At 42.4% G+C, this 66,408-nt stretch overlaps 1 protein-coding gene across 1 annotated transcript; it reads right to left on the minus strand.

Annotated features, from left to right (window-relative positions):
* Positions 1-23,499: 23,499 nt before the first annotated feature.
* nucks1a (nuclear casein kinase and cyclin-dependent kinase substrate 1a) lies at positions 23,500-59,621 on the minus strand. The gene is made up of 8 exons (XM_078242162.1): positions 59,178-59,621; positions 57,151-57,194; positions 47,287-47,392; positions 46,287-46,369; positions 44,719-44,862; positions 32,162-32,317; positions 28,611-28,766; positions 23,500-24,868 (listed from the first exon to the last, which is right to left on the minus strand). The coding sequence occupies exons 1-8, from the start codon at positions 59,192-59,194 to the stop codon at positions 24,642-24,644; spliced, it is 933 nt and encodes a 310-aa protein (XP_078098288.1). The 5' UTR covers positions 59,195-59,621; the 3' UTR covers positions 23,500-24,641.
* Positions 59,622-66,408: the final 6,787 nt, after the last annotated feature.

Below are 66,408 nucleotides of genomic sequence, written 5' to 3' on the forward strand. Positions count from 1 at the left end.
TTCCAGATTTTTAAAAAAATTGAATTCAGATTTCACCATCGGTCACGGTGGGATTTGAACACAGGCTCCCAGAGCATTACCCTGGGTCTTCGGGCTACTAGCCCAGTGACAATTCCACTGCCTCACTCAACATTGTGTCTTCAATAATTTCAATGCTGAAATCAACCCATCTGCATTCAAGCAAGATAAATGAAAGGCTTGCTTTTACACAGCGCCTTTTCCTCACACTGGTCAGGAAAACAGCTACATGAAGTATGTATTGAAAACAATACAAAGGCCATGCAGTGGAAAGGATCACTGCCTTCCTTGCCAATGAAGCAATTAATGTCCGAAATTCCTAGACTCTGGAGATGGGCAACCAGGAAACTCCAGGAATGACGTGGGCACCCACCCATATCTGCAAATGGCCCCAGCCCCGTGATGGCAGACCAGCTCTCTCCAGGAGCTTTGTACCCAACATCTCTTATGCACCAGTGCTGTTCTAGTGGAGAATGGAACAGAACAACCTTGTCTTATCAAACATTTAGGGGTAGACAACAAATGCTAGCCTTGCCAGCGACATCCATGTCCCACTAAATAATATCTTTAAAAGAAAATTGAACCTTAGATGGTAGCATCTTGCCACAGGGACTCCTGCTATAGAAAGGTTGCTGAGTCTAGTTCTTAAAGCATGGGGTCAAGAGGGGTCAATACTGACCCCAGAATGGCCTTACTGTGTGATGTGACTGACTCATTAAGTTCACGGTGGATCCCCAGGAACAAAAAGACCAATAAAGGCCAACCCTAGATGGGCCTCAGTGTCTGCACCTTATGTAGACACTACAGGTGGAATCTTCCGGCCATTCATGCCAGCGGGATTTTCCGGTCCCGCTGCAGTGAACAGAGTTTTGGCTGAGCGCCAAATTCTCCATCCTTGCTTGCAGCAGCAGCGGGGTGTGAGCGGGGGAAGACAATCTGCCATCCTTACCTGGTCTGGCCTCCATGTGACTCCAGGTTTGGAGCATTGACCCGAACAAGCGCCAGAGTGTGGCGACTAGGGGAATTTCACAGTAACTTCATTGCAGTGTTAATGTAAACCTTACTTGTGACTAACAAGTAAACTTTAAAATTTTTAAAAGACCCACAGCAATGTGGTTGACTCTTCAATGACCCCCTCAAGGGCAAATTAGGGATGGGCAATAAATTCTGCCAGTCAGCAACTCATATTCCAGGATTACGGTAAGATTGCGCCCTTCAACCAGGGTCTATGTTTTCTTCAGCCACTGATGATTGTATTTTTAGATCTACAGTAAAAACTATGTTAAATATCTCTTCACAAGTCTGATAAATAATGTCATTTGAGATCAACCACAAATTAAGTGGTTAGATACCTCTGCGTTGGGCTGGACTGTGTGTCAGAACCAAGCAAAACTGTGTGAAGGGGCGGCACGGTGTCACAGTGGTTAACACTACTGCCTCACAGTGCCAGGGACACAGGTTCGATTCCCGGCTTGGGTCTACGTCTGTATGGAGTTTGCATGTTCTCCCCGTGTCGGCATGGGTTTCCTCTGGGTGCTCCGGTTTCCTCCCACAGTCCAAAAGTATGCAGGTTAGCTAGATCAGCCATGCTAAAATTGCCCCTTAGTGTCAGGGGGACTAGCTAGGGGTAAATGCATGGGGTTGTGGGGCTAGGGCTTGGGTGGGTGCAGATTCAATGGACCAAATGGCCTCCTCCTGCACCGTAGGATTCTATGATTCTGTAATATAGGTTCTGAACTTACCCCTGTGTCCTTCCATGAACCACATCCAGCAGATCAAGGATATTTGGAGTTGTGGAGGTGAAATATAACTTTGTTATACAAGTGATAAACTGGGCAGCAATGGATTGTCTGTCCATTGTACAACCCCACCCAAGTTCCGAATCTGGGAAACATGGAAGATAATTTGTACGCAGCAAGATCCCACAATGAGATAATGACAAGATCACCAGTTTTAGTGATCTTGACTGAATAAATAAATAATAGACCGCAAGAAACTACAAATGATTGTGAATGTAGCCCAGTCCATCACACAAACCAGCCTCCCATCCATTGACTCTGTCTACACTTCCTGCTGCCTCGGAAAAGCAGCCAGCGTAATCAAGGACCCCAGACATACTCTCTTCTACCTTCTTCCATCGGGAAAAAGAGACAAATGTCTGAGATAATGTACCAACTAACTCAAGAACAACTTCTTCCCTGATTTTTGAATGGGCCTACCTCGTATTAAGTTGATCTTTCTGTGATTGTAACACTATATTCTGCACCCTCTCCTTTCCTTCTCCACTATGTACTCTATGAATGGTATGCTTTGTCTGTATAGCGCTCAAAAAACAATAATGCTTTCCCCAATACATGTGACAATCATAAATCAAATCAAATCAAAAATGAATCTTGGGCAGGACAGTGGGGAGAATTGCTCGGCTGTTCTTCAGCGAAATGCCATGAGATCTTTTATATCTACCCAAGGTTTAATGTCTTATCAGTCACTCCTTTTGGAAGGGGATTTGAACTGTCTGCCTTGCGATTCAGAGGTGGTAGAATGTTTTCACTCAGTTGTATGTTGGGCAGCTGACCCATTGTCAACCATCCCCCTACCCCCCAACAAAGCTGAAATTTAGCCATAGTATCCAAAATGCCTCCTTTCAAAGAAACCCATATTTCCTGCGTTTGGCGATCCTGCTTTTGGTAGTCCTGTGTTTGGCGGTCCTGTGTTTGGTGGTCCTGCGTTTGGAGGTCCTGCATTCGGTGGTCCTGCATTTGGCTGTCCTGTGTTTGGCGGTCCTGCATTAAGTGGTCCTGCGTTTGGCTGTCCTGTGTTTGGCGGTCCTGCGTTTGGCGGTCCTGCGTTTGGCGGTCCTGCGTTTGATGGTCCTGCGTTTGATGGTCCACTATATGCAATTCCAATCTCCATGCTTAATCTCATCAGTAAAAACCAAACCAAACTGCATCAACTGCTGTTCAGCAGCTCCCCTCTGTGGTAATAAGCTGAATCGTGGGGCTTTAAGAAATATCCCTGGACTATATTACTGCACAAAACATTAACATGTCCATTGGTTCCCCATATATTATAATGTAGATGTTCCAATCAGAAGGAAGCTCCAATCAAAAATAAAAATTGGTGTCAAGTTAACTCAAACACTCTCGAATATTGTTGAAAAGAGACGTGTTGCCAAAACGTTTTACTTTGTACGCATCAGGACAAATTCAAGAATGTCAAATTTCAAATAATCACAACAACTTACACAACAGGACAAAGAGTATCGGGGTGGAGGGGAATGATTGGTTAACTTTGATTTGCTGACGTGTTGCCATGAAGAAAGCAATGGGGAACTGAAGACTCCTAATGCTTCTGGGCAATTCAAGGAAGGCACAAGGCTTGATCATATTCCTTTTATTTGCAGAGAAGGAGTCACTACGTACAAACCTATGTTACTTCTCGTAAGCCCAAATGAGCAACATTACAAGCTGGACTGCTTATCATATATATTTGGTCGTTAGTAGGGGTGTTGGCACACTCAGGATTGTTCAGCAAATGCTTCCCAATCACAAAATCACAGCTAACAGTCAGCATTTTGTTTTGTGCTTTGCAAGCACAGGCTGGTTGAGTACGCTCTTTGCCGATCACAGCTAGAGAACCAGATCAGCCAGTCATTGTGACATACAGCCTACATAACTGTCATCACTTTGACACTGACTTTCATACACAGTATTACTCAATCTTCTGGGAGGTGGAACACTTGGACTGACGGTGGATGTTATTAGCGAAAAATACCACTCATCATCATCGTATAGTACAGCATGAAACATCGTGCTTAACCAATTGTACAAATTTTTGAAAAATTACTTGTGATGGCATAACCTTTGTTAATTAAATGCTGCGCGCACTAATAGCTACATTTCACCCAATTTAAGATAATCAAACAAGTGTGTAACATGACTCATCTATACTTTAAAAAAAAGTTTTAAAGTCTATTTTATTGTTGTCACAAGTAGGCTTACATTAACACAGCAATGAAGTTACTGTGAAAATCCCCTAGTCGCCACACCCCGCTGCCTGTTTGGGTAACAATGAGGGAGAATTTAGCATGGCCAATTCACCGAACCAGCACGTCTTTCAGACTGTGGGGGGAAACCGGAGCAAACCGACGCACACTCAGGGAGAACATGCAGACTCCACACAGACAGTGACCCAAACCGGGAATCAAACCCGGGTCCCTGGCGCTGTGATACAGCAGTGCTAACCACTGTGCCATCGTGGCTTCCTTACTAAAAGGAAAAAACATTCATAGGCTGGGATCTGTTCTCTGCAACCGAAAGCAATACATTCAAATCTTGGGTTTTTTCCAAATTACTCAGAAGCATTGGGAGCCTGTATTTTCCCACACGTCAGCCAGAGTCCACACCCCTTTTCTCCTGTAGTATAGGCTGTTGTGCTCATTTGAAATTTGGCATTCTTGTGTTTGTCCTGATGAGTGCAAGATGAAAAGCTTCAGCAGCATGCCTCTCTTTTCAACAAGATTCAAGCTTTAGATTGTTTACAACATTCCTTATGCAAAATACAACAATCTGTTCTTTATAAAGCATCTTTAACATGGGGTGGCACAGTGGTTAGCACTGCTGTTTCACAGCGCCAGGGACCTGGGTTCAATTCCTGGCTTGGTCACTGTCTGTGCAGAGTCGGTACATTCTCCCCGTGTCTGCATGGGTTTCCTCCAGGATGTAGGCATTGCAGACCACACAATCATTTATTCTTCATTCCTAATTGCCCTTGCCTAGATGGTGGTTAGCCACCAGTTATATTAGTTAGGTCAGTTGCATTTTGATTCTGAAATGACTTATCCATTGTCAGGGCGAGCAAAAGGTTCTAACCTTAAATTCATGGAATGTCTACAGGGCAGAAGGAGGCCATTTAGCCCATTGTGTCCTTGCTATCTCGGCGCAGTGGTTAGCACTGCTGCCTCACAGCCCCAGGGACCCAGGTTCAATTCCCGGCTTGGGCCGCAGTCTGTGCGGAGTCTGCACATTCTCCCCTGTGTCTGCGTGGGTTTCCTCTGGGTGCTCCAGTTTCCTCCCACAGTCCAAAAGATCTGCTGGTTAAGGTGCATTGGCCATGCTAAATTCTCCCTCAGTGTCCCCGAACAGTCGCCGGAGTGTGGCGACTAGGGGATTTACACTGTAACTTCATTGCAGTGTTAATGTAAGCCTACTTGTGACACTAATAAATAAACTCTAAACTTTAAAATGTTGAAAGTGCTACTCAGTTGGTCTCTTTTCCCCATAGCCCTGCAATTGATTTTATTTCTTCAGATAATTTATCTAATTTCCATTTAAAAGCCACAAATTGAATCTGCCTCCATCATACACTCTAAGACGGCACGGTAGCACAGTGGTTAGCACTGCTGCTTCACAACTCCAGGGGCCTGGGTTCGATTCCCGGCTTGGGTCACTGTCTGTGTGGAGTTTGCACATTCTCCTCGTGTCTGCGTGGGTTTCCTCCGGGTGCTCCGGTTTCCTCCCACAGTCCAAAGATGTGCGGGTTAGGTTGATTGGCCATGCTAAAATTGCCCCTTAGTGTCCTGAGATGCGTAGGTTAGAGGGATTAGTGGGTAAAATATGTAGGGATATAGGGGTAGGGCCTGGGTGGGATTGTGGCCGGTGCAGACTCGATGGGCCGAATGGCCTCTTTCTGTACTGTAGGGATTCTATGAAGACAGTGCTTCCGGATCGTAACCACCCCTGATGGGGTGAAAATAGTTCTTGCCGCCATTTCTTCTTTTGGCACTGCATTAATTGGTGGTTCTTGAACATTCTATCCATAGGAACAGCTTTTCCCATCTACTCTGTCCCAATGCAGTCTCATGTTCAGCACCTTTTGTCAAATCTTCTCTTGCTTTTCTGTTCTCCAAGGAGATCAATCCTTCTCCAATCTGTCCACATAACTGAAGTTCCTCATTCCTCTGCACTTTACTTTCTTTGACTCTTTGATTTCTTTGACTCTTGCCTGCACCTAGTCATTTTTCATATGTGAGCGTCAGATTGTTCTAGTGACGGGGAACCGAACAAACAGTCCTCCAGGCCTGTTAGCAGATGTCCTGCCAAGTTATTGCAAAATGCAAGGAAACTGTATTTTAAACAGGGAACAGTGAATGATTTGTGGCCTAACTACTCCTGAGCAACATGCAAGCAAGAATGAGTTATAGGCTAACCCATGAGTTAGTTTGTCCCAGTAAATCATCAGGCAGTTTTACTGATCATTGTATATGCTTAGCATCAAATGTTGTCTGACTACACTCCTGTGAAGTGCCTTGGGACAATTTACTAAAGTTAAAGTTCATTTATTCATCACAAGTAGGCTTACATTAACACCGCAATGAAGTTACTGTGAAAATCCCCTAGTCGTCACAGTCCAGCGTCTGTTTGGGTATACTGAGGGAGAAGTTTGCATGACCAATGCACTCTAACCAACACGTCATTGCTTGTAAAATTTGTGCTGCATTTAAAATTTAATTTTCATGGAGATGCTAATGAGAGCTCCTCAACCTTCCCTGACCATAGATTGAGGCAGAAATGGTAGCTCAACTTGCTTGTTGCTGGAAAGCAGGCATTGCTCTCACACTAGTAGCTGTAGTATAATCTTGAGTACATCTTTAAATAGATGTTTCATCAGTGAAGGAGCATAAGTGAAGTTTGAGGGAATAAAATTACATTTTAATGATACAAAAAGCTCGAGGCAAACATTTTAACTTTGGGCAAATGTGGAATTAATTGCCCATTATGCAAAAGTCTGAGGTCACGTACCAACCGACTCAAGAACAGCTTCTCCCCTGCTGCCTCAGACTTTTGAATGGACCTACCTCGCATTAAGTTGATCTTTCTCTGCACCCGAGCTATGACTGTAACACTACATTCTGCACTCTCTCCTTTCCTTCTCTATGTACGGTACACTTTGTCTGTATAGTGCACAAGAAACAATACTTTTCACTGTACGTGCATAGAATCTGAGTATCTCTACAGTGCAGAAGAAAGCCACTTGGCCCATCGAGTCTGCACCGACCACAGTCCCACCCAGACCCTATTCCCATAACTCCACATATTTACCCTGCTAATCCCCCCTGACACTAGGGTTAATTTAGCATGACCAATCAACCTAACCTGCGCATCTATAGACTATGGGAGAAAACCGGAGGAAACCCACGCAGACATGGGGAGAACATGCAAACTCCACACAGGTAGTGACCCGAGGCCGGGAATTGAACCCGGGCCCCTGGTGCTGTGAGGCAGCAGTGCTAACCACTGTGCCACCATGCCGCCCCAATTCTGTGATTATATAATTCTACTAATGCATGTGACAATAATAAATCAAATCAAATCAAATCATGGCTGATTTTCCTGGCTAATATTCAGTAAAAGGGAAAAAGGGGCGGGGACTAAGGGTAACCAATTCAATATTGCCTATTTAATGTTCCCAGTCAAAGTCCAAATGGCACCACCCTTCCCCTCCCACCCCACCATCCCTCAAGATTAGTGTTTCAGTTCAACAAGTATCCAAAACATCGCTTGAAGATAAAAACCTGACCATTATTTCAGTAAAGCTTTAATGAGATTAAATTAAAAATGAAGTTCTGCTGGCTGCAAGGTCATGTAAGAATGTTAACCCATTGTAACACAAGCTGTATATAATTTTACACTTAGGGTCACTAAACACTGTAATTAAAAATCTTTTAAAAGACCAGTTCTCCCAACCCCCTCTCAAAAACATACTTTTAGTGGTTGAAACAGATTGTCACGAACCAGATGCCCGTTGGGTAAATAATAGGTTTTTTCATTCAGCCATAATGACATTTGATTTAAAACACATTACCTACAGGATACAGGATCTTGTGTTCTTGGTCATTACATGTTATTACCATTGTTCACTCAGCAGAGTTCACAACCACAAAGGTCACAAAGATATTTTAGATAAATGATCCATCGCAATCCATTAGTGGCTTGGTTATCTGGTGCGACAGTCTGGAGCCATGGAAATGTTTGCGACACTCAATATTTCACAAGTACAGTTTCATACAAAGAACTAACTAGCATGGTGCACAGTGGTTAGCACTGCTGCTTCACAGCGACCCGGGTTCGATTCCGTCCTTGGGTCACTGTCTGTGTGGAATTTGCACATTCTCCCCGTGTCTGTGTGGGTTTCCTCCGGGTGCCCCGGTTTCCTCCCACAGTCCAAAAAGCGTGCTGGTTTAGGTGCATTGGCCGTGCTAAATTCTCCCTCAGTGTACCCGAACAGGCGCTGGACTGTGACGACTAAGGGATTTTCACAGTAACTTCATTGCAGTGTGAATGTAAATAAACTTTACTTTTAACCACAAAATAAAGGTGTTCGCTCATATTGCTGCATGCAGTACATATTGTGTTTAATAAATCTTGCAGTATTATTCTGGACGGTCACTGTTCTCACTGGCAGTGTTATAAAACTTTTAAAAATGTAAATACAAGATATATTGTAATCTGGTGGCACAGTGGTTAGCACTGCTGCCTCACAGTGCCAGGGACCCAGGTTAATTCCCGGCTTGGGTCACTGTCTGCACGATCTCCCCATGTCTGCATGGGTTTCCTCCGAGTGCTCCAGTTTCCTCCCACAGTCTGAAAGGCTTGCTGTTTAAATGCATTGTCATAGAGGTTTACAGCATGGAAACAGGCCCTTTGGCCCAACTTGTCCATGCCACCATTTTTTTTTTAAACCCCTAAGCTAATCCCAATTGCCCACATTTGGCCCATATCCCTCTATACACATCTTATCCATGTAACTATCTAAATGCTTTTTAAAAGACAAAATTGTACCCGCCTCTACTACCACCTCTGGCAGCTTGTTCCAGACACTCACCACCCTGTGTGTGAAAAAATTGCCCCTCTGGACACTTTTGTATCTCTCCTTTCTCGTCTTAAATCTATACCCTCTAGTTTTAGACTCCCCTACCTTTGGGAAAAGATATTGACTATCTACCTTATCTATGCCCCTCATTATTTTATAGGCCTCTATAAGGTCACTCCTCAGCCTCCTATGCTCCAGAAAAAAAAGTCCCAGTCTATCCAGCCTCTCCTTATAACTCAAACCACCAAGTCCCGGTAGCATCCGAGTAAATCTTTTCTGCACTCTTTCTAGTTTAATAATATCCTTTCTATAATAGGATGACCAGAACTGCACACAGTATTCCAAGTGTGGCCTTACCAATGTCTTGTACAACTTCAACAAGACATCCCAACTCCTGTATTTTTTCCTGATGAAACCAAGCATGTCGAATGCCTTCTTTACCACTCTGTCCACCTGTGACTCCACTTTCAAGGCCATGCTAAATTCTCCCTCAGTGTACCTGGACAGGCACCAGAGTGTGGCGACTGGGGGATTTTCACAGTAACTTCATTGCAGTGTTAATGAAAGCCTACTTGTGACACTAATGAATCAACTTTACTTTTTAATCATTCCTCAAATTCAGTATTTTTTACAAATTAACTGGTTCGTCTCCCGTGACAGAGCTCATTTGCAATTGAAGGTTGAGATATTTAGCAGCTATGATAGATCATAGAAATCCTACAGTGCAGAAGGAGGCCATTCGGCCCATCGAGTCTGCACCGACCACAATCCCACCCAGGCCCTACCCCCACATATTTACCCACTAATCCCTCTAACCTACGCATCTCAGGACTCTAAGGAGCAATTTTTTTTTTAACCTGGCCAATCAACCTAACCCGCACATCTTTGGACTGTGAGAGGAAACCGGAGTACCCGGAGAAAACCCATGCAGACACGAGGAGAATGTGCAAACTCCACACAGACAGTGACCCGAGCCGGGAATCGAACCCGGGACCCTGGAGCTGTGAAGCAGCAGTGCTAACCACTGTGCTACCGTGCCGCCACGATCAACCTGTTCTTTGGCAGCAACAAGTTACACTTGCTTTCTTTGACTTAGAAAGGCACTTCACAGGAATGCTATTAGACAAAACCTGACTATTTAAGGCAAATAACCCCACATTTGTCCAATGGGATGGGTTTCAGTTCTTAAAGGAGGTGGCAGAGAGCTCTGGGGAGAGAGTTCCAGATCTTATGTCAGGGAGGGATGAAAGGCCACTGCTCATACTGTGTTCAACACAGAGGCTTATTACTGAAAGAAATTCCAGTAGGCTTGCAGCCTATTATACGGGTCATCCAGTCTCGAAACGTTGCTCTATTCTTTCTCCTTACAGATGCTGTCAGACCTGCTGAGTTTTTCCAGCATTTTCTGTTTTTAGTTCAGATTTCACCATCTGCAGTATTTTGCTTTTATAAATCTTTGGTTCCAGGTTTTGCCAAGTTATCAAGGTCAGAAAAGAACTCTTTGAAACAAAATCCTTTTAAAAAATTTATTCAAAGGACATGGGCGTCACTGGCTGGCCAGTATTTAATGTCCCTAGTTGCCCAAGGACAGTTGAGAGTCAACCACATTGCTGTGGCTCTGGAGTCACATGTAGGCCAGACCAGGTAAAGGTGGCAGATTTCCTTTCCTAAAGGACATTAGTGAACCAGATGGGTTTTTCTGACAATTGTTTCATGATTATCAGTAGATTCTTAATTCCAGATTTTTTTTTTTGTTGAATTCAAATTCCACCATCTGCCGTGGCGGGATTCGAACCCAGGTCTCCAGAACATTAGCTAAATTTCTGGATTAATAGTCTAGCGATAGCACCACAAGGCCATTGCCTCTCCTTTAACTGTGACATCTGAAGCGTGCTGACATACATCGGGGCTCAAGACCTGCACAGCATAGCCAGGCCCCATAGGTTTATATTCTGCTTCAGATGGACTCTCACTCTGCTTTGTTCTGGCAAAAATGTCAGCACCCAGATCCGGATTCAGGCTGCATTTAAACTGACGTTGTACTACAAAACTAGATGGGGCAGATACTATTGAGGAAGCAGGGGGGCTGCAGAAGGACTTGGACAGGCTAGGACTGAGTGGGCAAAGAAGTAGTAGCAGACGTGGAATGGAGGCAGAGACTATTTTTGAAATAGGAAAATGCTTAGGAAATCAGAAGCACAAAGGGACTTGGGAGTCCTTGTTCAAGATTCTCTTAACCTTAACGTGCAGATTCAGTCAGCAGTTAGGAAGGCAAATGCAATGTTAGCATTCATGACGAGAGGGCTAAAATACAAGAGCAGGGATGTACTTCTGAGGCTGTATAAGGCTCTGGTCAGACCCCATTTGGAGTATTGTGAGCAATTTTGGGCCTCCATTCTAAAGAAGGATGTGCTGGCCTTGGAAAGGGTCCAGAGGTTCACAAGAATGATCCCTGGAATGATGAGCTCGTCGTATGAGGAACGGTTGAGGAGTCTGGATCTGTACTCGTTGGAGTTTAGAAGGATGAGAGGGGATCTTATTGAAATTTACAGGATACTGGGAGGCCTGGATAGAGTGGATGTGGAGAGGATGTTTCCATTAGTAGGAAAAACTAGAACCAGAGGGCACAACCTCAGGCTAAAGGGACGATTCTTTAAAACAGAGATGAGGAGGAATTTCTTCAGAGAGCGGTGAATCTGTGGAATTCTTTACCGCAGAAGGCTGTGGAGGCCAGGTCATCGAGTGCCTTTAAGACAGAGATAGATAGGTTCTTGATTGATAAGGGGATCAGGGGTTATGGGGAAAAGGTAGGAGAATGGGGATGAGAAAAATATCAGCCATGATTGAATGGCGGAGCAGACTTGATGGGCCGAGTGGCCTAATTCTGCTCTTATGTCTTATGTTCTTATGATACAGCCATGCCCCCTCTCATGGATAAGGGGGAAAAAAATCATCCTCTATCGCAGTGTAAGCACATTGATTTTTCAGCATCGAATCAGGCCATTCGGCCCAACTGGTCTGTGCAGATGCTCATTCTCCACACTCCCTCTATTTCTGCAATCCAACACAGATAGTTGCAAAATCTAATTACCAGTATCTGCCTTAGTATGCCAAATTAGAGCTGCAGCTATTTGGACTGTTCTGGTCGAAGCCAGGCTCAAGGCTTAATTCAGTAAAGAATATCCTGACGAATTATAGCTCCAAGGTTTGTCATTTAATTGGCCACCTGGATAAATTTAAGGGATTATAATTGTTCATAGGATGAATTTAATGGTCATTATAATTGAGACCTCGGCTAAAAAAAAAAGCAATTCCTAGGCTGGTCTAAGAAAACCTACTGTAACCAATTCATCGGGGCTAGTAGAATACCAGAATTACAGGGACTTTGGAAATTATATTGATGGCAGTGTCTAACTAGATTTCCTTTGCCCCATTTCTACTGGGCATCTTATGGTCTTCCTTTTTACAATATTAGGAGTTCACCAGTAGGGAGCAGTGATTGCTTATTCTTGCAATCCGAACATGCACTACACAAATGTTGAATCTCTTCCCTAAGCATTCATGTGTACATCTATGAGTAATGCAGATTAGCCTCAACAAATCTGTTGATAAACAACCCCTAAGATTACAAACTCCTTCAATGAGTGAATTGACCATGCTTGTCACGTCCTTCGTCAAGTTCACTCAATCCATCTTCAGCTTGCCATGGCAAATTAGTATTTTGAAACGAAATGTTAATTTGCCCGAGTTACTTTGGATGCTATACCCCTGTGCTCCAAGGGCCCAACACAGGTAGAATGGGTAATTCAGAGCACGGGGACTGAAGTAAAAGGGAATTGGAGAATTACATTAATTCAGCGTCATTAGAGATGAAACATCATCAAAAGCTGAGTGAGATAGAAACATCAGGGGAATACACCAGTAATTGGTAAGGCAGTGACAAAGTCATCACTATTTATGAGAAATTCAATAGATGCAACCAACCAAAATTCTCAGGTGACATTTTAAGTTTGCTTTTTACAAAACAGGCAAATTTTGTGTTACTTGTTAACTGGATTTTAAAAAAAGATCAAGGCATTAGAATGCAAAGTGATGCAAAAGGTTTTTAGGATTGGGATAGAATAAGCAATGAAGCTGTCTTTGGGCGGCACAGTGGCTAGCACTGCTGTCTCACAGCGCCAGGGACACGGGTTCAATTCCGGCCTCAGGTGACTGTCTGTGTGGAGTTTGCACATTCTCCCCATGTCTGCAAGGGTTTCCTCCGGGTGCTCCGGTTTCCTCCCATAGTCCAAAGACATGCAGGTTAGGTTGATTGGCCATAGTAAATTGCCCCTTAGTGTCAGGTGGGACTAGCGTAAGTGGCGTTGCAGGGATAGGGTCTGAGGTGGGATTGTGGGCGGTGCAGGCTCGATGGGCCAAATGTCCTCCTCCTGCACTGTAGGGATTCTATTCGACGATAAGCTTGCCGCGTAAGTGATAAGGAAAAGCATGCTTCTTCTTCAGTCAGTTTAAAAGAGTTAATCTTCAAAAGGCAGATAGCTCAAAGTAATCAGCACTGCAGATGTGTAAAAATGTTTGCAATTGTTGAATCCCAAGTGGCAATGAAAAAAATAATGTTGCAACAACTAACCACACTAATTTTACATTAAAAGAATCAAACGCTGAAGTGCATCCAAAGAACATTGAATTAAACCCCAAAACAGGTTACTCTGAAACAATGCTGGCCTTTTCTGGACTGCTGGCCGTAATTTTAGGCACTTTAATTCTTTAAAAATATCCCCAAAATATTGACACCAGTGGACAAGACAAAACAGAGCAATGGTAATTGTGGAACTCAAAACAACCTATTTTCATATAGTGCTTTGAATGTAATGCAACCTCACAAGGGACATTATAAAACGAAATATGATCCCAAGCCACTGCAGGGGATAGAAAGTAGGTCATATCACCAAAAACTTGAGCGAAGACGTTGGCTTTGAGAAATGCCTTAAAAGGAGCAAAGCAAGGGGTAGAGGATACAAAAATTAGGAATAGGCCATCTAACCCAGGTTGATTATAATCAATGACCCAGCCTCCACTTCCCTCTGGGAAAGAAAGTTCCACAACCTCCAGAAAAAAATTTCTTGTCTCAGTCTCAATGGGAGACACCCTCATTTTTAAGCGGTGTCCCCTAATTCACCTCAAGGATGTTGTAGGAAGGATGCAAATTTGATATGTTAAGGTGATCCATATCTTTAAACATGAATATTAATTTAAATTTATCCTAAATGTATGTATAGAAAAAAAACAAATATTATTTCTCCATCCCCAAGTACCTTGAATTTGAGAGAAGTAGAAAGGAGCCCCACAAAATAATTAAGTAGATTAAAAGGTGCGAGGTGAGTGCCTGGCACTGAAAATTCTTAACTGATGCACACTTGCAATGTCAAATCAAAATGAATGTGGTACATTACTAGCAGCTACCCCATAGCTATTTCTTCAGCCTCACTCCAACACCCAAGTATCTAGGCCAGCTGCTTGCACAACTTTATTTTTGAACTGTTACTAAGAAAGTCACAATATTAAATTTCTACTTTCCGTCTGTGCGAAGTTTTAAAAGCTGAAATTTCCATCTCAGTCTCACAGGTGTTTTCACTGCAATACTTCTGTCGAAACGACAATTGGTAAACGAAGGGACTAGAATTAAATGGATCGAAGACAGTTAGAATCAATGAATCCTACAGTGCAGAAGGAGACCATTCGGCCCATCGTGTCTGCACCGACCACAATCCCACCCAGGCCCTATCCCCATAACCCCATGCATTTACTCTGGCTAGCCCCCCCTGACACTAAGGGGCAATTTAGCATGGCCGATCCACTTAAGCTGCACATCTTTGGACTGTGGGAGGAAACTGGAGCACCCGGAGGAAACCCACGCAGACACGGGGAGAACGTGCAAACTCCACACAGTGACCCAAGCCAGGAATCGAGCCCGGGTCCCTGGCGCTGGGAGGCAGCAGTGCTAACCACTGTGCCACCCTAAATTAAATAGATCGAAGACAGTTAAAATCAATGAATTCTACAGTGCAGAAGGAGGCCATTCAGAGTCCGCACTAACCACAATCCCACCCAGGCCCTATCCCCATTACCCCAAGCATTTACCCTAGCTAGTCCCCCTAACCTAAGGGGCAATCTAGCATGGCCAGTCTGCCTAACCTACACTTGCATAATTTTTCTCTAATTTCACCGTTTCGTCCGCTGTGTCTTTCTTGATGAGTTTCTTGAACGTTGAATTTGTTGCTTTTCATTCTTTTTACTCACATTTCTCTACTTTGATCTCTACTTACGTGCAGCATAAACATAACTGCATTAGTGCAAACAATTAACATGTTACTAGATAAACTGGGTCAAGTTGGCAAGCGAAATGGACAGCTTCCATTTATTTTAACTAATAAAATGTCTCACGGCCCTTCACAAAGCATTGCCAAATAAAATCTGACACCAATTCACACAAGGAGACATTCGGACAGACAACCACAAGCTTGATCACAAAGGTAGGTTTTGAGGAGCGTCTGAAAAGAGGAAGGAAAGATGGTGCAGTTTTGCGAGAGAATTGCAAAGGTTAGAGCCTTGGCAGCAGGAGATATGGCTGTCAGCTGTAATATGATTAAAACGGGATGCACAAGGGGCCAGAATTGGAGTGCTGCAATCACGCAGGGTGTAGCACTACAGAAGATAAAGTCAAGAGCAGTGGGATGTGAAAACAAGTCAAGTTTATTCTGGACCATCGCCCATTTGTTATGTAACCCACGTGTTTTCTTCCCATTACTACAGTCTATTTCTTAACTACTTTCAACTTCACCTGCTACCAATTTGATGCAAATTAAGAAACTCAAACAACAGCTTCCAAGCAAGTGATAGGTGTTAATTACAAAGTTTAAACTCTATACTAACAAACCTCATTTCCCATCACCAAGCATTAACACAAAGGGTGTGTTAATAAAAAGGAACTAACAAAATAGAATTAAAATCACATAGGAGGAAAACTCTTTTATAAAGCAGATCTTTTATGGCACAGTGGTCACTGCTGCCTCACAGTGCAAACTCCGCACAGACAGCCACCAGAGGCCGTTATTGAACCCAGGTCCCTGGTGCTGAGAGGCAGCAGCGCTAACCACTGTGCCGTGACTCAAGGGTTATAAAATATATAATGAGTTTCTGCAAATTTCAGAGTGATACGTTAAAACTTTAATGAACTGTTAAACATTTGGATAAGTTTTGGCTTCCAGATCCGATTGTCCAAATGAGAAAATCTCAGATCAGGATTTTCCCCATAAGCATTAATATCTCTATACCAATAAACATTTGGAGTGGCACAGTGGTTAACGCTGCTGCCTCACAGCGCCAGGACCCAGGTTCGAATCCCGGCTTGGGTCACTGCCTGTGCGGAGTCTACACGTTGTCCCCGTGTCTGCGTGAGTTTCCTCCGGGTGCTCCAGTTTCCTCCCACAGTCCTGGTTAGGTGGATTGGCCATGCTAAATTCTCCCTCAGTGTACCCGAACAGGAGCTGAAGTGTGGCGACTAGGGGATTGTCACAGTAACTTCATTGCAGTGTTAATGTAAGCCTACTTGTGACACTAATAAAAAAAACTTTAAACTTTTAACAAGGTAAATGGAACGGTTGAACAAAATGAACCACCATCACCACAAGTCCAATATGGTGAGTAAATTCAGATTATACAGATTGGGTAAACTGGGGTTGTTCTCCCTGGAAAGACGGGGAATGAGGGGAGATCTAATAGAGGTGTACAAGATTATGAAGGGGATAGATAGGGTGAACGGTGGGAAGCTTTTTCCCAGATCAGAAGTGACGTTCACGAGGGGTCACGGGCTCAAGGTGAGAGGAGCGAAGTATAACTCAGATATTAGAGGGATGTTTTTTTACACAGAGGGTGGTGGGGGCCTGGAATGCGCTGCCAAGTAGGGTGGTGGAGGCAGGCACGCTGACATCGTTTAAGACTTACCTGGATAGTCACATGAGCAGCCTGGGAATGGAGGGATACAAACGATTGGTCTAGTTGGACCAAGGAGCGGCACAGGCTTGGAGGGCTGAAGGGCCTGTTTCCTGTGCTGTACTGTTCTTTGTTCTTTGTATACAGTACAGAATAAAAACAAAGCTACACTCATAGAAATTAGCATTTAATGTGTTTCAACTTAATCCTTTGAGTGAAAACAACCTGGTTTCACCCAATGAAGAGAAACTGGGGGGTGTAAGCCCAAGGACATACTCCTGTTGCTAAATAACTGAAATATAAAATGCTTCCATTCTTCTAGATGTAACAGGTATTAATTACATCCAGGGATAGCAAAAGGTTCATATTTCTATATTGTGATATTCCCTCGCATTATCAACTTCTATGAAAAACCAGGGCAAACAAACAGGCTGCTTAGGGTTTCACGCTATTTTAAGGCATTCGAGTGCACACAATACCTTCCTCAGTAAAGCTGTACATAAATCTACACATGCACAGAAACATTACTCAGCACTGTTACTGAGTGGATGAATATGACAGCTCTGCTGCAGGCTATATGTACAAAACCATCTCTTGGCTACTCTACCCATTCAAATATATAGTAGTTTCAATAAATCACTCTTTTTTCCAGCTTATATAAAAGTAATGGCTCTACACACAAATGCATAACACAAGTATTAACATGAGTAAAGGTTATTTGACCCCTCTCTTCTGAAAATAAGGGCTATTTGAGTAACTAAATCTAAATGCAAACTTACCTGATGTATTCACAACTCCTCATTAACCTCGTGCCAACGGAATGGCATCGGCCACATTTCAGTCAGCAATTGCTCCTCGTATATCCAACAGCGAAGCCTCCAACTCAATCAATTTACATTTCGTCCTGATGCATACGTTTTCCCATTCCCCGTTAGAAGGCCAAGTCCCAGTTGGCTCTCCTAGACATACACCTTAGCAGCCTATGGTAAATAACTGGGACAACACAAAAAACTAAACCATGCATGACTGCCACGATGAAAGATCCAGTTTTGCGGGAAGCAGTTTTCTTAAAGCTGCAGCAATCAAAGTGGCCAGACGACAGGATTTTCTTTATAGGAACATTCCCATCACCCAAATGTTCCACTCCGGAATCAACAATAATGTGTACGTGGACTTCTATTATAAGCAACTGGTTTTCGATCTACTCCTGGTCCCTTGAGTCTAAAACCATTAAGCATGTTTTCACACAGTAGATAAAATCTGTGTTAAGTTTCTGCCAGGCCATGTAAGAGTCCTCAATATCTTTCAAGTTACCCATTTATTTACTTAGGAAAAACATACCCATCCCTCATCACAAGGGATTGCAGTAATTACTTTTGTTAGAAAGAAAGTCTAACTGTTTTTTGTCTCAACTACACAAGGGACCCAAGTCGATAATGGATTGACTGCAGTGCTGGCTCAAGAGCCATTTCTCCGATCATTTTCAAAAAAGAAAATGTTTTGGCATTCACCCACAGACATAATGTTTCCGTTATAATGCACACATGGTACAGAATGGTCCTACAACACTCAATGTAATTAGACCCAATAGCACGAGCATTTCAGTTGAAAGCGCACAAAATATAACCTATCCATTTTTCATGAAATCCACAAAGAAAATCATGAAAATGCAATGAAACATAGAAAATAGAAGCAGGAATAGGCTGTTCGGCCCTTCAAGCCTGCTCCACTATTCATTTCGATCATGACTAATCAGTAAATTCAATATCATAATAACCCCCCTCCCTTCCCTCGATCCCTTTAACCAAGAGTTATATCTAACTTGTTCTTGAATTCAGACATTTTGACCTCAACTACTTTCTGTGGCAGTGAATTCCACAGGTTCACCACTCTCGTTTACCCCGTATCCGAACAATCCCCATTGGGAGTATACCAACTTCCTAATAGGAAAAGTTTATTATCTGAATCTCTTAAGTATGTCAATGTATGCACACCTCTGAATTATCCTACATAATCTGTGTGGGGTACTAAAAGGTCATTTTGCAAATGTCCTTCTAATTATGAGATTTTGGGGTCACAAGTTCAGAGGCAACAATGGCTGCCATTGACCTCGGACTGAATGTGAAGATTTGCGAAGCGCCTTTAAATTATTATTTCTCTTGCTGGATGTGGCCAGGTGTTTGTTTTTTTAAAAAAACCTGTATTTTAAACAATTCCCATCACATTGAACATCTACCCCGCTGCCCCCTCACCATGCTTAGCAGCTGACACTTATACCTCTCCTCCCATGGGGTCACACAAAGTCTGGGGCATTCAAATGAGGCGGGGCGGGAGGGGGGTGCTCATATGGGGAAAAGATTTGGGAAGAACTGAGCAAATCAATGTGGGCTGCTGACAGACGCACAACTTGCTCACAAGGGACTTAGAAAGTACAAAGTCTAGCTCCCCTAGCACCGGTAACATTCTGCAATTAGCATCAAGGGGAAGCAGTTTAAAACAGTTTAATTAACACTGCAATTAAGTTACTGTGAAAATCCCGTAGTCACCACACTCTGGCGCCTGTTCGGGTACTTTTTGACGGAGAATTTAGCATGGCCAATGCTCCTAACCAGCACGTCTTTCAGGCTGTGGGAGGAAACCAGAGCACCCGGAGGAAACCCACACAGACACGGGGAGAATGTGTCCCACACAGTGACCCAAGCCGGGAATCTAATCCAGGTCCCTGGCACTGAGGCAACAGTGCTAACCTAAAGGTAGGGGATTCTAAAATTAGAGGACGTAGGTTTAAGGTGAGAGGGGAGAGATACAAAAGTGTCCAGAGGGGCAATTTTTTCTCAGAGAGTGGTGAGTGTCTGGAACAAGCTGCCAGAGGTAGTAGTAGAGGCGGGTACAATTTTGTCTTTTAAAAAGCATTTAGACAGTTACATGGGTAAGATGGGCATAGAGGGATATGGGTTAAATGCAATTGGGACTAGTTTTGGGGTTTAAAAAAAGGGCAGCATGGATAAGTTGGGCCGAAGGGCCTGTTTCCATGCTGTAAACCTCTATGACTCTATAACCACTGTGCTGTCACTATTCAGGATAAACTAGGTGAACTTGGGCTTTTTTTTCATTCAAAGGGTTAAGTCAGTAAGACTACGATTACAGAAAGTTGAAATTACATATGCTGTTCATTTTTTGTTTCCAAAATGTATAGCCAAATTCTCTTCAATACGCCTGAAAACAACTATTACTGGGAACCCTACACAAGCTATTAACTTGCGTTGATTTTGCCCCCATTGTTCCACAAGTGCAAAGCTGAGAGTCATTCAAATGCCTACTCTTTCAACAAGCACTTTTAACTTGCACTGTACTTGAACTTCATTCTAATTTTGATATTTAGTTCATCAGAAAGTTGTCACAAGTACTACTGTTAATGATCCATTAGAATGATGTGAAGAGATAGTAAGAACCTGGGGATGGGTTGAGACGGGCAGGGGAAAATGCATATCAAACACAAGGTTGGCTACTGTGGGATAACCAAATTTAATTGTTTTTGGCAGTTTTCCACAGGCAGGAAGCTATAATGAAGTGCGGCTGATTTCAACCGTAGGCATTTGCTATCCCTGGTTTATCTTTCTGGTGTTAAAGAGGATTTGCATGCCTCAAAATGCCCAAGGGATTACAAGTTCTGGGTATTTTCTTCAGATCATCAGTACAGGTCTGGCCCTTTGTTAAATGCAAGTAAATGGTTGGTATGATTTAAACCATGGCACAATTAAAATCAAGGGAGAAAAAGGGAACTACTCCTAAATTGTGGAACCCATTTGAAATTCACTTTTACAAAAGAGTGCACTATTATAGCACTCTTAATAATTATATAATTTTCACTCAAATTATAGGAATGTCAAGCATATCATTCACATTAGCTACATCCAAGTCATTATTTAAGGGATTACATTATACTTCCAAATCAACATATTGTCTTTCTTAAAATTGTCATTCAACTCCACAAGAATGTTTCATTTCAAAAGTGCATTCCCCAATAAGATGGGCAGTGATACATTCCTCTAATAACACTACGTTTTGGCAAGATGCAACCGTTTAGTTGCTCACAATCAACGATGTTTCATTATATTTATGAGCAGAAATGAGTTCAGTCTATTAGACGATAAAATACTGTATTCATCTAAACTGCAACAACTCTCTTTAAAAACCTATTCAACCAGTGAGAAAATAGAGTTATTACTGTGGAGCAAAAGGTTAGAAGCACCAAAGATGAATGCAACAATCTCCGTCAGCATGTGCATCTGTGATACACCTAACACATTATGTACATCATATATCACAGATGTATCACAGCTTGGTACAGCTCCTGCTCGGACCAGGACCTAAAGAAACTACAAAGGGTTGTGAACATAGCCCAGTCATTCACGCAAACCAACCTCCCATCCATTGACTCTGTCTGCACTTCCCGCTGCCTCAAGGACTCCACGAACCCCAGACACACTCTTCAAAAGATACAGAAGTCTGAGATCATGTACCAACCCACTCAAGAACAACTTCTTCCCTGCTGCCATTGGACATTTGAATGGACCTATCTCGCATTAAGTTGATCTTTCTCCACACCCTATGACTGTGACTATATTCTGCGACTCTCTCCTTTCGCTCTCTATGTACTCTACGAATAATGTTCTGTCTGTATGATGCGCAAGAAACAATACTTTTCACTGTATCCCAATACATGTGACAATAATAAATCATGTTTAAACTTTCAGGAGCATATCCCTTGCTGAAATGTTTCATTTTGGGGATCAGAGGGCGGGGTGTAGGAAATTGATATTTTGTGATGTGTATCCATGTTGAACAACTCGCAGCTCCCAGCAGTTTCACATGAATGATATATGTTTAAAATCCGTGAACATCAAACATTCTAGCGCAGTGCTTCTCAAACTGGGACGATACCCTGCAAAATAATGTGAATGTGCTTGCTGGGAGAAGGCTGACCTCATGAGTGGACACAGGGGTCAGGAAGGTGCAGTGGTCAAGAGTAAGTTAATGGTCAGAGGCCGGCTTTGTGCGAGCTAAACGTGGAATACCGCTGTCACATGTGTAACACAGAACCCCAAAGATAAATTCAGTGAGAAGCAGACACACCCACCTCACTGGCATCTGCAATAAATACCTGTTTTCTTAAGAACATTCTGAAAATATTGTGTGGCACTTTCATACTATTTACTATAATTTAGAGGGGTCTGCAATTACTAACCCATTCAAAAAGATGCCCTGCAAACAAAAAGGTTGCAAACCATTGTTGTAGCTAATAGATGCATAAAGATTTCTGTAAGTGGGTGGCACAGTGGCTAGCACTGCTGCCTTACAGCATCAGGGATCCGGGTTCAATTCCAGCCTCGGGTGTGACTATCTGTGTGGAGTTTGCACATTCTCCCCGTGTCAGTGTGGGTTTCCTCTGGGTGCTCCGGTTTCTTCCCAGTCCAAAGATGTGCCGGTTAGGTGGTGGTTATGCTAAATTGCCCCTTTAGTGTCCCAAGATGTGCAGATTAAGAGGATTAGCAGATAAATGCATGGGGTTACGGGAAATAGGGCCTAGGTAAGATGCTCTGTCAGAGAGTCAGTGCAGACTCGATGGGCCAAATGGCTTACTTTTGCATCACAGAATCCTTACAGTGCAGGACAATTAGGGGCGGCACAGTAGCACAGTGGTTAGCACTGCTGCTTCACAGTGCCAGGGACCCGGGTTCGATTTCCAGCTTGGGTCACTGTTTGTGTGGAGTTTGCACGTTCTCACCGTGTCTGCATGGGTTTCCTCCAGGTGCTCCAGTTTCCTCCCACATTCTGAGAGACGTGCTGGTTAGGGTACATTGACCCGAACAGGCGCCGGAGTGTGGCGACTAGGGGAATTTCACAGTAACTTCGATGCAGTGTTAATGTAAGCCTTACATTGTGATTAATAAATAAACTTTAAACACGTTTAGTTATACTGCTCCCAATAGAATGTTATGTTTCACAATAGCTGGCTCCCACCCCTTTAACTAACCCTTTTCATAACCTCCAAAATAATTGCTCGAAGAAATCATTTTACACCAGCAGACATTTAATGTTCTGTAGCGAAAATAAAAACCAAAGAAATTGAAAGCCCAGGTGAATTAGATGTTAACATCATAAGAATTGGCTGTACAAGTTCTTTTTTTTTGTAACTTACAAAGATATGGCTGCTTTAACAAAATGCTGATACAGACAAACAATTGCGCAGTTTTTTTTTCAGGATTCAATCACATTCATTTTTAAACATTTCAATCTGCAAAAAAAAAAATTACAATTTAGTTCACAAGATCAGACCTGACGACTCGGGTGGTTTTTTGGTGATGTGCAGTTTTTTTAAATTTTCCTGGCTTCTTTGTTTTTCTAGGAAGGTCCGACTGGCATTGACAATTTTGCGATAGCTTTTCAGGATTGCAGCATCCCACATCATCACTCATTTACTGGGGACAGCTTGACCAGACTATTTTAGATACATTCATTGCTTGCAATGCAATATCGCCCATTGTATGAACCGGTTAGATTTGAACTATAAAAGATAGCTTCCTTTTAGACCCCAAAATGTATTATTTTTCTAAAAAAAAAAAATCTAGGCAGACCCATAAAGTTTAAGACACCTTAAAAATATAATATTCAGGTTTCTTGAAAAAAAATTCTTTTACCACTAAATTAGTTGAAAGAGGAACCAAATAAATGGACTGAAATAGACAGGGAACAATACATTTGTGACTATCGGATATTTAGTTATGCCGGAAAGATGCAACAAGGGTTCACATTTTCAATTAAAATGGATGGAATCGTCTTAAGACAACTTTTATTTACTTGACTGACTCATAATTTGCATGTGAAAAACTACAATGCTATTGAGACAGATTTTAGAAACTTAGATAATGTACTGGGTGAGATGATAATCAGTTTGCACTGTTGGCAGATGCTTCTCTTTAAGTCACCAGAAACACTTATTTACTCTGTTAAGGTAAAATGGTTGTAAGCAAAATCTACACCTATTTTTAAAATGAAGCTACATCTAAACTTTTAGATCATTTGGCTACATGTATGTACAGCACCCTACATTTTACAAGGTTGAGATAGTTAAGCTGATAGTATATTTACAGGAGTCTTTGATCTTGTTCTCTGTTTTAAAAAAAAACTCCACTGTGAAACATTTTAGATAAAGGAATCCACAGGAAGGACAGAGAGGACAATAGAGATAAAGAAAACGATCTGCAGATTTTTTTTTTTTGCTAATGTTCAAAAGATGAACGATCTGCTTGTTATATAAACGTACTTGTGCATTACAAGTTTGCATCTGGTTTGCCCTTTTTGTACACAAGAGTTAGATGCTGCAACTGAGGATTCTTAAATGAAAAGGTCAAAAGAGTTTGTCCTCGTCTGACTTTTGAGGCAAGACAACTTTTGTAGCGCTGTCAGATTTTCACAACTTTATTTGATATTGCCATCACAAAAAAAGAGATGATTTGAAAAAAAATACTAGACATCGTTCTACGTTTACAGTTCCTAATTTTGAAAAGATCAAAGCAACTCCCATAAAATGCCAAGCCAAATTTAAATGATTTGATTCTATAAGTGGTCTGTAGGACGCACAATGGGACAGTCTCTTGAAAAAACATACAAGTCTTGTGTCTAAACCTTGTGAACCAAGCTGTCAGTGAAGTCATTTTCTATCCCTACTTATATAAAAAAATATCCCCTTGCATTGTTCAGTCATCGCCAGAATTAACTTCTTCTTCCTCTTCCTCCTCCTCCTCCTCCTCTTCCTCCTCATCTTCTGGCTCTTCCTCATTTGTTTCTGGTGGAGGACTCTTCTCCTTCTTTGACTCTTTTGCAGGGCTTTCAGGTGGTTGCCCCTTCGAAGGCGGTGATGCCTTTGTGGTAGCAACCCGCCCCTTTCCTTTGCCTTTTACTGGACTGGGAGTTGCAGGGGTAACTTGGAAGGAAAAGCAGACAAAAACAGATAATTATATTACAATCTACTTGAGAATTTCACCATGACAAATCAGCAAAACCAGTCAAATTCAGATTCCGACCTCAGGTCAAAAAACACGGAATATTTAAGTACAACTGCAAAAGGATTACACCACTTAAACACTGCCTAACAATGGCACTGGAAATAAATTGCGCTTTTAAAAAGAAAACTTTCAGAAAGCTTGAGACATTCCATTCGATATAGTAAGCAGCATACTGGACACTGGAGTTCATAAATACAACACCCAAGCATTAGATATCAAAGCCCCCACATTTAACTGAATAAGCAGTCAAATAAAGGAAACACTTGGGAGAATAAAAACGGAGGTTAAATTGTTGATAAACTTCACGTCGCTTTAGACATCAACGTATACAAAATAGGATAACAGTCCCTAATTTGTGTTTCAACTGAGGTTTATACTTTTAACATTTAACTATATTCATCAAGGAAGCATAAACAGAATTGCAGTAAATGATTTATTAGAAAACCATCCCCATTTATTAAAGCACCGATATGAGAAAACATTAAAATATAGAATGAAGTTCAATGATATAATGCCAGTTTAGAGCATGGAAATATAAAGGCATTGGATTGATCATTCGTCAGCCAGAGGGTGGTGGACCTAAGGAACTCATTGCCACAGAGGGCTGTGGAGGCCAGGTCATTGAGTGTCTTTAGGACAAAGATAGATCACTTCTTGATCAATAAAGGGATCAATGGTTACATAGAACATTACAGCGCAGTACAGGCCCTTCGGCCCTCGATGTTGCGCTGACCAGTGGAACCAATCTAAAGCCCCTCTAATCTACACTATTCCAATATCATCCATATGTTTATCCAATAACCATTTGAATGCTCTTAATGTTGACGAGTCCACTACCGCTGCAGGCAGGGCATTCCACGCCCTTATTACTCTGAGTAAAGAACCGACCTCTAACATCTGTCCTATATCTCTCACCCCTCAATTTAAAGCGATGTCCTCTCGTGCTAGCCATCACCATCCGAGGAAAAAGGCTCTCACTATCCACCCTATCTAATCCTCTGATCATCCTGTATGCCTCTATTAAGTCACCTCTTAACCTTCTTCTCTCTAACGAAAACAACCTCAAGCCCCTCAGCCTTTCCTCATACGATTTTCCCACCATACCAGACAACACCCTGGTAAATCTCCTCTGCACCCTTTCCAACACTTCCACATCTTTCCTATAATACGGCGACCAGAACTGTACGCAATACTCCAAATGCGGCCGCACCAGAGCTTTGTACAGTTACAGCATGACCTCCTGGCTCAGAAACTCAATCCCTCTACCAATAAAAGCTAACACACCGTATGCTTTCTTAACAACCCTATCTACCTGGGTGCCAACTTTCAGGGATCTATGCACATGGACACCCAGATCCCTCTGTTCATCCACACTACCAAGTATCATACCATTAGCCCAGTACTTTGTATTCCTGTTACTCCTTCCAAAGTGAATCACCTCACACTTTTCAGCATTAAACTCCATTTGCCACCTCTCAGCCCAGCTCTGCAGCTTATCTATGTCCCTCTGTAACCTGCCACTTCCCTCCGCACAGTCTACAACTCCACCGACTTTAGTGTCATCCGCAAATTTACTAATCCATCCTTCCACGCCCTCATCCAGGTCATTAATAAAAATGACAAACAGCAGTGGCCCCAAAACAGATCCTTGCGGTACACCACTAGTAACTGAACTCCAGGATGAATATTTCCCATCAACCACCACCCTCTGTTTTCTTACAGCTAGCCAATTCCTGATCCAAACCACTAAATCACCCTCAATCCCATGTGTCCGTATTTTCTGCAAAAGCTTACCATGGGGAACCTTATCAAACGCTTTGCTGAAATCCATATACACCACATCAATCGCTTTACCCTCATCCACCTCTTTGGTTACGGGGAGAAGGCAGGAGAATCTGGATGAGAATCATATCAGCCACGATTGAATGGCAGAGCAAACTTGATGGGCCGAATGGCCTAATTCTGCTCCTATATCTTATGGTCATTGAAGAGTCTCCGGTCACGACGATACAGAACTGTAACACTCAGAACAAAATGGCGCTTCCTTTCTGGGAGGAAGCACGCAGCAGACTTCCCAAGACATTAAGCTCAAACCTTTAGTATAAATTTTATAGACAGTCCAGTTCTAACCCCAATCCAAACAATGGGCACACAAGCCCAAAGCTTCAACGGCTGCCTGAAAACTACAAGTCAGCTGTGTGATGTTCATTTAGCATAAAGATAATTTTTTCCCTGCTGTGCTAACACTGACGCGCCTCCAGACTAAGGCCACGTAAAAACAGGAATGAAAAAAGACCACACAGTTTTGAGATAAGCGCGGACTGTAGTTTTCCAATCATTTAGATTGACAGTTGCCAATTATTTTGAAATGAGAAAGCAAAAGCCAACAGTACGCAATGATTTTTTTCATACAAACGCAGCATAATTAAAAGCGTTGCTAAAGTTTTATGCTTACTAATTTAAAATTGTAAAAATATGCACAGCTGAATAATATGTTGATAGGAGCCAATAATTAGTTCAAAAGAACTTTGCTTAAATTTTGCACAAGCTCATTAAAAGTATTCAAAAATCAAAGTGATAATTGAATATCCTGAATACTGGGGTGTTACGTTAATTCTTGCCCACGCAACAGCACAGTTACATATTACTGTGTGCAACTATTTTTCCAAGGGCTTAAATTCTGGAGGAACAGAGCCATATTTTAGTATCACCCCTGGAGTAGATTGACATATTACTGCAAATCCATCTAAATTTCAATTCAGCAGAATTGAGGAAACTGAAAGGAAAAATAATTATTTGTTAAAACCCCAAGCTGACATGAATTAATATATTTCACAAGAACTTAAAATCATTAAACACGCTTGAACATACAACCGAGGGATAATCTCAGAATTAATTCTCCTTTCCCAAATTTAGTTTTTGTAGCTTTAACTACCCCTTCTGAAACAAAAAGGATGTTTGTCCAGATGTTCTAAAGCTCGACGGCAGTGCAAACTGAAAAGAAGAAATAGAATCAGGAGTAGGTGCACCCCCCGAGTCTGCTTTGCCACTCAGCAAGAACGTAGCTGATTTTCTATCTCAACTCTACTAGCTAGCTTAACCCAATAATCCTTTGATTTCCCAAGTGCCCAAAACTACAGAAATGCAAAAGTAATAGCAAACGGAAGCAAAACCAGCAAATTACTTTTCCAACAAGGAGCAAACTGGCAAACAGTAGTTTTGAACCATGGGAGTTCTTCAATAGTAACCAGTCAGAATGAGCACCAATGCCCCAACACATCTGAATTAACTTCCAAACAAATCTTCTGTTACAACCTTTCTTTTTCAGCTGATCGATGCCAGTCAGTGCTATTTACCTTTAAGTCCGCCTCTAAACACACCATCTCATGCATGTAGACTTGTCTGCTTCTGATCAGTTTTCCCCATAGAACCCAGACACAGTGGAACTTCTTGCCCCAATCAGGTGATTCCTTCTTTCTCCAGCCATCATTATTTTAAAAGCTAAACTTGGGATCATCAAGTACTTCATTTACCTCTTTTACACTGATGATGGTGAACAACACCATGGTCTTTTGCTTCGAAGCTTGTTTTTACGCAAAAAAAGACTTGAGATAATCTCCTGCACGGTAGCTTACCCATTAACAGTAGCACGCAGTTTACCTGTAGCGCTAAGCCTGGGTTTGGGCGTCTTCTTTTCTTTTTTCTCAGGTACTGTTTTAGTCTTCCTTCCCTTTTTGCTTTTCTTCAAAGAGCTCTCATAGTCACTGTCATCATCATCTTCCACATAAAAGTCTGCGTCACTTCCAGAATCCCCTTCTATAACAATATTGAAGAGTGGTGAAATTCAGCCATACAAGCATCATTTTGGTCCCACTAAAACACCATTCAGGATTTAAATAAAACATTTAAGTTTAGGATTCTGAAATATTTTGTCTTCTGTCATAAAACACCGCCACGATATCTATGCTGATACTTTTTAAGCACGCACATGCACAGAGGCAAAGTGATGGAGCAGTTATACCGCTGGACTGGAAATCCACAAACTGTGAATTCAGGGGTCACCATGACAAGCTGCGAGACTGAATCCCAGTGAAATTCTGATCACCAGAAAAACTCAGGAAAGGAAGCTGCCATAGCTACCTGCTCTGCTGTCAAGGCAAGGAGCAACAGCAGCAAATGACAGCATCACCCACATGACAAGAACAAATGAAGAAGGTGCCTCGGTTGAGAAGCCTCTACTGGTCAAAACTATTAACAAAATCTGGACACAAAATCCAGCTGAAAGCTTCCTACCATTTGCCAATAAACCTGTGAAACTGGTGTCCACAGCATCCGAAATCGAACCGGACCTTTGGATAGCTTCCAACATTAGAGACATAACAGGACATTCTGGAACCCCTTTTATACCCTCTTAAGAAACTTTAGGGGGGGGGGGGGGGTATTAATTCATCCAAATAAATCTCTTTAATCTTAAACCAAAAGAGAAAATGCTGGAAAATCTCAGCAGGTCTGGCAGCATCTGTAAGGAGAGAAAAGAGCTGACGTTTCGAGTCCAGACGACCCTTTGTCCTGTTTTGGAACCTGGATCAGATTCCAAAGCAGGACATTTGCTTCCAACCAGAAGCACTACTTTCAAACAGGAATCTCGCTTGCCACTCAAGAGTATGGTAATTTATGCAGAAATGTAGCGAAAAGTCAATGTTTGGAAGCACTTATGGAAAGTAATGTCGGTCATTTTCTCATTATTGGGAGACTTCCTGAAATCATGTAGTCAAATCTATTTAGCAAATGTATATGATTCTCAAATATGAACCAACCATATTCATAGAGAAAAAAATTCCACATGTATTTTAGCCACCTCCAACTACACCATCAAGACCACTTCAATTTACAATAAATGAAGCTGTTAGAACGGCAGATACAAGGAGGCCCCAAATGTTCCCTTCAGTATTGGCAACAAATGTGCTGCCTCTTTACAATTTAATGATGAGTGGCCCTCCTGTCTTTTAACCATATACTGGCACAGAAATAAATGCATACTCAAAACTAACTTGCGTTTACTTTTCATGACTTCTAGAAGTTTAAAAACACAAATTTTAAAGTCACTTTACCATGACAGACAAGATATAATAAACACACAGTTTGATGAACATCGAGACTGAAAAACGATACCAAAGTACTCAGAAAAGCGCCTAAAATTACTGAGCACTTAGACAACTGTTAAGTCAAGCCCTAAATAAGCACATATTAGTACTTCCAATCGAATCAGCAACAGTACTTATCTCACCAGCAGAAAGCTGCTTTAATCGGCTCAGACACCGACTCCAATAGGTCTAGCATGCAGTTATCCCCTGGCTGGCTTGTGATAACTTGTGCAGTTATTGGGGAACATGTAGCAAGCAGAAAAGAGAGTGCAGTATTTTTATTCTCCAGGCACTGTGTAAACTACTCCGCGGGTAGAACTGGCACCATAATATGGGAACTCTGGCAGGATCTCAGAACTATTTATTGACATTACTTTACAACATAACTAAACAGCATTACTTACAACCAGAATGATTTTCCTGAGCATTTCCAATGCGGAATATAGGATTACATACGAATAAAACCACAAGAATTAATTGAGTAAAATGCCTCCACTTTAATTACAACAAGCCTGTTACACGAACTGTTCAGGATTTTGGTTCCACCTCAAAAAATGTCCAATTACTGCACCTTTGCACTTCACTTCATTAGATTTACCATCTTTATTAAATTGAATTAATGAATTTAATTCAATTCATTAAATGCAACTTGCCATTGACGAAACATTAACCATGGATCGAAATTAAAACCAAATATGATAGCGAGATCTAATCATTTCAATGATGACATTAATAGTACAACACAAAGCAAGCCACAAGGTTAGGTAATTTAATGGAACTTATTGTTTTCCCCACTGTTCCAAGTTGTCTTAGAATCTTCGAAACCCTACAGTGCAGAAAGAGGCCATTCGGCCCATCGGGTCTGCACCGACCTCAATCCCACCCAGGCCCTACCCCCATATCCCCACATATTTACCCACTAATCCCTCTAACCTACGCATCCCAGGACACTAAGGGCAATTTTAGATTGGCAAATCAACCTAACCCGCACATCTTTGGACTGTGGGAGGAAACCGGAGCACCCGGAGGAAATCACGCAGACACGAGGAGAATGTGCAAACTCCACACAGACAGTGACCCAAGCCGGGAATCGAACCCAGGTCCCTGGAGCTGTGAAGCAGCAGTGCTAACCACTGTGCCACCGTTCCTTCTATTGCATGCAATAATCCCACAGGAGTACTCCCTTCGTCAAATGTCCTCATACGTGATACACATTTTTCAACCTATAGATGGACCCAAGGCTAAGCTCATTGCCACTCACATGGCTAATCTTTCCTCCAAGCACCTGACTGCTGCCATGGTCAGTTAACTCAATGGAGACCGTGGAGTTCCTGGTCTGAAACACATCACGATTCCTCAGATATTCTTCAGTTGAATGTCCTTTTATCCATACATCTAAAAACCAAACATTTTTTTTTGAATGGTCCCCAAGGTGAGCTGACACAAAGCTTGCCAATAAGACCCAGCCAGGAAGTTAAGATGTTTGGCTACACTGTTTACAGTCACCAGACTCTTGCCGTACCTTGCGATTTTTGTGGTTATTTAGTGCTGTTATTCAACTGTGAACGTGTCAGAAAATCATTAGGTACACCCTTCGGGGTAACAGTGAGAAGGAAAAAAAAGCATAATTCATAACCAATTGCTGAGAAAGTGGAGTTGCTGCAGAAATTGACTGTGCTGCATCTGTGAGACAACTAAGTGAGAGGTACGGGGTGGTTAAGAAAGCAATGCAATATTGTATTATAGGTGTATTAAGTGTGAACAGGTGAGAAGTAGGGCGAGAGAAAGTTGGCAAATGGAGAGGCAATCTATTATGTATAGACTATAGCTAGCTTTGGCGTAGGCTACTGTAAGTATGCGTGGGCTAACTGTATATATGATAGCTATATCACACCCAAAAAACAGAGATCTGAATACCAAAAAACAATCGGCCCCAAGAGTTTTGGATAAAGGATACTGGATTAGAGGACAATACGACAATCTTTCCATTCAACTAGAGGGTCTAATTATAATTTTACCATGCATAGAAATACTGTTGAAGTTGCTGGCACAAATCCAATTACTCACTTTCCTGAACAGCCTCTTCATCATCTTCATGCTCTTCTTCACTTCCTCCATCATCCAGCAGAATCTCTCTCTGTTTGCTTGCAGCTTTAGACGCAGCTTGCCTTTTCTGACGACCATCTTTGTGGCCTTTTTCATCTTCACTCTCATCATCCCCTGCTAAATGATGCAAATGGACACTGGATTTAATTTTAATATCACTTAAATCCATAGTGCTTGTACATGCAGACATTATGGACACTTGCGATGTTTAGTGTGTTTACATCTCCTGAAATCCTGACGGTAATTTCACTCAAATGCTGAAGGGATGGCTGGGAAAACAATTTCACAAATTTAACTAAGAGTGCTACTATGCCATACTTATGTGACCCAACTTCAGAGTAAAAGGACATTTCCTCTCCAGCCAGTTATGTTCTACATGACTTGATGTTCACACGGTTGACAACCTTCACTCAGAAAGGCAAATGGTATACACAATGTGATGATTTGCATAGGATATGAGGTAGCAACAGACCATTCGGCCCAACCAGCCATGCTGGCATTTATGCTTTAGCTTATTAGGGCCATAATGCAAGTTTTCCAGAGGTCAACTGTAGCAAACCCATCACCAGAGACGAGCTCAGAAGCATCAGGGAGTTTCTAGTCTGCGTTTTTTTTAAAAATGTGCCCAACAGCCTCATCACCACATGGCAGTGACCATTAAAATCCATAAATTTTAAGCTTCACTGGCTGCAATACGTAATGTCATCAGCAGGTAAGTTACTGAGAAATGAAATTGGCCGAAGTGCAAACAATAAATTGACAAATCTAATATGGTCAGTTTCTGAAGTGGCCGTATCCATCGAATTGCACTGGCGCCTGGGGTACGCTAACACTCAAGAGTCAACTGCAAACAAAAATTGATTTTATATGAGCATGCTGTTTCTGTGGTCAAAATAAGTTGAAGCAATTGATTGGAATTGATTAATCATTTTCAGGATTGTTATAATTAGCAATATTGAGAGACCTTCATCCCATTTGTCAATCACAGTAATTTTCTGAACTTGATTATCGCAAAAAAAGGCAGTGAAAACAGAGGGTCAGTAGGATATTGGGGGAAAAAAACTGTAATTCATTTAATACTAGCGTAATTACAATTGTTAAAGTACTTCATGTCATTCACTCAAAGGCTCTCTTGTACAGCTTTTCCACACAACTACGAAAAGAAACTAATGCATTGTGTTGTTCAAGGTTGCAAAAAGACTCCACTTTTAATCATCTCTCAATATATTCTCCTTTCACTGTTTATTCATATATGTTTCACCATTTAACATTAAACAGCAGAGGTGTACAACTATTTTCAGCAAGAGGCATATTTTCCCCCCCCCAGAGGTAAATGGGTTTTGATAACTTCACGTTCGCAGAGCACTCCACAATAGTACCACCCAGATCTTAGCATCAATTCACTCATCTTTGTACATTTGCCCAGTTTCAATTTGATATTTTCCTTCAAAAAAAATACACACTAATTATTTTTCAGAGATAAACGAGTGTTTGGTCGTCAGGTGGTTATCACATTGATCCGTCATGGGAACTATGAACGCTGTTGAATTAAACCAATTGAGATCTTAAATTCCACGAAAGTTATGCGGTTAAGAGGTTGGAGTTCAGGAAAGAAAACCACACACCTTGTCCTAGCTTCCCAAATGCTTCAGAAATGCACAGCAAACTACACAGGAAATTACTAGGTAACAAAATGCTGATTTGCTGGAAAGCAGATTAAGCAAAATTTCTGGTTACAGCTATCTCCTCAATAAAGGACACTCAAATCAGATAATCAAAAGCAAGTAAAGATATAAAGGGAGTCAAATTGCTGCAAAGAAGCAATGTGTCACAAAAATCAGCTGCAGAAATATCATAAAGGTGAAGAGGGCCAGGCATTAATGAACGTTTTTTAAAACTTTTTATTCCTTAAAACAATCGCTAATTCACCCATGTGTCATTGCGATCATATCTCAACCTACCTCTGAGCAATGTTTAATTGAAGTGGAGTGGTATTTAATCTGACTTGCCCCTTTAATGTCAGTGCACAGAGAAGCTTGAAATAGCAAATAATGTGGTAGATTGCAGACTATTTGCTGAATTTGCTTTTAAAATTGGCAGTTTTCTTCAATGCACCGCCTCCTCCACAGGGGTGGAAGCCAAGTCATGGGGGCCATCTTGTAATTCTAGTGCAGCTCTTAGAATCAGATAATAGAAAACTAAGCAAATCACTGAGATTCTCTAATGTATGTGGCGATGGTGGCATTGTGGTCATGTCACTGGGCGAGTAACCCAGGCTCTGGGGACAGGGGCTTAAATCCCACCACAGCAGCCGAGATGGAATTTCATCTCAGTAATAGTGATCTTGAAACTATCATTGATCATAAAAACCCATATGGTTCAGTAATGTCCTTTAGGGAAGTAAATCCGCCATCTTTACCTGTGGCCTATATGCAACTCCGGACCCAGAGCAACGTGGTTGACCTTTAACTGCCCTCTGAAATGGCCTAGCGAGCCACTCAGTTCGAGGGAAATTAGGGATGGATAACAAAGGCTGGCCTTGCCAACGACAGATACATCCCTTTAAATGAAGCTTCTATCAATAAAAAGCCAACTGAAATTACGCCACATACAGGTCAAGTTTGCTGGCCAGCAGAGCAGAGGCAAGAGCGTGTACAAAAAAGCATAAATGATTCTTTTTCACTCCGAAAATGAAATCTACCACAGTGCATCGATAAACAGGTTATCAGAAAGATAACAGTGCAGTAAACAAGGTCACAAAAAGATAAACAAATCATGGTATAGTTTCTACTGGTCAGCAAGACGGTATATAAAAGACAAATTCAGAATCATAAAAATATTGAGTTAGAACAACTTTCACTGCACTGGGCATGGTTTGAATGTGGAATTCCCACCTTAAAATCTGAACTGAAACTGACTACTTAAGTTCCCTACAAAGCAAAATAAAATATTTCTTAAACCAGAGAAATTATTAAACTTTACAGGGACCAACAGCACAGAGGGACTGGACCAGCATGCTCAAATTTGAGAAAAACATGATGGCAGGAGCTATAGTAGTAACAGAAATATCCAAACAAAGGCTGAAGAAGAAAATATATGAATAAAAAGCCAAATGAAAACACTCCCCATACAAGTTTACCAACCAACAGAAGCGTGTACAAGGATGCATAAATGATTCTATTTCATTCTGAAAGCGAAACCTTTAAATCTTTGGTATATTTTGCCTGAGCTACAAGCCACCTTACATTGTCCATAGCAGAAGTGTACAAACATGGGGGGGGAAAAATGAGACCAAACATGTTTAGATACTCTTAATGCAATAAATCATCATCACTGGAGCATAATAAAAAAATCACATGGAGAGATATTAGAGCAGATGATTGAGGCTTTGGTCAAAGAGGTATGTTTTAAGCAGTACCTTAAAGGAGGAAACTGGGATAAAGAGGTAGAGATGTAAGATGGGAATTCCAAAGTTTGGAAAAAATTGCCCCTCTGGACCCTTTTTGTACCTCTCCCCTCTCACCTTAAACCGATGCCCTCTAGTTTGAGGCTCCCCTACCTTTGGGAAAAGATGTTGATTATCTACCTTATTTATGCTTCTCATTATTTTATAGGCCTCTATAAGATCACCTTAAACCTCCTACGCTCCAGGGAAAAAAGTCCCAGTCTCTCCAGCCGAGGCAACCCTGTCCAATGCTGGAACGATTAAAATCAGGGATGCTCAAAGTCAAAATTAGATAGGATCTCAGGGAATTGTAGGGCTGGAGGTTACCCAAGACCCTGTTTGAAAACAAGGATGAGAATTATAAAATCAAGACATCATTTGAGTCAATGTAGGTCAGCAAAGACAGAGGTAACAGAAGAGTGGGTCTTGATGCTGGTGAGGACATGGGCAACAAGCATATGGAGGATAGAATCTGAGGCGCCAGTAAGAAGCATGTTGGAATAGTTGAGTCTAGAGGTTACAAAGGCATGAGTGAAGGTTTCAGATATGTTGGGGCAGAGGCAAAGTAAGGCAATGTTACAGACGTGGAAATAGGTAGCCAGCAGAAACATGTGCCTGGAAGCTCATCTCACTGTCAAATATGACACTATGATTGTGAATAGTCTGGTTCAGTCTCAGTTGCCAGGGAGAAGGATGGAGTCATCACTAAGGAACAGAGTTTGGAGCAGGGATGGAAAAAAATAGTGCGTCTTCCTACTATTTAAAATTGGAGAAAGTTTCTGCTCATGCCAGTACCAGTGCTGAGTTAGGGGTGGGTTTTGTCAGTGTGCATGTGAAAACTAATACAGCTTTCAGATGATGTTGCTGAGGGGCTGTATGTAGATATGAAATAGGAAGGGGCCACGGATAGATCCTTGCATGACACCAGTGACAACAGAAGAGAAGTTGTACAGGCTCATAAGTCGAAAGCAGAGTCACAGGTGGACAGGGTGGTGAAGGAGGCATTTGGCATTCTTGGTTTCATTGGTCAGAACATTTAATACAGGAGTTAGGACATCTTGTTGAAGTTGTACAAGACATTGGTAAGGCCACACTTGGAATACTGTGTACAGTTCTGGTCACCCTATTATAGAAAGGATATTATTAAACTAGAAAGAATGCAGAAAAGATTTACTAGGATGCTACCAGGACTCGATGGTTTGAGTTATAAGAGGAGGCTGGATAGACTGGGACATTTTTCCTAGGAGTGTAGGAGGCTTGGGGGTAATCCTATAGAGGTCTACAAAATAATAAGGGGCATAGATAAGATAGATAATCAACATTTTTCCCAAAGGTAGAGGAGTCTAAAACTAGAGGGCATAGGTTTAAGGTCAGAGGGGAGAGATACAAAAGGGTCCAGAGGGGTAATGTTTTCCACACAGAGGGTGGTGGGTGTCTGGAACGAGCTGCCAGTGGTAGTATAGAGGCAGGTACAATTTTGTCCTTTAAAAAGTATTTAGACAGTTACATGGGTAAGATGGGTAGAGAGGGATCTGGACCAAATGCAGACAATTGTGACGAGCTTAATGGTTAAAAACTGGGTGGCATGGACAAGTTGGGCCAAAGGGATTGTTTCCATGCTGTAAATCTCTATGACTCTATGATCTTTTGGTTATGATTAGGTAAGAACGCCCATTTGAGAGCAGCCTCATTCAGCTCAACAACAGCGAAAAGGCTTCGGAGGATGGTGTAACTAACTGTGCCAAAGGTTGCAGACAGGTCGAGGAGAGGTAGTTTATCTTTACTGAAATCACACAGTATAGTATTTACACCTTTAAGAGCCATTTCAGTACTGAGACAGGGACAGACATCATAGGAGGGTTTTAAAGAAAAAAAGGGACATGGATTTGGAAGGTGACAACATGTTCAAAGACTTTGGATGGGAAAGGAAGGGTGGTAGTTTGCATGGTAAAGGGTTTCTTTCTTTTTGAGGAGTAAACCAGCAGTTTAGTGGGATTAGGGTTGAGGGGGCAGGAGGTGGGTCTCACAGATAAGCTGAGTTCAGAATGGGCATAAGGAGAGAAATTAGTGAGATGCGAGTTTAGTCCTAGGGATAGATACCTTCTCTCCCTCACCCATATTAGAAACATTTCAGCCACTGGTCTTTAAAGGAAGCAGCATCTTAAGGGTCAGATGATAAACTGTATTTTTCTTGCTCAATTGATGGCATCCTAAAAATACTTGACAAGTTACTACCCTGTACCTTCTTCATGGTGAGCAAATATCCCCATCACCGTTGACTCAAAATGATTTAACAACATGTAAACATTTTTATCAAGAAATAGGCTGAACAACAAGGTGCATGACACTGCAAAAGCTATTCTGAAGAAAACTGTGGACAAAATTATCAAAAGGTTAAACAGGATGGATTGGCAAAACACTTTCAATAGAAGGGTTACATTAAAACATCCGTGCGGAGGATATTTTCACTGCTTCAGTTTCTTCCATAAGCTAATCGTTTCCAATCTCCATCCTCCTTCATCCAACCAGAAAGTATGGAACCAGCAGTGATTCCCTCTTCCCAAGGTAATGCACAGTGAACCTCTCATCTTTGAGGCTAAGCAGGAATTACCTAAACTCTAAAAACAACGCTGCATAACAAACTTAAACACGATCCACAAATTCCCCGGCCTTGCCTGCAGTTGGGATTCTCTGGTCCCGCTGCTGTGAATGGAAATTTGGCCGAGTGCCAAATTCACCATTCTTGCTGGCAGTGGGGCATGAGACACCGGAGAATTCCAGCCTATATCTGTACAGTTTATACAACTACTTTCTAAGTGGTGAGGTGAATAATATCAACACACTGATACCAGAGGGAACACATAGTTTTAATTCCCCATATATGAAGTTTCAGACTTTAATCATGTTAAAAGTGTTCCGGACATTGAGCTTTCAAGACAGTTACTTCTTTTTTAACTTGAAGAAACAATGCCCTGAATGGAAGGTGGTGACCACACTATCTCTGTCTTGAAACAGGCTCACGTGGTTTAGTTGTCATGGGGAAAGAAACCCAAACCGAAATCTATTGCAAATCAGGTGACAGTTTTTACACCTCAAACACAAAAAAAGGGAAGAGTTGCTTTTTAGACACATTAAATGTAAGACAGAGAAAGAAATAACCGTTGAAAGGGGAAGCAGCAGCTACTTTGAAAAGCAAAGTGAACTGTTTTTGTGTTAACAACTACGCAGTTGCTACAAAAGTTGGTTTTCTGTTTGAAAGGAAGGGAACAGGACTGATGGCAGGAGTCGTCGAAGGGGGGCCTTGCTGGCGGGAGCCAGGTCTGGAATTCTCAGGCTGAAAGACACAATTTTACAAGGACATGGGAAGTTTCAAACTGGTGTCGTAGGGAAGGTGAACCTGCTGGAAAGCTGTGAATAAATGGGGACTTAATCGTGTTTTGCTACATCGCTTCCAGCAGCATGGCGAAAAGTAAAAATGTTTTGTACAGCTTATTTCAATTGAATTAGTTAATGCATAGGAACATTGGAGTAGGCTATTTGGCCCTTCAAGCCTGCTCCACCATTCAATTTGATCATAACTGATCTGGTTGCTGTCTCAGCTCAACCTTCCTATCTGCATCCCACAATCCTCAACTCCCTTGCCTAACAAAAATCCACCTAACTCAGCCTTGAATAAATTTAAAGGCCGTAGCCCCAATACTTTCGGGAGAAGAGAATTCTACAGGCTAATGACCCACAAGAGAAAAAAAAAATTCTCCTCGTCCCAGTGTGAAGCCTACTTTTAGTCTCCCCCACAACTGGAAACATCCTCCATATCATATCATATCCCCTCTCAAGCTCCTATACATTTCAATAAGATCACCTCTCATTCTTCTAAACTCCAACAGGTATAGGCCCACCTGATCAATCCTTGTTCATAGGATAAGCCCTTTGCCCAGGGAAGCGTCGAGTAATCCTGTGTAGTGCTTTTAAAGCATTACATATTTTTTTCAAATAAGCAGACCAAAGCTGTACACAGTACTCGAGCTGTGGTCTCACCAAGGCTCTGTACAGCTGCAGCAAAATCTCTTTACTTCTTTATTCCATTCTTCTTGCCATAAAGGCCAACATTCCATTTACCTTCCTCATCACTTGCTGTACCGCATAATAACCTTTGTGATCCACGTACCGGGACATAAATTTCTTTCGGTACCACTGAGTTCTGCAATCTTTATTCATTTAAATGGTAGACTGCTTTCCTATTCTTCCCATCAAATGAAGAATTTCACACACACCTGTGTTATACTCCATCTCACTTGCCCTCTCACGTAACCTGTCTACGTGCTATTGCAGACTTTCTGCCTCCTCTTGACAACTTAACTTCCTGTGCCATTTATTTAGTTTGATTCATCAGGTACCTGCTGGCTATGTTGATTTTAGTTTGTTAGTTACAGTAAAAGCCTTAGAACTTGAAACCTTGCCCTGTGCTTCCTTTTCAGTCACTGGGAAATTTAAAAGCATTTTTAAAAAGTTATTGGCATCTACAGGGGACATAACAGAGTGCTTATATACACCTCCTAGCTCCTGTTTTACATCAGTATTTGTGGGGGCCAAGAATGGGGCCCCCACCTACTGCTCAGTCACAGCAGACCATGAAAGTCAGTAACTAATTTTTTTTTGTACATATAAACTACAGCTATAACAGCAACAAGGCAGCTAAATGCATAAAAAGGAAAATTTGCCACACTTCTGCTCCTTAATGTTTTATGTCAATTCTTACTGGAAGGAATCAAGATGATGCAAATGAGGACAGCATTAGACATGTCCTCAAGAGTAAGTACCCTGCCACCGCTCATCAGGACTGATGTACAAATAAAAGATCACTTGAGCACAACTGGCACTTGTAGAATGGCACCTAGGTTAGAATTTACCCCGGTGAGAAAAAGTTTATTTAGCAAGAGAAATAAAATTGGAGGAAAATAGTTGAACAACAGACCAGAAGGTTCAGTTCTATTCCCAGTCAGTGCTGAATTACCTCATCACATCAAATGTGAAAAGTGCCATCAATACCTGGGACGGAACAGTAAAAAGATTGGGGTCACATCAATTAGGAAACCTCACGTTGCAAGTATGTATCTGGACGTCGGCAGAGGACAGGAGGAAAGGCTTGAATGAATGGAGTTAAAACCTGGTAAAACGTTAATGCTTTCAGAAGGGGAGGCGTGAAAAGGCAATTAGCAGAAAGTGGGAACAGGAGGAAAGAGATAGAAGTGTCTGAAGTGAAAACACAACTTTTGTTTAAAACTGCCATTTCTAAAGAAAGTGTTCACGATATATTCATGATGAAAAGTAAATATTAAAATTGAAAAAAAAAAAATTGCTCAGTACAAGGAAGCTCATTCTAGCCCACCCATTCAAAAAAAAAACAAGTCTCCCCATCTCAAACATGCTATATTTCTGAAATACATTTATGGTTTTTATATCCACTATCTGCCCAGAAGTCCATCACAAGTGTTGCCCACTGTGCGCTAGAAATTGCCTGATGTTAATCTTACTGTTTAATTTAGAGAATTGAAAACGTAAGAGTGGGGGTTAGATTGAATTTGAAGTAATATTCTAGGTTTACCTGTTCCACACTCTACACTGAAATATAAAGCCCTTTCTGCCACTCCTTTGAAAGCTTAAGATTCCCAAGTTTTGCTGGTCTTTCCTCATAACACAGTTCCCGGATGTCGAGAATCAGTCTAGGCAGATGGTCTCTACACAGACTCCAGGGCCTAAATGATTCACTTGCCTTGAAGAAGAGAACTAGACTTAACATTGGAAGCCTTGCAAGTTTAAACAAGCTAACCTCCTGTGGCATTGCTCAAGACACAAAATCAGGAAGCAGCGTACTTTCTACATTTTACGTACTGCACAACTTTCCTGTTGATTATACGCCTATATCTAAATTCTGTGAATACTTTCCCTAATCCATATCGATAGTACAGCGCAGATTTTAAAAATATAGTGTAGCCCAAGAAAGCAAGGACCAACAAGCGATGAGAAGCCCCAGTCAGCGTTCACTTGAACCAGTCAGTTTGGAAGCTTGCCACAGAAATCACACTGAGCTTCCTTAGGTCCATCGACAATAGTAAATGTTCAAAGTGGCATACTCAGACCAGTCACAATTACTATTGATCAATGCTAGCTGGCATAATTAACATTTGAAACAGGCATTGGCCAAATCAAACTAACGACAGAACACAACTCATTGAAAAGAAAATTAACAAAAGGCTTCTGGATTTGATCCAGCAACAACCCAAATCAGTTGCAATCAAAAACTCAAGAGAATGCGCTGCACATTTGGGATGTCTGCCACCATCTTATCCCAAGAGCTCAGGAAGTTTCCAAAGCTTGAGAGCACTTAATTGGGAAGAAAAAGCAGGATCACAGGTATTAAGCTTGTAGGCCAGTGTGCTGTACCAGGACATATGCGTGCTGAGATTCCTACAGATTAATGGCCATTCTAGCCAAATGAAAAGACCCGAATTGAAACTTTTAGAAAAAGCTATGCATATGTATATATAGATACAAAAATGGAATTAATGCTAGGATCTAGTTACTGAATAATAAATACTACCCTGATGATGTCCCAGGTATACAATTTTTAAAACAGTTAATAGAATTAAAAACACAATTAAAACTCAATTCTGAAGAGCTCCTTCACATGATGTGGGAGGAAGAGCTTAACCACCATTGCTTCCTAGCACTGGGTTTATTTTCACATGCAGTCAACCAAAATGAGTGTTTCTGCAAGTTTTTAAACAATGTTTCATTATAACTGCTTAAAAGCTTCAAAAATAACCTGAACAAATGGAACCGAGTGCTAGAACGCGAATGAACGTTTGGAGGATTCCAGATTTTGCTTGCGGTGAGTTAATTTATTTCAACCAATCGTAGCACAATAATAGGCTTTGGTGCCAATAGATTTGGAAGAGAATAGAGTCGAGTGGGGGTGGGAGGGGGGGAATGAAATCAGTGAGAAACTCCTGCTTGAATCACTATCCAGTAAACATTACGAGAGTGCACACGTGGACACTGCAGTGAAGCCTGATACTGTAATCAGCCATGTCCTTAAACATCAGCCTGCAATGCTCAGTATCTGAGGAAATGATTTCTCAGCTAACGTATCGGTACCAGCGGAACCGTACTCAGCACAAGTCACCACCTGCAGAACGGGGAGCAAAAAAGGAGATAAAGTTGATAAAGAGGGGCAGTGGGATAAAATGGGGAGGAGAGAAGAAGAACACTGTAAAATTGGAAGATACATACCTGGGACACATCTACAGGTAAGTACTTACCATTCAGGAGTACTTACTATAATTACCTTCTTTAAAATAGAAGTTGTTTGGAGACTGGAGTTATCCTTTAAGCAGCAATTCCAGGAACCCAGAAAGAAGAAAAAAATGCCGCATTGCCAAAAATTATTATACACACCAAGTTGAGTATGAATGATTTTTGTCATTTGTCTAACTTCTTTGAAAATATTATATTTAAATACAATTATACCTGGATACCTGTCCTGAAGGAAACCCGCACAGCCAGTTTCTAATCATCACCTTCGGAAAATTGATTATACTCCCACCCAACTGTTACAAAATATTGTCGGGACTAGTAACATAAAGTAAGACCGCTGATGCAATATAACCCTGGGAAGGATTTATCATAATCAATGAACAGTAAGCTGAAATGACAGACTGGGATCTGTCCCAATTTCAGCTAACTGTTCCCCTGCACATCTTCATTATTGTAGACTATTAGAGCTTTGAATAGGTAGCTCTGTGCAGTAGTGCAAAAGCACTGTAACACCAGTGTGCACAGTTGCAGAGCACACTGCTTCATCATCAAATGTAGCATGTAAAGCGGTGCACAAATAAGCAATAAAAAGTGTCACTAAGTTATTCTCAAACAGCCCCACCTACCAGTTAAAAGCAGCACTGATAGACAGTCAGAGCTCCACCCTAAGTGTTACATATATATATAGCTAAGAGATGAAAAGAAAAAGAATTGGGCAACACCTCGAAATTGCAGACAACAAAAATTGTGCATTCTTTTAACAAATTACCTATCCATTTGATTGTCCTTATGATAGCTTAACGTACATGACTTTATATTCATACTACCTTGCATAACAGAACTCTCCACCATGCTCCCCACCACCTGATAGCTCTAGATTTATCTTAAGTGTTAAAGAGTGAGTGAGAGGTCAGAAGGTTCCAGATATGGGGTGCGCTGAGGGGCAGCTGACAAATGTTTGCTGCTCCTAATGATTGTCCAGTGACTCCTGTTAGAACTGCTCGAGTATGGATGCAAAGAATGTTAAACTTTGCTCTGTTGGATCCGCGCAGGCTTTTGACTCCTGCACGCAGAAGGGAATGGGTAACTGGGCAAAGGTGAAGAGGAAGAACACAAAATTAATCAATGAAAAAGATGTAGCTCTGACACAGAAGTTTTTATACTGATTGTGAATTTCAGGGTTAAACGTACTGCCTCACTGAGTCTTACAGACCATGTAGATCCCAGCTCTGACTCCTTAATCTGCACAGAGTTTATTGACTTTGGCTGGCATCCTAGGACTAGGTACAGTAATTTAAAAGAAAAATCAGTGAGGGATTCTACTCGAAAGCTACACAGTAATCAGGTAAGGGCAGGATTATGGTTAACAGTCAGGGTAGAGCTTTTACAACAAACAAATCCAAGCTTTGGACTAACTTTGCTCCATGTACAAGGTTGATTTTTTTTCTATATCAGGTTGTTGCCAGTGCAATAATAAAGAAATGTACTATCAATCCAAACATCATGGAAATGCCTCATCTTCCACCAAAGAGTTGCACTCTTTCTTAGCCCAATCTGCACTTCACAATAACCACAACTGATGGGACATTCCACAACACAAACCACCTGCAGCCCTTTCCTCAGATTTTTGAGACGTCCTTTCCTCTTTTTGACTGTAGCTCCCTCCTCATCTCATCTTTTCTGGTGAGTTTTCAGGTACCAATTTCAATCTCTTTATCACTACCTAGCTCATCTCAGGACACAAGATGCAACTTACCTTCAGCTGCTTTCCTGGGCTTTTTGGGTGTCCTTTTCTCTTTCTTCTCCGCTTTAGTCTTTTTTCCTTTTTTGCCCTTTTTCTTTGAAGCCTCATAATCGCTGTCACCGTGGTCCAAATCGTCCTCACTCCCCATGTCCTCATCTGGAAGTAAATTACAGAACGCTTCTTAACAAAAACTAAACTGAACTGCTGAACATTTCACAAACATCATTGCCTGACTGGCAGAGAAAACTAAATTAGATATTCCTGAAACTGGGATAATGCTTCAGCCTTCGTTGCTAAATGAGTATGGATCATTTATATATTTTTTGTTAGAGGTAGGCAGAGAAGAGGAAGAAGGTCAAAGATTGACAGAACAATCTATTAACAGTTGAGCCCAATGGCAGGAGTTAATAACTTCTAAACTTATCAAGCTAAAACTGACAATCTGGGCAAGCGGCCTGCATCTCTACGCCAACCAATATTCTGTTTCTTCTTGGACAAGGAGGTGAAATACCATTCCCCAATGATGCTGTCATTCCAACCCCACCATGGCTGCCAATCTGGAACCAAGCAGGAAGGGAAATTAAAGACCCAACGCATGTTTACTGAGCAGCATCTGTTCATTCCAAGATGTACTGCTGCCATTTGCTATTCCATAATCAAGTTAATCACTTGAGGCTGTTTGCAAACCACAAAATCCACCCGCCCAGGAGGCTTGAAAAGTAGTATGGAAACACACAGGACAATAACAGAACAGGCAAGCAAAGTCACAATCAATCATCCACAAGGATAAATCAAGACACGTGCATATACACGTAAAGGGCGGGGGGGGGGGGGGGGGGGGGGGGGGGGAGAGAGAGAAAAGAGAAAACAAGATCAAAACAGAAGAAAACTACAACCACTAGCACAGAAAATGACGTGTCCTATTTAGTAATCTTTTAACATGAATCTACAGAATCCACTTCAGCAATTTGCCACTGATCCAAAAAATTGCAGCAAAACACTGTTAAGCTTTAGTTTGCTTGAATTTCAAGTAGAGAGAGTGGCAAGAGAGTTCAAGCCTCTCTGTGGATACAAGAAAGCAGTCACCTTAAACTTACTATGCTATTTTGGCATAAAACGTGTTTTAGTAAAGTTACGTTCTCAAGATTTCCAATAAAAATGCTTCCCCATTGCTAAACTTCTACGAATTAGAAATTACTACCCATTAAAATTCTCTTCTGGTACGATGTAAAGATCAGGAAATTGCATTCAACAAGTTTTTGAAAAGTCGCACATCGTTTTCTCATTATTGTCAGCTTGACATTAATTTTAGTTACTTTTCCTCAAGCTCCTTTAGTTTTTCTATTGTAAACCATCCGCTAAGGATGAAGCCTGCCCTATGTGTCCCATCAGCCAAAGGCTTCATCCTACAAAGCCCCATCAGCAGCTGGTCAAATTTCTAACAGAATGTAGGCATGTCACCTCCAGGAATAATCAAAACCTAGAAATGCAGAGCTACGAGACATACTGCTACACTTATATTAGGTTGCTTCCTTCAGTCTGACCTTTAACCTGTACCATATAGTTTAATGTAAACCCACCAGGTGAATGGGATGCCTCCTTCTTTGACAGGGCAATGGCAGCCTTCAGGTCCTTCTCATACAACTTGTCGTCTGATTCCTCACTGCAAAATCAAAGAAGAATCCATGTCAAAACAAGAGATTTACATACAAATTACCCTAATACAGTGGAGCCCCGTTATAACACGATGGTTGGGGTCCATAAAAGCAGGGTCGCAAAAAAAGCAGGGTCGCGCTAAATTTGCCAATTATTAGCGGGAAAAAAAGGGTCCAATGACACCATCGCGTTATATGCGAATTCGCACTAAATCGGGGCTCCACTGTATCAAGAGGTTTCCCCCAATTTTGACAATGATGCATTGTAGGCGGCACAGTGGTTAGCACTGCTGCCTCACAGTGCCACGGGACCAGGTTCGACTCCGGCTTGGGTGACTGTCTATGTGGAGTTTGCACGTTCTCCCCGTGTCTGCGTGGGTTTCCTCTGGGTGCTCCAGTTTCTTCCCACAGTTCAAAGATGTGTAGGTTAGGTGGATTAGCCATGGTAAATGTGTGGGGTTACGGGGATAGGGTGGGTGGGCCCGGCTAAGAGACAGTGCAGACTTGATGGGCCGAATGGCCTCCTTCCGTGCTGTAGGGCTTCTATGGATTCTGTGTGTCAACTAAACAAATCCTTCACTCTGGTAACGAACCCATGAAGAGTTGTTTATGATATCTATTCGGTCAACTTGAATATCATCAATTTTATGGTCAAGAATGGCCACCAACATGTGGCCATTATCTGGCTTGCTGGAGGTGAATATAAACTTGTGCCTCAGAGCAGAAACAACATGTCTAGCAACAACACTTTTGTCCCACACTCAGAAACCGCAAACACTGGTAGAGAGGTATATCGCTTTCTATCCCAAAAATAAATTAAAGCCTGTCTTTTGCACCTTGCCACATATACCCACATAATGCAATCCCTTAAAAAATTCTATAAAACCAAAATGACAGACAATGAAGGAGTTCACATAAATGTTACCTTTCATCTCGTGCGTTTTTTGCAGACTTCCGTTTGTTTTTTCCTTCCCTGGGAGATGCTCGAGCTCTCTTAGCAGGAGGGGGTGAATCTCTTCCATAAGCTTCATCTGCAAATAGAGATCCGGTTAATTTTGCTATTTTACCAATTCTTTATATCCACAATGACAAATAGAATTATTCAGTTTTAATTGGGAAAGAGGGGGAAAAACCTTATTCAAAAACATGTGATAACGCCCAGACAGGTAGCCTGCACTGAAATGGAGGTTGAGATCCAATTAAATGCAATCGTTCTACGATTATGCCACAGAAGCAAGCAAATATGGTAGAGACAATACATGCATAGAAACACAGCAAATTTTCATCACCTCTGGAGATTTTCCCTCCGCAGTCTCCAATTGGGGCGGCATGGTAGCACAATGGTTAGCACAGCTGCCTCACAGCGCCAGGGACCCAGGTTTGATTCCCGGCTTGGGTCGCTGTCTGTGTATAGTGAACAGGTGCGTGTCCCTCAGTGTACCCGAACAGGCGCCGGAGTGTGGCAACATGGGGATTTTAACAGTAACTTCATTGCAGTGTTAATGTAAGCCTACTTGTGACACTAATAAATAATCTTTAGATAAAATAAATATATAAACCACTGTCGATCAACAGCACATAACCCACTTCTACCTCCTTCTCAAAATCCACAAACAGGACTTCCCTGGTCGACCCATTGTACCAGCCTGTCCCTGCCCCACAAAACTAATTTCTTTCTTTTGTGGATTATGTGGAACACTCCTTGTTCCAGTCCTACTCAGGCCACCTCCCACAAGTTTTTTTCCCCCTGTTACATCGATGACTATATTGGTGTTGCTTCATACTCTTGCCTGGACCCAAAATATTTGATCAATTTTGCTTCCAATTTCTACCTCTCTCTCACCCTCACATGGTCCAGTCCCCAACACTTCTTTTCCATGACCCATCTGTCTCGGGTAATAAACCGACCAACATTCATTGCAAATCCACTGACTCCCACAGCTAACTCAACTGCAGCTCCTCACGCCCTGCTTCCTGTACAGATTCCATCACATTCTCCCAGTTTCTCTGTCGCATCTGTTCCAATGACGCTACCTTTGAAAATAGCACTTCTGATAAACTTCCCTGTAGTTCCACCCATTTCCACACCTTTGCCCTCACCCCAAGAAAGATGATAGGGTCCCTCTTTTACTCACTTCCCACCTCACCAGCCTCCATATTCAAAGGATTCATCTTCCGCCATTTCTGTTAACTCCAGCATGAAACTACCACGAAACACATCTTTCCCTCACCTCCATCAGCATTCCACTTCTCCTGTGACATCCTGGTCCACTCCTCCAACATGCAAACTCCCCAATCCCTTCCCATGATACCTTCCCTTGCAACCACAGGAGGTGCAGCACCTGCCCCTTTACCTCCTCCCTCCTCACCATTCAAGGCCCCAAACACGCACCTTCAGGTTATGCAGCGTTTCCTTCAATCTGGTCTACTGTATTTGCTGCTCCCAGTGCAGTCTCCTCGATGTTGGGGAGACTAAATGCAGACTGGGTGACCGCTTAGCGGAACACCTTTGCTCCATCTGCAAGTTTGGCCCCAACCTTCCTGTAAATTTGCCAGTTTAACTCAGCACCTTGCCTTCATGCTCACATGTCTGTCATTGGCTTGCTGCAGGGCTCCAATGAAGCCCAACGCAAGCTGGAAGACCAACCTCTCACCTTCCATTTAGGCGCAGTACAGCCCTCAACATTTGAGTTTAGCAACTTTAGACTGTGACCTTCCTCCTCCATTTTAACCACCACCCCCCCAAATCTTTTTAAATATCCCATTAATGCCTCAATGCAATAACCCTACCTCCCCCCCCCCCAAAAAAAAACCAGGCCAACTGTCTCATGGTAAGGTTGCTACATCTTGTTGCAATCTCTTCTAACTATAGTTTAATACCCAACAAGTTTCTTCCTGATGATTTACAGAATCTCTACAGTGCAGAAAGAGGCTATTCAGCCCATCGAGCCTGCACCGACAACAATCCCACCCAGGATCCATCCACATGACCCCATGTATTTCCCCTGCTACAATTTAGCATGACCAATCAACCTAACCCACACATCTTTGGAGTGTGGGAGGAAACCCACACTGACACGAGAAGAAAGTGTAAAGTCCAGACAGATAGTGACCCGAAATTGAACCCGGACCTCAGTCAGACTGACTCGAAATATTAACCTGTTTCCGCTATAGTAACAGCATCCTGGTGTCTTTAAACTTTAAAAGTGTCTAATGGAGCGTAGAGGTGCAAACTGCTACGAGTCATAGCAGCTTAGCTTTATAGAAACTGCTGGTTAGACAGAGTTCCATAAAACACTTTAAAATGGTCAGAAAAACAAAAGGACTGTGAATGAGGGGGTCAGATATGAAGAGAAATTTATTTGATGCAGGAGAGAAACAAGTGAGAAAGAGACAGCAACTGGAACCAGGTTGCAATCAGGTTAAATCAAACAAATCACGCGAGCAGATTAAATTGTAATAAACAGAACTCCAAATCACTCCAAGGATTCTTTAATTTTTGCGGCCATGTTGCCATTTAATAAAATGGTTGACATGCACGGATTAATGCTCTAACCTGTACACTGTCGACCTCCTGATCAATTAAAAAAGTCATTTTTCCCTTGATTCCTGCTAAGGTAGCAAATCCCCTTGTAACCTCACCAATTGCCTTTTACATGATGCAAGAGTCAGGTGGGAGACTATTTAATCACAAGGTGATATTGTGACCATACATGATCCTGTTCTTACGCAACCCACATATACACATTACCAACAAGGTCAGAATAGCACATGAATGCAGGTCAATTTTACCCTCCTCGTCCATGGCCTGGTGGGGAACTGCCGTAAATCAGCACAAATCAGGCAGAGATAAAAAAAAGCTGGGATTCAAACAGAATCGCTTGGTCTATGTAAGCCATTGAGGAATCACACCTGCTTAAATTTTGCAATAGGAATAACGGTGAGGCAAACGCAGTCACCATTATTACGCAGTAAATCAGACAGCAACTTCTTGTGTAAACAGAAAATACTGATAGTACTCAACAAGTCAGGCAGCATCCGTGGAGAGAAACAGTTAACATTTCAGATTGATGGCCCTTCATCAGAATCAGTTCCAACGAAGGATCTTCAGACTGAAACATTAACTCCACAGATGCTGACTGACCTGCTGAGTGTTTTCAACATTTTGTTTTAACTTCCAGCGTCGGCAATATTGCGCTTTTGTGTTGTTCTAATAACTGCTAGTGCCTGCACACACACAGTAAAACACTGAAGTCTGGAAGTTGCTGTCTGACTTACTCTGCTTCAGAGAGATTTGGCATTAAAACACATTCTTAAACTCTTTCATGGGAGGTGAGTGTCACTGGTCATTTGTTAGCCGCCCCTTACTGCCCTTGAACTCAATAGCTTGTTAGACCAGTTCAGAAGGCAGTTAAGAGCCAACCACATAGCTGTGGATCTGGAGTCACGTGTAGATCAGACTGGGCAAGGACGGTAGATTTCTTCTAGGTGGATTTTTACAACAATTGATGATAGCTGTCATGGTCACAATTATTCATTTTATATCCTAGATTTATTACTTGAATTTAAATTTCATCTGTTGTGGGATTTGAACTTCTGTCCTTAAGAGTATCAGCCTGGGCCTCCGGGTTATTATTTCAGTGACATTATAATGTTATAGCTAGGCTCCATGAGAAACTCAAGGTAATCAGGAAAAGTCAACATGGTTTTGTGAAAGGGAAACCACGTTTAACCAACCGATTGCAGTTCTCTGAAGAAGTAATGTGCGCTGCGGGTAAAGTGGAACTAGTAGACATACGATACTAAGATTTGATAAGGTGTCACATAAAAGGTTATTGCAGAAAATAAAAGCTCACGGTGTAGGGATAACATCTTAGCATGATAGAAGATTGGTTGGCTGGCAGAAAACAGAGTACGCATAAATGGGGTATTTTTCCGATTGGCAGTATTGAACAAGTGGAGCCCCAAAAGAGTCCATGCCGGAGCCTCAACGTTTTACAATTTATATCAATGACTTAGGTGAAGGGAGTGAAGGCACGGACCTAATTTTGCAATGACAAAAGATAGTTGGAAAATACGTGAAGAAGTAGTAAGGAGGTTGCAGATGTATATAGATAGGGTGAGTGAGTGGATAAAAATCTAGCTGATGAAGTATAATATGGGAAAATGTAAAGTCTGCACTTTGACAGAAGAATAAAGAAGCAGAGTATCACTTAAACAGAGGACTGCAGAATTCAGAGGTGTAGAGGGATCTAGGTGTTCTAGTGCATAGGTCACAAAAGTTAGTGCCGATACAACAATTAAGGAGGTTAATATTATCCTTTATTATAAGACGAAATGCACATAAAAGCAAGGATGGTATGCTTCAGTTATATAGGTAATTGGTGAGACCGTATCTCTAATATCGTGTGCAGTTCTGGCCTTATTTAATGAACGCTATAACTGCATTGGAGGCGGTTCAGAGGATGTTCACTAGATTGATAACCTGTAAAGTGGGTTGACTTGTGAGGATAGGTTAGACAGGTTGGACTTATTTACACTGGAATTTAGAAGTGTGAGGGGTGACTTGACTGAAGTATACAACGTTCTGAACAGTCTGGACAAGAAAGATGTGGAAAAGTATGTGGGCGTGTCCAGAACTAGGGGGCACTGTTTCAAAATTAGAGGTCACCCTTTTAGGACAGAGATGAGGAGAATTGTTTTCTCTCAGAGCATTGTCCAACTTTGGAGGCAGGGTCATTGAATATTTTTAAGGTGGCAGAACCTTGTTTGGCAAGGGGACCAAAGGTTATTGGGGGTAGATAGGAATGTAGAATTGGAAACAAACAGAAAACCCATGATTTTACTGAATGACACAGCAGGCTTGAGGGGCCACTTCAGCACCTATTTTCGTAGCAAAAACAGAAAATGCTGGAAAAACTCAGCAGATCTGACAGCATCTGTGGAGAGAGAATAGGACCAACGTATTTTGCTATTTTCGTGTTTGCATTGATCATTGGGCCATCATTTCGACATAAAAGGTGCAAAGTTTTGGGGCATATCTGCTATCTAAACCAGAAAAGTTAAGGCATTGATGTGTAAATTATCTTTTAAACAATGCAAGTCTTAATTACTGCCTAATAATCTCCAACACTGAAAATTTAACTTCACAGGTATGCAGTCTCACTGCTTCAGAATTTAACTACTGTTGGAATTTTTTTTAAAGTACCTATCTCTTAATACCTCTGTCAATTCCACCTTTCATCATAGAATCCCTACAGTGCAGAGGAGGCCATTCGGTCCATCGAGTCTGCACTGGCTCCCTGACAGAGAGTCTTACTCAGGTCCTCTTCCCCACCCTATCCGCATACCCCCATGTATTTACCCTGCTAATCCCCCTAACCTACATGTCTTTTGACACTACGGGTCAATTTAGCATGGCCAATCCACCTAACCTGCACATCTTTGGACTGTGGGAGGAAACCCACGCAGACACAGAGAGAATGTGCAAACTCCACACCGACAGTCACCCGAGGCGGAATTGAACCTGGGTCACTGGAGCTGTGAGGCAGCAGTGCTAACCAGTGCCACTGTTCTGCCCCCTTTCTTTCCTTTTTATTTTGTTTTTTGTGCATGACCTTCCTGAAATAAAAATTTTAACCTCTCCCTCCTGGCTTTGACTCTGCATAGCTCGGTGAAGACTCTTCAACCTGGTTGGCTGAAGGGACATGCTGTTACTTGCCTTGCTCACACAGTTCACAGATCCCCTCTACAGAATTACTGCCCTGGAGAGGATCCTTAGTAATTTTAAGTCACACTCAAAAACCCAAGCAAATGTCTGAGGGCAGCTGCAAGAATAATGAAGCCGGGTTTCTTCACGCTGATCATATCTGGGTAGTAATGCACTAGTGTAATGAACCATTGAGGAGCTCAAGTTAGAAATTCAGACGTAATAGAAGACAACAGAAATGGTTCAGATGTCAAACCCATCCAAGTCCCATGAAGTATCATTGTCTTACATCAGTCTTCTACTTAACACTCAATATCACATGAAACTCGCAAGAAACTTAGATGCATACACACCAATCACTCTCAATAGCAATAAAGTTGACCAAAATAAACATGCATGTTTTAAAACAAAAGTCACAACCCAAAATAGTATAGACCAATGTGACAGTTCATTTGACATAACCTCAGCTCAGCTACCACTAAATTATTCGAACTCATGACAAATAGGTTCTGCATATCTTGTTTTGCCAGTACCATTTTAAAACCAGGTTTGCCATTCATTTTCATTCTACTTAACCTGCTTCTATTCCCTTAATCGAAAACCTGGTCATACAGCGTACCTATAATAGAGAATGCTTTAGGAACACACATTTGGAGTGATCATGATAACTATTGGCTAGAAGGACCTTCAGAAAATAGGTATAGTTATATGATTACCACCAGCAATGCAACGTTAACTTTTTTTGAGATCACAGACTGACGACTGTAAGAAGTTTGTGGGATAAAGCTGAGTGACTTGAACGTGGTGGTTACCATCGACCCCAAACCGAACTGGATCAACCACATAAATTCTGTGGCTACAGGAACAGGTCAGAGACTGGGAACTGTATGGTGAGCAACTCACCGCCTGACTTCCCAACATCTACTAGGCTCAAGTCAGGAGTGCGATGGAATACTCTCCACTTGCCTGAATAGTGCAGTCTCAACAACAATGAAGAAGCTTGACACCATCTAGGAAAAAGTAGAATGCTTGTTTGGCACCCCATCTACCACCTTCAACATTCACTCTCTCCACCACTGGCATACACTGACAACTCACCAAGGGTCCGTCAACAACGTGTTCTAAACCTGTCAGCCCCATCACCTCGAAGGACAAGGGCAGGAGAGGCATGGGAACAGCATCACCTCCTTCAAGTTCCCCTCCAAGCCACGCACAATATGGAACCATATCATCGTTTATTCACTGTTGCTGAGTGGAAACCCTGGAATTCCCTTCCTCACAGCGCTGTGGGTATACTTACACTGCATGGACTGCAGCGGTTCAAGGCTACAGCTCACCACCACCTTCTCAAGGGCAATTGGGGTGGGCAATAAATGGTGGCATAGTCAGTGACACCCACATCCCATGGAAGAAAAAAAACAAACCCAAATAATCCTGCCCTGTAAAGCACAGAGACCTAAAGGTTCTGTGCTTCGCTGTGACACTTCCCATCAAGCTAATCTTGTCCACTAGACCTTATTCACACGAAAATGCTGACCGCTCAACCTTTATTCCAAACCCCGGTCCCCACATCATCTATTCTCTTTTCACAGGTGCTGTCCCACTCACCTTCAAAATCTGCCTATATCACCACTCTCCTCATAAAACACTTAACTTGCAATGGCAAATTACCAGCCCATCTTCAATCTCTTCAAAAACTTACTGTCTTTGTAGATGCTGTTGGTTCTGAAATTCACATCCATCCTTACTGAATTTCCATGTTTGAATCACTCCAGTCAGATTTTCAACCTTGCCACAGTGTCAATTTGACCTCAGTCACTAATTACATGTGTTGCCGTGGCAAAATATCCCATCTGCAGCTACTAACAATCGACCACATCATCCTCCTGCAACACTTTCCTCCCTCATCCAGATGAGTACAGCCCACCCTTGCCCGATTCCAATCTTATCCCTCCAGGTGCAGCCAGAGATTCAACTGCAATTGGCTTCTCATCTCACTCCTGCGCTGTTACCTCTGGAGTACTCCCAGAATCTATCCTTAGTCTGATCCTATTTATCACTTGCATGCTGCTACTTGACAGCATCACCAGCAAACTGAATATCAGGTTCCACACATACGCTGACAACATCCACCTCTCCTTTACCATCACCCTCCTCGATCCCTGCATTGTCTGACGTACCAGTCTGACTTCAAGCAGATGACGAAATATGTTCCCAACTAAATATCAGGAAAACCAAAGCAAATTTTTGGTCCTGACCATAAACTCAGTCCCGTTGCCACCAATTCCAACCCTTTTGAGGCTGAACCAGATCACTTGTGACCTTGATGTCGTATTTACCAAGAGTGAGCATCCATATAGAAACATAGAAAATAGGTGCAGGAGTAGGCCATTCGGCCCTTCGAGCCTGCGCCACCATTCAATATGATCATGCACTTTCAGTATCCCACTCCTGCTTTCTCTCCATACCCCTTGATCCCTTTAGCCACAAGGGCCACGTCCAGCTCCCTCTTGAATATATCTAATGAACTGGCCCCAACAGCTTTCTGTGGTAGAGAATTCCACAGATTCACAACTCTGGGTGAAGAAGTTCTTCCTCATCTCAGTCCTGAATGGCTTACCCCTTATTCTTAGACTGTGACGCCCAGTTCTGCACTTCCTCAACATCAGGAACATTATTCCCGCATCTAGTCTATCCAATTCCATCAGGATTTTATATGTTTCTATGAGATCCCCTCTCATGCTTCCAAATTCCAGTGAGTACAAGCCCAGTCGATCCAGTTTCTCTTCATGTCAGTCCTGCCATTCCAGGAGTCAGTCTGGTGAACCTTCACTTGTCTCCCTCAATAGCAAGAATGTCCTTCCTCAGACTATGAGACCAAAATTACACAATACTCAAGTGTGGTCTCACCAAAGCCCTGTATAACTGCAGCAAGACATCCTTACTTCTCTACTCAAATCCTCTTACTACGAAGGCCAGCATACCATTAGCTTTCCTTACCGTCTGCTGAACCTGCTGCCAACCTTCAGCGACTGTTCCACCATGACACCCAGTCACATTGCACTTCCCCTTTTCCTAAACTGCCACCATTCAGATAATAATCTTCCTTCCTGTTTTGCCAAAGTGGATAACCTCACATTTATCCACATTATATTGCATTTGCCAAGTATATGCCCACTCAGCAAGCCTGTCCAAGTTACCCTGCAGCCTCTTAGCATCCTCCTCACAGCACAGACTGCCACTCAGCTTAGTGTCATCTACAAATTTGGAAATATCAGCACTTCAAGACTTCCACCTCCATAGAATCACCTGTCTCAGCTCCTGCCTCTACTCATCTGCTGTAACCCACATCCATGCTTTTGTAACCTCTAGACTTGACTATACCAGTGTTATTCTGGCTTTATTGGCTTTACATCCTCCATAAACTTGAGGGCTTACCCAAAACTCTGCTGCCCATAGACAATTTCAGAGGCATAAACACCAATTAGCACCCTCAAGAAATTGCATTTTTTTAAATTTACAAGACAAGCACCAAGACCTGTTCCTCCATCCCTGTGCTCATTGATTTACAATCTGGAAATGCCTCAATTTTAAAATATTCATCCTTGCTTTCAAACCCCTCCATGGGCTCATGCTTCCCCACCTCCTTCCTAGAATTCTGTGCTCCACATCACTTCTCTTGTACATCTCCATTTCTCCCATCATTGGCAACAGCAACTTCAAAAAAAATCAGGCCCAAAGTTCTGCAATTACCCACCTAAGCATCTCCACATGTCGCGCTCTCTCCTGCACAAATACGCTCTTCACATCTACCTCTTTGACTAAGTTTTTGGTTACTTGTCCTAATATCATGCGGCTGGCTCCGTGTCAAATTTTGAGTGATAACACTTGCGAAGCTCCTTGTTTTTACCACATTAACACAGGTACTAAGTAAATGCAAGCTGTTTTTGATAGATGGTGCCAATGGGTCCATGAACATATTAAAACATGAATAAGCAGCCTTAAGGAATTAGGGATTTTTTTCTTCAATTCACAAGACAAGCTACTTAAAAATTACCTGATGCCATGCATAGTACATACCATCAGAGTCTTCAAACTGTGAGTAGTCAATGACCTTCCTATTCCTGAGAAAAATAATAAAGAATAGTTAATTTTGCTTTATAATGTTGTGAAACACCATGAAATGTTTTAATACATCAAAAAATGTTATACAAATACAAGTTGTAGTAGTTACTGCAGTCCCAAAAAGATAAATTTGAGAAATTTTAACATTAGAGTTACAATTTTGAAACATTCATTGCCCAAACTGTCACTACTTCGATGAGGACCTATAACCACAGATTTTTGCAAAGATCTAGTACCCTTATACCTCTTGGCTCTCTGTTACGGTATAATATTTGCACAGGAACAGACTGCATCCTGTTTGGGGAGGAAGTGGAATTAATATTGGGGAGAATAAGAGTAAACTGCTATGATAAAAGCAAATTACTGTGGATGCTGGAATCTGAAACAAAAACAGAAACTGCTGGAAAATCTCAGCAGATCTGACAGCATCTGTGGAGAGAACAAAGCTAACATTTCTAGTCTGGATAACCCTTCGTCAGAGGTCATCAGAGTCGGTTTAAATTTAAAATCCTTTAATCAGCCTATCTATTCACATGCTTATAAACAGCTCCAGCCATTTGGGATGTCCAAAAATTGGACCTTAACAGTAAAATATTGTGGATGCTGGAAATCTTGAAGATTTGAAAATGCCAATTAATCAACCAGAAACGTAATTTTGTTTTCATCTTCAAAGATGCTGGAAAATTAGCATAGGGATGCAAATACCTGAGTATTTACAGCATTTTCTGTTTTAAAAAAAATTATCTGAAAAGATTATCCTGATAAAAATTTTAATTACACTGCTAGATTTCAGATTATATTGATAACTCATTTTGAGGGAGAAATAATTATTTTCTATTTACATTCTAAACCATCTTGAAACTGAATGCATCTGGACTTATTGTTGTACAACCTATCCTTTCAACAAAAACACACCCTGTATTCATTTCCAGTCAGCCATAGAAGTCAAGCTTAAACATACAGACTACAGGTACAAACTTAATTTACTTCAATTAAAACAAAAGTCTGCCATGATAGCTCCTTGGGTACTTTAGGTGCACTAGGGAGATAGATCACTTGATTTAAAAGACTTAAGTCTCCTATTTACTTCACAAGGAATTCAGAACAACAGTATCTGGAATGCAGTCACAGCATGAGCCCATTTGTTCCTCCAACTTCCCAGAAACCACATGTCTTTTGCAGGACACAATTCAAAATGGAGACCTAGATGCTGACTTTGCTTAATAAATCTTACATGGAATACAACAAGAGCCAATTTTTAATAAAAAATTAAAATCCCACAAACGTACTGAAGAGCATACCAGCACCCATATGCAAATACATCTTTGCACGCAGCCAGGCCCTTAGAGCAAACTGGAATATATAAATAAAAAACATGGGAATCCATAAAATGAATCTAAACGCTTAAATTCCAATGATAGGGTGAGTAATTTGAATTGGATTCCATTAGATTTAGCTGTTCTAGGTCAAGGCAGAGAGCAGAAACGGTTGCATAATACAACAATAAAGAATTGGGGGGGGGAAGAAGATATAATGATTTAATTAAGAGAGATGAAAATGAAAGCTAATTTTTTTTAAATGTTGAGCAAAGGGGGGGGGGAACACATTTTGTGTGGATTATTACCAAAACCCGAAATTTAAGAGGGAAAGAAAGGAGATTGGGGGGTGGGGGGAGAGATATAATGATTCTAATTAATCCAGAGATGAAAATGAAGGCTGGTTAAAATAAAAATGTTGAGCAAAGGGGGGAGGGAAAACACATTTTATGGGGATTATTACCAAAACTCGAAATTTAAGAGGGGAAAGGAAGGGGGTTGGGGGGTGGAATTACCCTTTAAAACGACAGGACCACCCCCTCCTTCCCCCTTTTTTAATGAAATAAATAACTTAAAATTATATTTTTCACTCAAATAAATAAATTTGCACTGCAATCCCCCCCCCCCCCCCCCCCCATATCATTACAAATGCTCCCACATACGAACCTGACAGGTCTCGACATCTCTTCGGCGGGAACGGGAGGGCTTTCGAAGAATAAAACCAAAGATTATATTTTTCCTCCCCCACCCCCCCCCGTGTTCTTTTCCTTTGCTGGGAAAACGAAGATGAAAATAATTTTAAAAGAATAAAAATCACCAAGGGAAAATTCTGCAGGCCTCAGGCTTCGACGCACGGTCGGACAACCGACAAACCCCCCTCTCTCTCTCTCTCTCTTTAAATTTGTTTTAATTTTAAAACAAAATAACAACAAAAAGAGTAAGGTAAATGTGTGAGGCCGCGCTTCCGAAGCTTGTTTTTTTTTGTTCTCTCTATTTTGTTAAAGCGATGTTGTTGTGTGTTGAAGGCTGAGGGAGGTTGAATTGTGACTGAAAAATTTCCCCCCCCCCTTCAGTCACTCAATGGACAACTCGGGGAGGTAAAAAAAAAAGAGCCCAAATACTTCCAGGGCAACCTAACTCGCTGGGGGCCCGCGCGGGTCCCGCCCCCTCTCCCCGCCCATTGGCGCGTTTGAAAAACAACCGCCACGCCCATTGGCCGCGCCGCCTGTCCATCAGCCCAAGGGAGGGGGGCGGGACCAAGGTGACCAGCAGGTTGGGTTGCGCCCTCCCCCCCTTTTCTTTCCCCCCCCGCGCGCGTCGCGGGGGGCGCCCACGGAATCCAAGCAAGCGCCACCCCCTCCGTTTCGCCTCGGCACATTCGCCACGCATCGCGGCCAGGCGAAAAGGAAACGGGCGCAAATCCCCTCACTTTCCTCAGATTTTCCTTCTCGCATCCCTCCCTGATTTTTTTAAAAAAAATTAAAAATAAAACGATCGGTTTATCCAAAGTTTGAAGGTCTGCTGTTTTCCCTTTTCGGCAGATTCGCCGCGTTTCACAATTAAAAGTCTGGTTGGCAGGCAGGCAGGCTGGCGGGCGGTGTGTGATTTATCTCCGCAAACCCAGTACTGCGGATCTTAACTCTTAATGCTTCGCCATTCCTTTTCTTCTTCATGGCAACACCCCTCCACCCACACACACGCACAGCGGGCTTCTCAAAATTTGGCGGCAAAAACCCTTCCACCATTATCTGAATGGTGCAAATGCAGATTTCCTTCCAATACTGCAGTCACAGACCCCAATACTGCAGCCCAAACCCCAATACTGCAGCCAAAACCCCAATACTGCAGCCAAAACCCCAATACTGCAGCCACAGACCCCAATACTGTAGCCCAAACCCCAATACTGCAGCCAAAACCCCAATACTGCAGTCACAGACCCCAATACTGCAGCCCAAACCCCAATACTGCAGCCCAAACCCCAATACTGCAGCCAAAACCCCAATACTGCAGTCACAGACCCCAATACTGCAGCCCAAACCCCAATACTGCAGCCAAAACCCCAATACTGCAGCCAAAACCCCAATACTGCAGTCACAGACCCCAATACTGCAGTCACAGACCCCAATACTGCAGTCACAGACCCCAATACTGCAGCCCAAACCCCAATACTGCAGCCGCAGACCCCAATACTGCAGCCACAGACCCCAATACTGCAGCCCAAACCCCAATACTGCAGCCCAAACTCCAATACTGCAGCCACAGACCCCAATACTGCAGCCACAGACCCCAATACTGCAGCCACAGACCCCAATAGTGCAGTCGCAGACCCCAATAGTGCAGTCGCAGACCCCAATACTGCAGCCGCAGACCCCAATACTGCAGCCACAGACCCCAATACTGCAGCCACAGACCCCAATACTGCAGCCCAAACCCCAATACTGCAGCCCAAACCCCAATACTGCAGCCACAGACCCCAATACTGCAGCCACAGACCCCAATACTGCAGCCCAAACCCCAATACTGCAGCCCAAACCCCAATACTGCAGCCCAGACCCCAATAATGCAGCCGCAGACCCAAATACTGCAGCCCAAACCCCAATAATGCAGCCCAGACCCCAATACTGCAGCCACAGACCCCAATACTGCAGCCCAAACCCCAATACTGCAGCCCAAACCCCAATACTGCAGTCACAGACCCCAATACTGCAGCCCACACCCCAATACTGCAGCCCAAACCCCAATACTGCAGCCCACACCCCAATACTGCAGCCCAAACCCCAATACTGCAGCCCAAACCCCAATACTGCAGTCACAGACCCCAATACTGCAGCCACAGACCCCAATACTGCAGCCACAGACCCCAATACTGCAGCCCAGACCCCAATACTGCAGCCACAGACCCCAATACTGCAGCCCAGACCCCAATACTGCAGCCCAAACCCCAATACTGCAGCCCAAACCCCAATACTGCAGCCCAAACCCCAATACTGCAGCCACAGACCCCAATACTGCAGCCACAGACCCCAATACTGCAGCCCAAACCCCAATACTGCAACCACAGATCCCAATAAAGCAGCCAAATAGCCTAAACCATGCAATTTCACTCCACATATATCCAATCCCTTTAAAAGTGTTGCATTGTTCAATTTAAGATAATACAATTGTGCAGAACTTGGTTGGCTGTGGTTACCAATCTGGTCCAACCACTGCAGTTGGTCTTACCGCTCTCCCCAACCGCCCCCCACCCCCAGCCCTCACTGGGGGTAATAGAGTCAGTCGTGCTCAGTTGGTATCACACTCGCGTCTCGAGTCAAGTGATTGTGCATTCAAGTCCCTGTCACAAAGACCTGGGCACAAAAGTTAAGCTGGCACTCTAGTGCAGTACTGAGGCCAAAAATTTTGTTAGAAGTGCCATTTTCTGTTTATCTTAAACCAAGGCCCTGTGTGCCAAACCCCCCCCCCACCCTCACGTATCCTGGGCAATATTCATCCCTCAGTCAACATAAGACAAATAAAACATTATCTGGTCATCATCACATAGCTGTTTATGGGAACCTGCTCAGTGCAAGTTGACTGCTATGTTTCTTAAATTACAATAGTGACTATACTTCCAAAGTACAATGTTATCTTATAAACCAGCTTGGGTCACCCTGCTGCAGTTGTGAAAGGTGCTATAGAAATGTAAGTCTTTCTTTATATTGGTCACTGGGTTATGGGAGTTTTGTTAATACCTGTTCAATCTATGTTCCTTATTAATTTAGGGTATTTTCTTTTGGCAAGTCAAGAATAGTAATGCAGAGGATAAGACTAGTAGTTTTAATTCTGTTTGCTTAAACCCCTTTTTAAAAAAATGATCCATTTGATGAAATTTCTGAAAATCACTCCAATACTGAACTCATTAAAGTTTTAAAAGTTTATTTAATAGTCACAAGACTTACATTAACACTGCAATGAAGTTACTGTGAAATTCCTCTAGTTGCCACATTCCGGCGCCTGTTCGGGCCAATGCACCTAACCAGCACATCAGACTGTGGGAGGAAACTGGAGCACCCGGAGGAAACCCACGCAGACACAGGAAAAATGCCCAAACTCCACACAGACAGTGACCCAATTCGGGAATCGAACCCAGGTCCCTGGCGCTGTGAGGCAGCAGTGCTAACCACTGTGCCACTGTCATTATTCTTGGTTTCACAGAAAGCTCGGGTATCCTAAAAAAAAGAGTAAATATCATAGAATCCCTACAGTGCAGAAGGAAGCTATTTGGCCATTGAGCCTGCACAAACAACAATCCCACCCAGGCCCTATCCCCATAACCCCACGTGTACTTACTCTGCTACTTCCCCTGACACTAACGGGCAATTTAGCATGGCCAATTAACATAACCTGCGCATCTTTGGACTGAGAGAGAGAACCGGAGCACCCGGAGGAAACCCACACAGACAGGGGGGAACATGCATATTCCACACAGACAGCCACCCGAGGCCGGAATTGAAGCCGGGTCCCTGGTGCTGTGAGGCAGCAGTGCTAACCACTGTGCCACCGTGACTCAAGAGTCATAAAATATATAAAGGGTTTCTGCAAATTTCAGAGTGATACGTTAAAACTTTAATGAACTGTTAAGCATTTGGATACGCTTTGGCTTTCAGATCCGATTCTCTAAATGAGAAAATCACAGGTCAGGATTTTCCTCATAAGCATTAACATCTCTTGTGTGGATATACCAATACAGATTTGGGGCGGCACAGTGGTTAGCACTGCTGCCTAGCAGCGCCAAGGACCCTGGTTCGATTCCCGGCTTCAGTCACTGCCTGTGCGGAGTTTGCACATTCTCCCTGCGTCTGCTTGAGTTTCCTCCAGGTGCTCCGGTTTCCTCCCACAATCCGAAAGACGTGCTGATTAGGTACATTGGCCATGCTAAATTCCCTCTCAGTGTACCCGAACTGGTGCCGAAGGGTGGCAACTAGGGGATTTTCACAGTAACTTCACTGCAGTGTTAATGTAAGCCTACATGTGACACTAATAAATAAGACTTCAAACTTAAACTTTAGATGGTGTAGCAACAAACAAGACAGCTGCAACATAATTCCCAGTCTGTCACACAACTTTAATCATTCCTCATGCACTAATTTAAATAAATGTAAGTTGCAAAATATTAAACCTCAGGTTGACAATAGATCAAAGGTTTTTAGATCATCCACAATTTAAGATTAAGAAAACAAATCCACTGTAATAAAAGCAAGACATTTTCAGCTCAGATGTGGGTTCATAAATGCACACATATACACTAATCCGGTCTAGTTATAGTGCAATTGGTGCCAGTCCAAAACCTGACAAATCTGCGATATAAAACGTGTATTGAAAAGAAACAAAATTTGCATTCTCTCTTAAAGCTAAACATTTTCCATTAAAGCACAGCAAATACACACATTACTAAAAAAAAGTGATGTGCAAAATAAACAGAAAATGCTGGAGAAACTCAGCAGCTCTGATAGCATCTGTGGGGATAGAATAGAAAGAAGTCTCACAACACCAGGTTAAAATCCAACAGGTTTATTTGGCAGCACAAGCTTTCGGAGTCTCGCTTCTTCATCAGGTGAGTCATTCACCCGATGAAGGAGCGAGACTCCGAAAGCTTGTGCTGCCAAATAAACCTGTTGGACTTTAACCTGGTGTTGTGAGACCTCTTACTGTGCTTCCCCCAGTCCAACGCCGGCACCTCCACATCAGGGATAGAAGAGAGCCAACGTTTTGAGTCTGGACGAACCTTTGTCAGAGCTGATGTGCAACATACCTGGGGTTTACATGATTCAATCGCTTCATACTTAAAGTTCACTAACACCTAAGCCTGACTGGGAGAGAAAAGATGGCAAAATTTAATCTCTGCTTCCTTTGAGTAAAATTATAAACTGGCCGGTATACCAAAAAGCAAATTAAATAACTACAAAGATCTACATTGGTTACTCCATTCCATTGTACTTTTGAGATATTTGCAACCAGGGGCTAGGTTTTACCATCTATCTGCACAGCAATAGCAGCCTTAACACATCTCCTAATTCGAGGTATTAAAGAGCTGGATGGAATTTTACAGTTTATAGCTCGCTGAGGAAGATGGGAAAAAGTGACCAACGTAAATAGTGGAATTTGGAAATGTATAAGCCTCGGTGATAATTTTAAAATTATTTACAACTGAGACAGCCTTTTCTTTCTTTCCTTTAAAGAAATATTGATTTTTATTTTCCTTACACACCTCCCTAATTGCAGGATACAAATTGTGGCCTAGAGTGAAGTACAGCACACCCGGGATTGAGTTGACTGGATGGCCCACTCCCATGTGTAGCTTCAAAAGGGGTGGCACGGTGGTTAGCACTGCTGCCTCAGTGCCAAGGACCTGTATTCAATTCCCGGCTTGGGTCACTGTCTGTGTGGCGTTTGCACATTCTCCCCCGTGTCTGCGTGGGTTTCCTCCGGGTGCTCCGGTTTCCTCCCACACTCCAAAGATGTGCGGGTTAGGTTGATTTGACCATGCTAAATTGAACTTAGTGTCAGGGGATTAGCAGGGTAAATACGTGGGGTTACAGGAATAGGACCTGTGTGGGATTGTGGTCGGTACACACTCAATGGGCCGAATGGCCTCCTTCTGTATTCTATGATAGTAAAAAAGTGGCAGCATGGTGGCACAGTGGTTAGCACTGCTGCCTCACAGCGCCAAAGACTGGATTCGATTCCCAGGTTGAGTCACTGTCTGTGCAGAGACTGCACATTCTCCCCATATTTGCATGGGTTCCCTCCGGGTGCTCCAGTTTCCTCCCACTGTCCGAAAGATGTGCTGGTTAGGTGCATTGGCCATGCTAAATTCTCCCTCAGTGTACCCAAACAGGCGCCGGAGTGTGGCAACTAGGGGATTTTCACAGTAACTTCATTGCAGTGTTAATATAAGCCTGCTTGTGACTCTAATAAATAAACTTTAAAAATGCCCCAATAAAAGACACAAGTGAGTTACTCAAAGAAAGCAGTGAACCCTCTCTATGTGGAGAACTACCCAGTCTATAATAGTAATGTGACTGAACAGAGTGAAGGGTCAAATCTAAACATTATGAACAGCTGCGTCTGCCATTTCCTCCCACCCCACTTTTATGGGAATGCCTGAAACTAATCACTGCTTGTCATGTGGCGTTGTTGAGATCAGAATAGGACAGCAGCAAATTTACCCCACGTGATAACACTGGCAGCATTCTGCTTCACTTTTAAATTGTTTTCCGATATTTCCATCATTAATTACAGTTAATGGATCAAATTATAAGCAGCAACTACAAAAATCCCTCATTAAAACAGATCGCAAGTCAAGCTGATGTCCTAACTCAAAAGTAAAATGCTGGAAAACCTCAGCAAGTCAGGCAGCATCTGTGGAGAGAAACAGTGCTTGTTTTGATGAAATGTTAATTCTGCTTCTCTCCACAGATGCTGTCTGGCCTGAGTCTATCTGGTTTAATTTCTGATGCACGGTGGCACAGTGGTTAGCACTGCTGTCTCACAGCGCCAGGGACTCGGGTTCGATTCCCGGCCTTGGGTCACTGTCTGTGTGGAGTTGGCACGTTCTCCCCATGTCTGCGTGGGTTTCCTCCGGGTGCTCTGGTTTCCTCCGAACAGTCCAAAGATGTGCGGGTTAGGTTGATTGGCCATGCTAAATTGACCCTAGTGTCAGGGGGATTAGCAGGATAAATATGTGGGATTATTAGAATAGGGCCTGGGTGGGATTGTGGTGGGTCCAGACTCGATGGGCCGAATGGCCTCATTCTGCACTGTAGGGATTCTATGATATTCACAACTGCAACAACTGGTATTTATATTTTGTCACGAAGATGTGCTTTATACCCAATATTGATTTTAGCCCACTGTG

The sequence above is a fragment of the Mustelus asterias genome, chromosome 25 (assembly GCF_964213995.1).
Source record: "Mustelus asterias chromosome 25, sMusAst1.hap1.1, whole genome shotgun sequence".
Taxonomy (NCBI): domain Eukaryota; kingdom Metazoa; phylum Chordata; class Chondrichthyes; order Carcharhiniformes; family Triakidae; genus Mustelus; species Mustelus asterias.

Coding starts and splice junctions, on each gene's coding strand:
- nucks1a (XM_078242162.1), bottom strand. Junction 46,370..47,286: donor AAAAACGCACGAGATGAAAG/GTAACATTTATG, acceptor TTGATTTTGCAG/TGAGGAATCAGACGACAAGT. Junction 28,767..32,161: donor TGAAGAGGCTGTTCAGGAAA/GTGAGTAATTGG, acceptor ATATTGTTATAG/AAGGGGATTCTGGAAGTGAC.